We start from the raw sequence: 72,089 nt of genomic DNA on the forward strand, positions 1-72,089 counted from the left end.
CCCCATCTAGACCGAGAGCTGCCTACGCTTGCTCTATCAGTATGATTTTATATAGGTGTCTCACACACATGAATTGTTTGATAGACATTACTTAGAAGTTGACGGATGACAAAGTAGACACAATTTATGGAATCCAAATATTGTGTCTATTTTGTCACACACATGTTATATCAGTATGACGTCATATAAGTATCTCATACACATGTTATATCAGTATGACTTTATATATCTCATACGCATGTTATATCAGATTGTCTTTCTATAAGTACCTCATACGCATGCAAAATCAGTATGACTTTATATAAGTATCTCATACACATGTTATATCAGTATGACTGTATATAAGTATCTCATACGCATGTTATATCAGTATGACTTTATAAACGTATCTCATACGCATGTTATATCAGTATGACTTTGTATAAGTATCTCATACGCATGTTATATCAGAATGACTTTATATAAGTATCTCATACGCATGTTATATCAGTATGCCTTTATATCTCATACGCATGTTAAATAAGTATGATTTTATATAAGTATCTCATACGCATGTAAACCCAGTATGCCTTTATATAGGTATCTCACACACATGTTAAATCAGTATGTCTTTATATATCTCATACACATGTTATATCAGTATGCCTTTATATAAGTATCTCACACACATGTTATATCAGTATGCCTTTATATATCTCATACGCATGTTATATCAGTATGTCTTTATATAAGTATCTCATACGCATGCAAAATCAGTATGACTTTATATAAGTATCTCATACACATGTTATATCAGTATGACTGTATATAAGTATGTCATACGCATGTTATATCAGCATGACTTTATATACGTATCTCATACGCATGTTATATCAGTATGACTTTGTATAAGTATCTCATACGCATGTTATATCAGAATGACTTTATATAAGTATCTCATACGCATGTTATATCAGTATGCCTTTATATCTCATACGCATGTTAAATAAGTATGATTTTATATAAGTATCTCATACGCATGTAAACCCAGTATGCCTTTATATAGGTATCTCACACACATTTTAAATCAGTATGTCTTTATATATCTCATACACATGTTATATCAGTATGCCTTTATATAAGTATCTCACACACATGTTATATCAGTATGCCTTTATATATCTCACACGCATGTTATATCAGTATGTCTTTATATAAGTATCTCATACGCATGCAAAATCAGTATGACTTTATATAAGTATCTCATACGCATGTAATATCAGTATAACTTTGTATAAGTATCTCATACGCATGTTATATCAGAATGACTTTATATAAGTATCTAATACGCATGTTATATCAGTATGACTTTATATATCTCAAACGCATGTTATATCAGTATGTTTTTTCATAAGTATCTCATACGCATGTAAACCCAGTATGCCTTTATATAGGTATCTCACACAGATGTTATATCAGTATGCCTTTATATATCTCATACGCATGTTATATCAGTATGTCTTTATATAAGTATCTCATACGCATGCCAAATCAGTATGTCTTTATATAAGTATCTCATACGCATGCAAAATCAGTATGACTTTGTATAAGTATCTCATACGCATGTTATATCAGTGTGCCTTTATATAAGCATCTCACACACATGTTATATCAGTGTGCCTTTATATAAGCATCTCACACACGTTATATTAGTGTGCCTTTATATAACCATCTCACACACATGCTCCATCAGTATGCCTTTATATAAGCATCTCACACACATGCTCTATCAGTATGCCTTTATATAAGCATCTCACACACATTTTATATCAGTGTGCCTTTATATAAGCATCTCACACACATGTTATATCAGTATGACTTTATATATCTCAAACGCATGTTATATCAGTATGTTTTTTCATACGTATCTCATACGCATGTAAACCCAGTATGCCTTTATATAGGTATCTCACAAAGATGTTATATCAGTATGCCTTTATATATCTCATACGCATGTTATATCAGTATGTCTTTATATAAGTATCTCATACGCATGCAAAATCAGTATGACTTTATATAAGTATCTCATACGCATGTTATATCAGTATAACTTTGTATAAGTATCTCATACGCATGTTATATCAGAATGACTTTATATAAGTATCTAATACGCATGTTATATCAGTATGACTTTATATACGTATCTCATACGCATGTTATATCAGTATGACTTTATATATCTCAAACGCATGTTATATCAGTATGTTTTTTCATAAGTATCTCATACGCATGTAAACCCAGTATGCCTTTATATAGGTATCTCACACAGATGTTATATCAGTATGCCTTTATATATCTCATACGCATGTTATATCAGTATGTCTTTATATAAGTATCTCATACGCATGCAAAATCAGTATGACTTTGTATAAGTATCTAATACGCATGTTATATCAGTGTGCCTTTATATAAGCATCTCACACACATGTTATATCAGTGTGCCTTTATATAAGCATCTCACACACATGTTATATCAGTGTGCCTTTATATCAGCATCTCACACACATGCTCTATCAGTATGCCTTTATATAAGCATCTCACACACATGTTATATCAGTGTGCCTTTTATATAAGCATCTCACACACATGTTATATCAGTGTGCCTTTATATAAGCATCTCACACACATGCTCTATCAGTATGCCTTTATATAAGCATCTCACACACATGTTATATCAGTGTGCCTTTATATAAGCATCTCACACACGTGTTATATCAGTATGACTTTATATATCTCAAACGCATGTTATATCAGTATGTTTTTTCATAAGTATCTCATACGCATGTAAACCCAGTTTGCCTTTATATAGGTATCTCACACAGATGTTATATCAGTATGCCTTTATATATCTCATACGCATGTTATATCAGTATGTCTTTATATAAGTATCTCATACGCATGCAAAATCAGTATGACTTTATATAAGTATCTCATACGCATGTTATATCAGTATAACTTTGTATAAGTATCTCATACACATGTTATATCAGAATGACTTTGTATAAGTATCTAATACGCATGTTATATCAGTATGACTTTGTATAAGTATCTCATACGCATGTTATATCAGAATGACTTTATATACGTATCTCATACGCATGTTATATCAGTATGACTTTATATATCTCAAACGCATGTTATATCAGTATGTTTTTTCATAAGTATCTCATACGCATGTAAACCCAGTATGCCTTTATATAGGTATCTCACACAGATGTTATATCAGTATGCCTTTATATATCTCATACGCATGTTATATCAGTATGTCTTTATATAAGTATCTCATACGCATGCAAAATCAGTATGACTTTGTATAAGTATCTCATACGCATGTTATATCAGTATGACTTTGTATAAGTATCTCATACGCATGTTATATCAGTATGACGTTATATACGTATCTCATACGCATGTTATATCAGTATGCGAGCGAGCGAGAGTATGGTTTTACGCCGCTTTTAGCAATGTTCCAGCAATATCACGGCGGGGGACACCACAAATGGGCTTCACACATTGTACCCATGTCGGGAATCGAACCCGGGTCTTCGGCGTGACGAGCGAACGCTTTAACCACTAGGCTACCCGACCGCCCCTATATCCGTATGACTTTATATAAGTATCTCATACGCATGTTATATCAGAATGACTTTATATAAGTATCTCATACGCATGTTATATCAGTATGCCTTTATATATCTCATACGCATGTTAAATAAGTATGACTTTACATAAGTATCTCATACGCATGTAAACCCAGTATGCCTTTATATAGGTATCTCACACACATGTTAAATCAGTATGTCTTTATATATCTCATACGCATGTTATATCAGTATGCCTTTATATAAGTATCTCACACACATGTTATATCAGTATGCCTTTATATATCTCACACGCATGTTATATCAGTATGTCTTTATATAAGTATCTCATACGCATGCAAAATCAGTATGACTTTATACAAGTATCTCATACGCATGTTATATCAGTATAACTTTGTATAAGTATCTCATACGCATGTTATATCAGAATGACTTTATATAAGTATCTCATACGCATGTTATATCAGTATGACTTTATGTATCTCAAACGCATGTTATATCAGTATGTTTTTTCATAAGTATCTCATACGCATGTAAACCCAGTATGCCTTTATATAGGTATCTCACACAGATGTTATATCAGTATGCCTTTATATATCTCATACGCATGTTATATCAGTATGACTTTGTATAAGTATCTCATACGCATGTTATATCAGTATGACTTTGTATAAGTATCTCATACGCATGTTATATCAGTATGACGTTATATACGTTCCTCATACGCATGTTATATCAGTATGACTTTGTATAAGTATCTCATACGCATGTTATATCAGTATGCCTTTGTATAAGTATCTCATACGCATGTTATATCAGTGTGCCTTTATATAAGCATCTCACACACATGTTATATCAGTGTGCCTTCATATAAGCATCTCACACACATGTTATATCAGTGTGCCTTTATATAAGCATCTCACACACATGTTATATCAATGCGCCTTTATATAAGCATCTCACATACATGCTCTATCAATGTGTCTTTATATAAGTATCTCACACACATGTTATATTAGTGTGCCTTTATATAAGCATCTCACACACATGTTACATCAGTGTGCCTTTATATAAGCATCTCACACACATGTTATATCAATGTGCCTTTATATAAGCATCTAACTCACATGCTCTATCAGTGTCCCTTTATATAAGCATCTAACTCACATGTTATATCAGTGTGCCTTTATATAAGCATCTCACACACATGTTATATCAATGCGCCTTTATATAAGCATCTCACACACATGTTATATCAATGTGCCTTTATATAAGCATCTAACTCACATGCTCTATCAATGTGTCTTTATATAAGCATCTCACACACGTTATATCAGTGTGCCTTTATATAAGCATCTCACACACATGTTACATCAGTGTACCTTTATATAAGCATCTCACACACATGCTCTATCAGTATGCCTTTATATAAGCATCTCACACACATGTTATATCAATGTGCCTTTATATAAGCATCTCACACACATGTTACATCAGTGTGCCTTTATATAAGCATCTCACACACATGTTATATCAATGTGCCTTTATATAAGCATCTAACTCACATGTTACATCAGTGTGCCTTTATATAAGCATCTCACACACATGTTATATCAATGTGCCTTTATATAAGCATCTAACTCACATGTTATATCAGTGTGCCTTTATATAAGCATCTAACTCACATGTTATATCAATGTGCCTTTATATAAGCATCTAACTCACATGTTACATCAGTGTGCCTTTATATAAGCATCTCACACACATGTTACATCAGTGTGCCTTTATATAAGCATCTCACACACATGTTATATCAATGTGCCTTTATATAAGCATCTCACACACATGCTCTATCAGTGTCCCTTTATATAAGCATCTAACTCACATGTTATATCAGTGTGCCTTTATATAAGCATCTCACACACATGTTATATCAATGTGCCTTTATATAAGCATCTAACTCACATGCTCTATCAGTGTCCCTTTATATAAGCATCTAACTCACATGTTATATCAGTGTGCCTTTATATAAGCATCTCACACACATGTTATATCAATGTGCCTTTATATAAGCATCTCACACACATGTTACATCAGTGTGCCTTTATATAAGCATTTCACACACATGTTATATCAATGTGCCTTTATATAAGCATTTCACACACATGTTATATCAATGTGCCTTTATATAAGCATCTAACTCACATGCTCTATCAGTGTCCCTTTATATAAGCATCTAACTCACATGTTATATCAGTGTGCCTTTATATAAGCATCTCACACACATGTTATATCAATGTGCCTTTATATAAGCATCTAACTCACATGCTCTATCAGTATGCCTTTATATAAGCATCTCACACACATGCTTTACTAATTTGTATGACCTTATACTAGTATCTCACACGCATGCTATATCAGTAATACTGTATTAGTATATTTATCGTATCACACCCATGCTGCATCAGTATAGACTTGTATAAGTATTTTCGTCATATCACACAGATCCTACGCCATTCCCATAAATATTGTGGCACATGACACATCGCCACTTATAGAGGATATTTCATGTGTCTCGTGACGGGGGAAAAGGAGGTACCCCTTGTAACAAAAATGGCGTTTTGCGAAACGAACGGTCCCGATTGACGAGTTAAGTGAGAAATTTACAGTTTATAACGGAACATTTTCAAGAGCATAACAAACGCCATGGAGCGATAATAACTCCATAAATTACCATCTGTCATTATTTTGCCTTGTCGATGTGGAAATAACATTAAAAGGAAGATAACAGTTTGTGAACGGGCAAGACATTTGCGATAAAGGGGGACAATTTGTGGGGAGGTCACTCTTGTATGACAATAGTTCCGTCAAAGTGTTGTGTTCACTGCAGTGAAATACCAAGTGTTATGTTAACAGCAGTGAAATACCAAGTGTTATATTCACTGTAGTGAAATACCAAGTGTTATGTTAACAGCAATGAAATACCAAGTGTTATATTCACTGCAGTGAAATACCAAGTGTTATGTTAACAGCGGTGAAATACCTAGTGTTATGTTAACAGCAGTGAAATACCAAGTGTTATATCCACTGCAGTGAAATACCAAGTGTTATATTCACTGCAGTGAAATACCAAGTGTTATATTCACTGCAGTGAAATACCAAGTGTTATGTTAACAGCAATGAAATACCAAGGTTTATGTTAACAGCAGTGAAATACCAAGTGTTATGTTAACAGCAGTGAAATACCAAGTGTTATATTCACTGCAGTGAAATACCAAGTGTTATGTTAACAGCAATGAAATACCAAGTGTTATATTCACTGCAGTGAAATACCAAGTGTTATGTTAACAGCGGTGAAATACCAAGTGTTATGTTAACAGCAGTGAAATACCAAGTGTTATATCCACTGCAGTGAAATACCAAGTGTTATATTCACTGCAGTGAAATACCAAGTGTTATATTCACTGCAGTGAAATACCAAGTGTTATGTTAACAGCAGTGAAATACCAAGGTTTATGTTAACAGCAGTGAAATACCAAGTGTTATGTTAACAGCAGTGAAATACCAAGTGTTATATTCACTGCAGTGAAATACCAAGTGTTATGTTAACAGCAGTGAAATACCAAGGTTTATGTTAACAGCAGTGAAATACCAAGTGTTATGTTAACAGCAGTGAAATACCAAGTGTTATATTCACTGCAGTGAAATACCAAGTGTTATATTCACTGCAGTGAAATACCAAGTGTTATGTTAACAGCAGTGAAATACCAAGTGTTATATTCACTGCAGTGAAATACCAAGTGTTATGTTAACAGCAATGAAATACCAAGTGTTATATTCACTGCAGTGAAATACCAAGTGTTATGTTAACAGCGGTGAAATACCAAGTGTTATGTTAACAGCAGTGAAATACCAAGTGTTATATCCACTGCAGTGAAATACCAAGTGTTATATCCACTGCAGTGAAATACCAAGTGTTATATTCACTGCAGTGAATTACCAAGTGTTTTGTTAACAGCAGTGAAATACCAAGGTTTATGTTAACAGCAGTGAAATACCAAGTGTTATGTTAACAGCAGTGAAATACCAAGTGTTATATTCACTGCAGTGAAATACCATGTGTTATGTTCTTTGCAGTGGAATATCAATTGTTATGTTCACTGCAAAGAAAATATCACTTTTCTCAGCTTGGGAAAATTCAGCCTTCCACACTTAAGTATATAATTAGAGTAGATATGAGCCACGAAGGTAAACTACCTAGTAACGTTAATTGGAGAATCAAACACATAACTCTTCCAAGTGGATTAAACTAGAACCCTGGGGCCCTGTAGACAGCAATCAAATATCATTCACCTGCCATAGAATATTATTCATATTAAGTAGACTAAACGCTTTGGCCATTTAGTCAAATATCCACTTCAACTTAAGAAAACATCTTTCAAACGTTTTCTATGAAATTTACACACAACCCGCACAAGTAGAACATAAAAACACAACTTCAACCAATGTGGAACAACAAATATTATTATCAGTATTAAAAGTGTTAAAAATTGTGATAGGCTGCAGGTTTTATAAAATCCATTAAATAGACGAACGTCAGCAAGTACATGTAGATTGTATTCAAACAATACTATCCAGGATATTAGATTGAATAAGCTTTTGGGAGTGGTTAGGTTTAAAATATAGTAAACTGTTGATGTAAGCCCTTTTCTTATTTCATCAAAGGAGGCCCACATTGATACGTGGAAGGCGCTGTGCCCTGGGGCATTCATACCTGTGATCCTGTCACATAATATGAAACAAGTCAGACATCCATTTAAATAATAAGGTGAGGTGAGGTGAAATTGGGTTTAACGTCGCGTCCAAGATTATTGCACTTATATAGCGACGTGCATGCACGTGTGTGTGTTTGTGTGGCTGCTTGTACTAGTCCGGACTGATGCCGATTAATAGTGCTAGCCCACTGAGATACCATGCCGCAGTTTAACATGAATACCCCACTCAGACACAGTATACTGACTCCGAGCTGACCAGTCCTTGTTCTATCCCTGTATAGTGCCAGCCCACTGAGATACCATGCCGCAGTTTAACATGAATACCCCACTCAGACACAGTATACTGACTCCGAGCCGACCAGTCCTTGCTTTAGCCCCTTAATGCCGAGCGCCAGACAGGGTAACAACAAGTACCAACTTTTAACGTATTTTGGTATGACGCGGCCGGGGATCGAGCCCCAGACCTTCCGCTCTCCGGGCGGACGCTCTACCACTAGATCACGGAGGCGGTCTAAAATAATAAGAAAATGAGTAGGAGATTACCCAGGTGTCCCCTAATACACACTTGTACACTTGTACACTTGTACACCCCGATGTTGAGATGTAGCTGTTGTCTTATGTGTCATGCCATTTCACAGAAAAGTGACTCTCGACTTTTAATATAGGATAGTGCTTGAAGAAATTATTTCCACCTTGATATTTATCTTTGCTTATGCTCATCTGAATGCTGACTATTTTGAACAGTTTAATAATAATCATAATCATAATCATAATAACCCTCGCTATTCCCTTAATCGCTTATATTTACCAATCATAATGGGAGGGCGTGGTTTGATTAACGTGGAGGCTCTTCATAATAGAAGTGTTCTGTGCACTTTTGCACACATTTATTTGTCTGATGATTCTCGGAAAAATTCTGTGTGGGTTTGACTAGGCAGCACGTCCTGGGAGAAGTCCCACTCGCTGTCTGGGCTGCGTGTAGAGAGGGCAAGGGCCCTTAGCTGATGATGAGCCTAACCAGCCTGACTGTGCCATGATCACCCAAACCCTCTTTGCTACATTTAGTTATTTTCATCTGTAAATAAGAAGAAGAAGAAAAAGAAGTTATTATGCGTCATATTGCATTAACCAACTGAATCTTCACGGATCTATATTATTTTGGGGACATGGGATGAATACCCCGGTGCTCATTTAACGTTGGAGGAACACCCGAGTGTCGACACAAATGGGAGGGACACCCGAGTGTCGACACAAATGAGAGGAACACCCGAGTGTCGACACAAATGGGAGGGACACCCGAGTGTCGACACAAATGGGAGGAACACCCCAGTGTCGACGGGAAGTGAGAAGAATACCTGAGTGTCAACTTAACACGGAAGGAATATCCGAGGAGTGTCTACTTAACATGGGAAGAATATCAGAGCGTCAACTTAACATGGGGGAATACCGGAGTGTCGACTTAACATTTGAGGAATACCAGAGTGTCAACTTAACATGGGAAGAATACCAGAGTGTCAACTTAACATGGGAGGAATACCCGAGTGTCTACTTGACATGTTGGGAATACACGAGGAGCGTCTACTTAACATGGGAGGAATATGAGAGTGTCTACTTAACATGGGAGGAATACGAGAGTGTCTACTTAACATGGGAGGAATACGAGAGGGTCGATTTAACATGGGAGGAATACGAGAGTGTCTACTTAACATGGGAGGAATACGAGAGTGTCTACTTAACATGGGAGGAATACGAGAGGGTCGACTTAACATTTGAGGAATATTCCAGCGTCTACTTGACATGGGAGGATTACCCAAGTGTCGACTTAACATGGGAGGAATATCCGCTTGTCGACTTAACATGGGAGGAATACCCAAGTGTCGACTTAACATGGAAGGAATATCCTAACGTCTACTTAACATGGGAGGAATACCCTAGTGTCGACTTAACATGGGAGGAATACCCGCTTGTTGACTTAACATGGGAGTAATATCCGAGCGTCTACTTGACATGGGGGGAATACCCGAGGAGTGTCGACTTAACATGGGAGGAATACCCGAGTGTCGACTTAACATGGGAGGAATACCCGAGTGTAGACTTAACATGGGAGGAGTACCCAAGTGTCGACTTAACATGGGAGGAATACCCGCTTGTCGACTTAACATGGGAGGAATACCCAAGTGTCGACTTAACATGGAAGGAATATCCTAACGTCTACTTAACATGGGAGGAATACCCGAGTGTCGACTTAACATGGAAGGAATATCCTAACGTCTACTTAACATGGGAGGAATACCCAGGTGTCGACATAACATGGGAGGAATACCCGCTTGTCGACTTAACATGGGAGGAATACCCGAGTGTCGACTTAACATGGGAGGGATACCCGAGTGTTGACTTAACATGGGAGGAATACCCAAGTGTCGACTTAACATGGGATGATTACCCGAGTGTCGACTTAACATGGGAGGAATACCCAAGTGTCGACTTAACATGGGAGGGATACCCGAGTGTTGACTTAACATGGGAGAATACCAGAGTGTCGACTTAACATGGGAGGGATACCCTAGTGTCGACTTAACATGGGAGGGATACCCGAGTGTCGACTTAACATGGGAGGGATACCCAGGTGTCGACTTAACATGGGAGGGATACCCGAGTGTTGACTTAACATGGGAGGAATACGAGAGTGTCGACTTAACATGGGGAGGAATACCCGAGCGTCTACTTAACATGGGAGGAATACGAGAGTGTTGACTTAACATGGGAGGAATACCCAAGTGTCGACTTAACATGGGAGGAATACCCAAGTGTCGACTTAACATGGGAGGAATACCCGAGTGTCGACTTAACATGGGAGGAATACCCGAGTGTCGACTTAACATGGGAGGAATACCCGAGTGTCGACTTAACATGGGAGGGATACCCGAGTGTCGACTTAACATGGGATGAATACCCGAGTGTAGACTTAACATGGGAGGAATATCCAAGTGTCGACTTAACATGGGAGGAGTACCCAAGTGTCGACTTAACATGGGAGGAATACCCGCTTGTCGACTTAACCTGGGAGGAATACCCAAGTGTCGACTTAACATGGAAGGAATATCCTAACGCCTACTTAACATTGGAGGAATACCCAAGTGTCGACATAACATGGGAGGAATACCCGCTTGTTGACTTAACATGGGAGGAATACCCGCTTGTCGACTTAACCTGGGAGGAATACCCAAGTGTCGACTTAACATGGAAGGAATATCCTAACGCCTACTTAACATTGGAGGAATACCCAAGTGTCGACATAACATGGGAGGAATACCCGCTTGTTGACTTAACATGGGAGGAATACCCGAGCGTTGACTTAACATGGGAGGGATACCCAGGTGTCGACTTAACATGGGAGGAATACCCGAGTGTCGACTTAACATGGGAGGAATACCCAAGTGTCGACTTAACATGGGAGGAATACCAGAGTGTCGACTTAACATGGGAGGAATACCCAGGTGTCGACTTAAGGAAAGCCCACAGAGACACAGGCTGCAGACATCATACAAAGGGCAGGGCCCTTCAGACATGGGCATGGTACTGAAAAAACAAGGATCATTGAGCTGAATCTTTGTGTGGATTTAAACACTTCCCTAGCAACGCAAGCGTTTAATTCATGCATTGGTAAAACATGACAACATTACAAACTTCAACATTTCAAATAGTTTTTAATTCAAAAATAAGTTTAACAGTGTTATATTTGTACAATAATCTCTTGACACGGAACATAAATTGTCAAACAAGACTGCACATATACTGTTCGTACACCTACTGCAGACACGTACCTATATTGATCACACACATTTACTGTACATACGTACAGATACTGTACTTCACAAACGTCACTTCTAAATTGGTATCAACATAGTCTGTACACGAAACAACAAATATTAGATATGTAAAATATACAATCGACTTCTAATCAAACACATTACCTATACTACTAAAAAATAAAGGATCACCTGCTTCTTTCATTTCAATAAGGTTAAGCTGTCGTGTCATGGCATATGAACTGTGGTAATATGACACAACAGGGTGATCAGTCACTATTTTGGAGTAGTATATATCTTTTAAAGTGGATTAATGCTTATGGTGTCCAACATCTCACGAGCCACGGATGGCGGTATCAGGTGATTGAGGGTCAGCATACCTTGCCCATGTGGTGGGAGGGGGAGGGGGAGGGGGAGGGGCAGTATCACGTCAGCTACATTCGATTCCGCTACCAAAGTTACAAGAAATCCCAGGTGTGAGACGAACGCACAAGATTAGATCTGTACCTGTTTGTACAGTCACACGCAAACTGACAAAACACTGTTAAAAAATAAGATCTTGTATTTTTTCATAATTAAACAAGAATCGAAATAATGTGCAAAAACGAAATTCATTTTATATAAACTAGTTGACGTGAAAACCGTTTGAGATAATAGTTTGTGGATATTTATTGCATCACTCTCTTTGTTCTTATTTCAAGACTTGACACTGGTATTCAAGGGCTCAGAGAGAGCGGGGGTATTCTTCAATATAACCAGATTTGACAAGGATTCGACTGTTGATTGATATATATTCTTCCATAAAAAAACTACCGAATTGTTAATTATATTACACCATAGTATACCAATGATGTGATAGTGATATTGACATATGATATTCTTAAAAACACGTTTTTTTATAAAGTTTTACCAGAAATATGATTGCATTTCATTTCATATCATCTTAAGTCAATCTGTTGTTAAATCCCACACATAGCACCCACCATGATCTGCTGGATATATAACATACTCTATTCTACAGCTACACAATTAATAGCATACGTTCACATGAAGGTTATATCCTAGTTTTAATCATCAAAAAGTCAACTCCAAATTTAATGGTTTTTTCGTTGTTTATACTGACAAGTTTCCAAAGGAAATAATCTCCTTCAAGGCATAATACATAACATCTTACCATTGGGGACTAAATATAATATTGTTCTCTGATATAAATGTGGAAATCACGAGAAACTAAACCACATATTTACATGACGAGGAACACTACTGGTCGCCTGACGAGATCATGGGAGACGGCTTGGCATGCAGTAGTTCCCACGTGTCATGTTTGTGCTACACGTGAGTCATTATACACTCGCTGCAACAGTCTAGTATATAAAGAGATTGAAACACAATCAGTAGTCTGTTTCGGATTATGCAGGTATGAAAGACAAGGGGGTATGAGCTGATGATCAACGTCAGACAAAATGGCGAGGATGGCGTGGTTACGTCAGTTGTCATGGTCCTGGATGACGCCTGAGTTAAACCGTTGTCATGGCAACAGGAAATGTCTGGCATGGCGGAATGCATCCTGGTGTCATTGTAAGCAGGAAGACAGAAATACATGCGGTAGAAAAGCGGAGACCTTGACCTCTACATAACGTCACTGATGAATGGACACTGGTGGACAGATTGCAAAACCAAAACTCCTCATACCGTCCTGAAACTCCAAGCGTGTACTCAATGATTCGAACATGTATGTCAGGTCATGAGCGAATCTCTTGAAGCAATTTTGATTGATAGGATTCTGTGAGACGTTACACTTTCTAAAATATGTACTCATTTAATATTTTAGTTAAAAAATTATAGGGTTTGAGCCATAGCAAGAAGGAAGACAATGGTTTGCAATCGGAATGTCCACCGATGTTCAGCTTGTGTTGGAGTCTAGGGACTGACTGCATTCAGCACCAGCATCACTGGATGATGTACTGTCAAAGTCACGAGTCTGAACACAGCCGCTTTCATTCCCCGAGTCGTGCGACAACTGGCGGCTCAACTGTCCAATCTCTAGTGTAACACTAGATGAAGCCTGCTTCTCATTTAGGTCATTATCCCTGTCCTCCTTAGCAGACGAACATGAGGACTTCCGGTCCACACCGGAAGTTATATTACCCTCTTCATCTTCAATGTTTATTTGGACTTCTGTTTGGGTTTTAGCAGGTAAACTTTCATCCTCTTCTGTAATGCTGTTCCGCCCTGTAAAAAGGGGGTTCACTCTGGTCTTTTCATCAGCTGAAGTAAAACCCTTGTTGGAATACCATGCCATGCCACGGAAACTGCCTCTTCTCTGCTGATCCCCAAACACGCTTGTCCTCCTTTCCGCCCCGGGGTACATACTACTGCGTCTTTCTCGGTCCTGGAATATGCTCCCCCTCCTATCTTGTGTGAAGAAGATACTTTCTTTTCGATCCTGCAACGATCATAAACACGTCAGTTAGTTTAGTTTGTTTGTTGTTTAACATGGGATACGATGACATGCAACAACAAAGTCAGCGAGCCTGACCACCCGATCCCGTTAGTCGCATCTTACGACAAGCATAGTCGGCTTTTACGGCAAGCATGGGATGCTGAAGACCTATTTAAACCCGGACCCTCTCTCTCTCTCTCTCTCTCTCTCTCTCTCTCTCTCTCTCTCTCTCTCTCTCTCTCTCCATCATGCAAATACATTTCTCTTACACGGAACGTTTTGTTTTTTTAGTTTTCTGCATTTAAGAGTCATATGGCGAGCTGGTTACTAGGACGTGATCTCACCCTGAGAGAAGCGAAGGCTCCAAATTCTCCCCTGTCGTCCTCAATACCAGCATCGACGCCCATCACCTCCGCCATCTTCTTTGGGAAGATATGGTCCAAGAACACAATCAGGAGACCAAGGACGAAGGTGACTAGTCCTAAAACAGAGAATGTGGTACATTGAAGGATCAGATGCTGAGGTGAATAGTACCCCTGTCCCAAACCCTGCCTCTAGGTGGATTTCGAAAATTATGACCAGAATGTGATGACATGGTGTATATACTACTCAAACGATTCTTTCATATTACTTTGGTTAATATGTCATGACATGAAATGGCAAATATAGTACAATGAAAGAATTGGGTGATCCTGAACTTATTTTGAGTTGTATATTTCCAAATTAAACGAGTAATCCAATTTCTCCACAAGCTGCTTGTCTACTTAAAGAATTACTCCAATAAGTTCATAAAATACGCTTGACAAATTTCTTTACCCAAATATCGGGCCATCGATGGTGCTAACCGATACAGACACAAATGGTTTCTTTTGCACCTCTTCCTCTATCAAGGACAGCAGCGCTCTATATTGTGTTCTCACCTGTAACAAGGATGAGCCAGAACGACCAGTCATAGTGTGTTCTGAGGATGTGCTCGCCATACGATATAACGAGCGAGTTGCTGGGTTGGCAGACATGGTACACCACACAGGTCAAGGACATTGTGAACCCCGTCAGGACGAACATGTAGCCCCCGTAGCAGATGACACTGAACAGCAGTATATTGGTCACGATCCAAAATGCGAAAGCTGTCCTGTGAAAAGAAATAAGATGAAAGCGATGAAACACTCCATCTAGATAACTAATTAAATTCTACGTATTAGTTGAGTTATATCTTTCGTTAACAGCTGTTGTCATCACTGCTTTTCAGTGATCTATTTTCATATAAGTTTCACCAGTTTTCACCAGAATCTGTTAAGATTGATTATTCTCCAGCTTGGACGTTCTAAATTTACATAATTTTAATCAATCTCTCCCGGACTTTCAAATTAAATGCCAGCATTGCTTAACTGTATTTATTCTCCTATCTATTCTTTCTATATTCTTTTATTTCTTGATTTGACAAAGTATTCATAAATGTTTGCGGATTTAGAATCAGGGCATTCTCTTCTTGATGTTTCGGGGTCGCAGGAGTGAGTGAGTGAGTTTCAGCTAGATGTTGGAGGGAAACGGAAGTGTTTTGGGTTTTAGACGTTTACCACTTTGTTGAAACCGAGGCACGGCTTTGGTGCAGATAGACCTAGAAACATACTCAGGGCGAACAGGGATTTGAACCTATGACAGATAAGGATGCCGTTCCAATTGCGACGCATTAGACGACATGGCCACACACAAAATATAATATATGACTTATAGCCCAAAAACACAAATACTCAAATCACGGATAATAAAAAATGCAAACAAATATAGTGACGTTTGAAAAGTAATAGCAAATATTAACAAATATTTTGGGAGTATAATTTCTGAGTTTCACACTTCATTTCAGAATGACATGATATGAAGTTTGAAGAAAAAACACGTCAGAAAATATGCTGCGGCGACCGTGAAGCCATTGTCCCATTTGAGGTCATATGGTCACGGACATACGCCCTGACATACATTGCCTGTGATCGCTCAACTGCAAATGCGAGAACATTAACCATAGGCCCTTAAACTTATTTTCATATGACTGCCAATGGATATATTAAGCGGTTCTTTAGAAATACCATTATGTTTTATTGTCGGTAGCCCGAGGGTTAGTACATTTGGTGACACGGTCTCATTAACTTAAAGAGATTGTGAATAACACCTCGATTGGTAATTTTTTTGTCTCAATTATAACAAAAGACGTGTTGGTGCAACCTCTTAGAAACCAGACTGGCTAGGTCCTATCTCTTGGCACACAAACACTGGCCGTCATGCCCGTGTTTTATAGTTATTTGTAGTTACAGTGACATTTTGTTTGTATCTTTGCTGTATATATTTTTCTTGAAATGGCCAATACTGCTAACAGCGGCGTTAAACCCAGCTTACTCCCACACTCACTTGCTCCCGTGTCTGCATAACTTACCAGAGCAGGGCACATGCGAAGTCGCCGGCTGTATGGAACGCCTTCCCCCACCGCAGACCCCCGGCGTCAGCACAGAAGTGTTCCACCACCCTCAGGATTGGGTCAGGGAGACCACGCCCCACAAAGTCATCGAAGGCGTCGGATTCATGACCAACTAAAAAAGGGACCATTCCAACATTTCAGACAGACCATTCCAACATTACAGACAGTTGGCAAGGGACCATTCCAACATTACAGACAGTTGGCAAGGGACCATTCCAACATTACAGACAGTTGGCAAGGGACCATTCCAACATTACAGACAGTTAGCAAGGGACCATTCCAACTTTACAGACAGTTGGCAAGGGAACATTCCAATATTACAGACAGTTAGCAAGGGAACATTCCAACACTACAGACAGTTAGCAAGGGACCATTCCAACATTACAGACAGTTAGCAAGGGACCATTCCAACATTACAGACGGTTAGCAAGGAAACATTCCAACATTACAGACAGTTAGCAAGGGACCATTCCAACATTACAGACAGTTAGCAAGGAAACATTCCAACATTACAGACAGTTAGCAAGGGACCATTCCAACATTACAGACAGTTAGCAAGGGAACATTCCAACATTACAGACAGTTAGCAAGGGAACATTCCAACATTACAGCCAGACCATTCCAACATTACAGACAGTTGGCAAGGGAACATTCCAACATTACAGACAGTTGGCAAGGGAACATTCCAACATTACAGACAGTTGGCAAGGCACTACCCTCTATGCCCCAACATATTGTCATGATTGTAGTCGCGTTATATTCCACTGTCAATATTTTCATTATATTCACATGTATTTCCGTTACAAGCGTTACATCGTTGAACCTATATCACACCATGATCCACGCGGAGCCCAGCAACACAAATAGTCCTACATTAATCTCTTCATTAACACACTAACATCGTATCAATATCGTGTACTATGGATATGCAACAAGAGACCCGGTATCAATAATTATGTATAAAAAATAACAGCTATCACCGTGCTCGTAAATGGAATACAAACGGGACGACGGCGATAACGAACCTAACTGATGTCTTAATCGGTAACGTAGTCCTAGACCCTATGATTGATATGAATGAACATGGCTCGTTCATCCATCACCGATTCGTGTTTGTGCTGATATATTTCTCAATACATGTCCCTATAACTGTCAAAAGTGGGTGACATTGACCATGAATTGGGTACATTAACCTCGTTGGGAGTTACTGGCGTACATCCTGACATGGTAGTAGAGGTATAGAGGCAGCCCATTAACACATTTTATGGATCATTTTCTTGACCTTAATGATGTTACAAAACTAATTTTGCTTTATGAAGTCCGAGTATATGGCTTCAGCTGACGTAGTCTTGTTATTGTTCTATTATCGTTGGACATAATCGGTTTCATATTTCTATGAATTTGGCGAACTATTAAGCATACGACTTACCACGTACATCATTTTTCTACAATTTAGTGTTTAGTATTTGTTACTTGTTTTGAATACGCTCTCGTTATACTTTATGGTAATTCGAACTGGTATGTTTCTATTATATTTTTATGATGCATGATGCATGTTTCTGTGGTATATATGTGGATAAATTATGTATGTTGCTGTTGTATGTATATGAATGACATGTGTGTTTGTCCACCTGGGAACAGTACTTACATTAAAATCACATACTCGTCATCAATGGCCATAAAAGCTTACATTACAAATTAATTTGCTATCTTGGCGATATAGATCTCTATTCGTTACTGACATTCAGTTCTGCCTAGTTAGTCAAATGACGCACCAAGCTGGGACTAGGATGTAGATCCGTCCACTGCAGGAAGTGGTCAATGGCCATGGAGTGTCCACTCCATCGGTCACGCTGGGATACTGACAGACCACCTTATAGTGTATATGTTGTACCACTGCGGTGACCTTTTAGGGAGCAGAATTCCGAAGAGGAAACGTATAGCAGAAAAGTGAATGAAATTGTTTTGTTCCTAAAATATGGACAGAAACAGTTGGATGTCAATCTATTGTATTCGTTATCCGCTACTGTGATGTGGACAGGGCAGGATGTGGGGTACTTACAATCACTCCACGGGAGGCTCTCGGAGTAGGCCACGTAACCACTGTTGGGGGAACTTCCGAACTGACCTAGAAACAACATAACCACAAATGAAGTTTTCTGACGTCATGTAAGGAATATTATAATCGGAAGCTGAATATAATTACAAAATAAAATCATGAAATCAGTATTTGGTGTTAAGTGAAGAACTTTTGCCACAGAGATACCTTCATCGAGACAAAATCACAGAAACACTGTTACAGAAACACTGTCACAGAAACACTGTCACAGAGACGCTTTCACAGAAACAATATCACAGAAACACTATCACAGAAACGCTATCACAGAAAAGATACCACAGAGCGCTATCATAGAGACAATGTCACAGAAACACAGAAACATTACCAAATATCAGTCTTACCTATCAGAGTAACATTGGCCCCGTGGAGAGCAACGTGGACACCCACCAGCCCCCGGAACTGCTGGGGCGACCGATAAACGTAGGGCGTGGTCACTTCTAACGTCCCCGTCTGCCAGCTGTGACTGTAGACGCCCACTAGAGAGAAGAACATCATGCCATATATACATACACATTGATATATCATAAAACTACTTCAATCACATTTTATGTGTGTACCTTGTCCAAATGTGTAAATGTGTACTCGATTGCTTACGTATGGATAATTACACGTTAAGAAGATTATGCGCTGTGCAGAGTTGTGTCCCTTGGGCACGCCAGAAACCTATGATTGTGGGTTCGAATCCCGGTTCGCCCCGATTATGTTTCTAGGTTTGTCAGCACCATACCCGTGCTCGTGGGTTTCACCGAAGTGGTAAACGTCTGAAACCTGCATCACTTCGGGCTTTCCTCCCACATTTAGCTGACACGCCGCGATATGAGTGGAATACTGTTAAAAGCGGCGTTAAACCCAACTCACTCATTAATAAGATTATGTTAATCATAATTCTATTAATATTTGTTTGGAAACATCTGAGTGGTTCGAGACAAATGATGCATGGCATCATTCAGTGGATTCGTCAAAAACAAGATATTCATTTTTAACAGAATAATATATTTTTTATCATTTTATCTTTATTCCAGAAAGAGGCAAATTTTATTTCAAGATTTTCCTGAAATATCTTTCATATAATCCCAGGCCCCTTACAATATAAAATGTTTACCTTTTTATGAATAATAATGTTTATTCAGCATTTCTCAGTTAATCTTTGCAACAAGTCTTTTATCTGTACATGCATGGTGACAAAATATAAGCCGGCACATCATCAAAATATTTCTCGAGTAAGAAATGCATAACTTTCCTAATTCCTTCCGCCCCAGGCAGTGCTGGGATAAGTCCGCGCGATCAGAAACAAAAAATACTGTGGTGTTAGTAAGATACAGCAATCCCGACCTGAAACGTTCATGTCGAGCCTATTTTAGGTGACATATTAACAACCCAATTATGTTGATTATTTATTTATTTTCATCACATCGGTAATTTTTAAGAAACTAATTACTTACAGCTGCTGGGAGAAGAAGGTATACACTTAAAAAATGGATTTGACAAAAGAATTTCAAACGTTACTCGGCTGAAAACAGTCGCCGAAAACACTGCAAAATTAAGGTCCAAAACACAACTATGATATTCGTATCAAGTACACCACTATCGCATAACCATTTCAAGTGTGTTTCATTTTTAGCCACCAGCAAACATAGGTGTATTTTTTCTTTTGCACGGCAGTTTAGAATGTACGTAAAAAATACGGTTTGTTATGGTATAATTATTTAGGGCATACGACAGAAAATTTCGTTGTACGCACAGAATATCATGATACGTTTCGGTTGACTCAATTATAAATCAGTTTCTCGGAGTAGCTATAACTGAAGGATAATGGCGTGACGGGATGTCTCGTGAACTGCAACCACCCCTTGACAGGTGTGATGGAGAGTGATGACAAGACGGGATCTCAATTATATTCCTACTGATATAACACATAAAACAATGTTTGTGAAGTTCAAGACCTTTGTAAAACAAACGATTACGTCAAACTCATCCATCATCGCCGTGAAACAAAGACATTCATGACGAGTTTCGAAATGACAAAAAATAGTTATCGTGAAAAGATAAAACCTATTTTGAGAATTAATTGATATTTATTGAATATGACTGCACGATTAATAGTTTGGACATTGTAGAAAATATGCTAAGGGATAAGGTTCAACGTCGCGTCAAAGATGATGGAACTTATATAGCGACGTTAATAAATATGTTAATAGAATATCATTTTAAAAGTCTTTACACACAGCTAAGACTACATTTCATCCAATATCTGAGTAAGCGCCCAGCGGTAATGCTAAAATGTGGCTTATATTCATACAGTAAACGAAATGTCATTTGAATTTACAAACCATATCATGAAAACAAAATATTATGCATATGTTTTTGACATGTTTTTTACATAATTCTCCAGTTTACAGAAACATTCGCAGATGTTCCACTAACAATGCAATTGATGAGTAATGTTTTTAAAGGTTTGTGTCAATCTTTTCGAAATGAAAGAACCCACTGTCTGTGAAAACGTGATTCAAATCAGAAGCAACTTCCTATAGCTGTCATTCAAAATGGCTGAACAAGACCGTGCCAGACGACATCATTTCTGCACGTGGAGGTCAAATGTCACTCGTGACTAAGGCTGCTTGACGGGTTTATGTGTTAAAATCACTGGGAGGCGTGATGCCGTTAGCTACCTGTTGAACACGACTCAAAGTACCGACTTGTGTCCGATATTAAGTGTCAGACTTAATTCCTGCCATTGCTTGTAATATTGTAATAAAATTATCATCTCAAACCCTATAAAAGCAGTTGCATCACTGTGATAGGTATTCGAAAGAAATTAGAAATAACACGAACTCACAATTTCCCATACTTATTCGGTAATTATGGCGTTGTCCTGAAGTTATTGACCTGTTTCTTTCCCGGCATGTTTGTAACAATATTTGTAACCGATGCTTCAGTACAAAAGTCACCAGAGTCTTCATCTACACGTTTCTGCTTTGAGTCTATGCAGATTGACACTTTTATGATTCTACGCCAACAAAATCTGAAGTTAATGTATTGATCTCTTCAAATCATTATCTACATAAAACGGACGATTATTCATGCCACAAATCTCTCTATCAAAAGAAAGTAAAACCTTGTGTATCTGTCGGTTCAATATTTAGGCGCATTTACTCTCTCCTCTTGATAAAACCCGTTAAATGCCCATTAAACCATGCCACAAATCCTCCCGTCAAAAGAACGTAAACCCTTGTTTATCTGTCTGTTAAATATTTAGGCGCATTTATCTGTCGTCTTGAATAAACCCGTTGAACCTCACCACATGTTTTTTCACCTTTCGCGGAGTTACTGTTCTCGTCTAGTATTTCTTTCTGAGTCTTTACCAAATGGTATTTTTCGATTCAGAAGGAATTTCTCAAACAGATACAATCACATGAAAGCGTCAAATGGATGATGTATTTCTGCAGTTGGTCATTTCGTGCAATGAGGTTATTTAAAACCATACCTCGTTGACATTCGCCTTATGTTGTTTATAATCTATTCTATGTCACTACTTAATTTGAAGCAAAATGTCCAACTTACCCAATATGATAGAACCAACAGCCAGCCCGTAAATCGCTCGCAGTGCTGTTATCCACCTCTGCAAAAAAGGACATATTTTATCCCAATGAACATTAAACCTACAACCACTTCACAACCTCTTCGGGTAAAGCAGTACGCCTTATCAATATCAAAATATTCAAATATTTAAAAATAATTAAAAACATGCAATAAAATTACACATTTTGAACATGATTGAGCTATACTCACATCTTTGCCTCTGATTCCAAGAGATGCTATCAGTGTTGCCACGGAAACCAGAATACAGAAGTAAGTGACCGCTGCCAGGGGGATGTCAACTGTTGCTGCGGAGGGGTTGTCGTCGTACCAGGAGAAGCCGTGACTATTTCTAAACGCGCCAAACCAGGCCATCCTGAAACAAAGAGTCATCCCATCAGAACCACTGCAAGTAGTTGGACAAGCTATTGCGTGATTGCGTTATTTCTGTACACAGGTCAGACATGGCTATACAGAGGCCAAGCAAGGCAACATTGGTGTAACGCATGTGTTCACGAAAGTACTCTTGTATAAAGACTGTCAGACAAAGCCAGGTGTATACAGACGTCAGACAAGGGAACATTATAGGCATACAAGGCAGATGAGGTCATCGTGAAGTCATCCTGTATACAGAAGTCACACAAGGGAACATTATAGGCATACAAGACAGATGAGGTCATCGTGAAGTCATCCTGTATACAGAAGTCAGACAAGGGAACTTTATAGGCATACAAGGCAGATGAGGTCATCGTGAAGTCATCCTGTATACAGAAGTCAGACAAGGGAACATTGTAGGCATACAAGACAGATGAGGTCATCGTGAAGTCATCCTGTATACAGAAGTCACACAAGGGAACATTATAGGCATACAAGACTGATGAGGTCATCGTGAAGTCATCCTGTATACAGAAGTCAGACAAGGGAACTTTATAGGCATACAAGACAGATGAGGTCATCGTGAAGTCATCCTGTATACAGAAGTCACACAAGGGAACATTATAGGCATAGAAGACAGATGAGGTCATCGTAAAGTCATCCTGTATACAGAAGTCAGACAAGGGAACATTATAGGCATAGAAGACAGATGAGGTCATCGTGAAGTCATCCTGTATACAGAAGTCAGACAAGGGAACATTATAGGCGTACAAGACAGATGAGGTCATCGTGAAGTCATCCTGTATACAGAAGTCAGACAAGGGAACATTAATGGCGTACAAGACCGATGAGGTCATCGTGAAGTCATCCTGTATACAGAAGTCAGACAAGGGAACATTATAGGCAGACAAGACAGATGGGGTCATCCAAAAGTCATCCTGTATACAAAAGTCAGACATGGGGATCTTGAAGTCGTCCTGTACACAAAAGTGAGACATTGGGACTCAGATTTCTTTCGGTGTAAAAAAAATGCATTGGAATCATCTTGTGTACAGACGCAAGACAAGGGAACGTTAAAGTTACCTTTGTATACAGAGGGAACGTTGCAGATATCCATATACAGAATACTATTGTAGCTCACCTTTCTTGGAATTATAGTACGTTCGATGCAGGAGCCTCATCTAATGTTACACGACCTCAGCTATATCTTCAGATATACCCCGAAATCAGCTCTGTGGTGCGCAAAGATTATTGGCTCCGCGGACAGTTTATGACATTGGTAGCCTTGAACGCTTCAGTTGACTTACTGCGATGAGCTAGGCAATAGGCCTGGCTTGGTGATAACGTGAAGGTGCATCACGTGTCACGTGTGTCCCAGTGACCTAGACATTGTCTCGGGTGACTGAGCGTCATTACGTGTGACTTGGAAGAGGTTTCCCGAGTGCAAAAGCATTATAATGGTATGTGTAGATAAAATAAAACGAAAAAAATCCTCCAATTTAACGTAATTCGACAGCTGTCATTTTCATCCTAAATATTTCCAGCAATTCAAAATAACTATGCAAAATGAGGTATATATTTGACGCGCCAGTTCAACCTGAAAATTGATGCCCGACATGCTCCAACTATCCAGCATATTTAAACGCATATATATTAAAAATTAAATAGACACTGTGAGATGAATACACCATATAAAAGCCTGGAGTGAAGTGAAGTAACGAGCACGGTAACTCAGACCTAATTTGACTGAGGGTCTCTGCAACACAATGTACCTTATATATACAACCGCAGCCGGCCAACAGAGAGCGCCAACAGATAGAAGTACAAGCTTGCCCTTGACGTCATGTGTTACACAGTATTGTGAGCCGAAATCAGAAGGAAATGTCACAACGTTGGCGTAGGAAACCCGCTCTATCCATCTCCCCGGCAGCGCATCTAGAAGCTGCCAAATATACGACTTTCTGGTGTGGAAAATGCCTAATCAAATCAACTCAGTTTGCACCCACATATTAAGTTTGCGTCAAAATGCTTTGTTTGTAAGCCTATAGCCCTATGATTAAGCAAACGCAGGTTGTAAAGAAGGCAATGAATGTGGTCGACGTTTGCCTAGCGATTACCGTATTTACTGACGTTTATTTAACAGGTGGGATTGGGGGGACGTGTTTACCAATTTCCAGCACGTTTGTATCGGCCTGGTATAAGCCTTGTCTGGAAGTCCTCAATGATTATCATGGCGCATGCCCCGCCTGTCTAAGAGCGAGTACGGACAAACAGGGAGCCAACCCCTAAATAATGAGACGTTATTGATGTCACTGACAGCGGCGTGAGGCTGGTTGTCTGTCATTGCGACTGTGAACACCATTGGTGTTCACGGTCAGGTAAGGTTATGTTGACTGGGGAAATAAATGCTGAGATATTACACGATTCCATGAAGTGGAAAATAATGACACCGTGCCATACTGTTTCAGTATAGTAGTACAGAAATTCAAAAGTTGATTTTAACCGATTTACCAAATAAGACTTGTTCGTATACCATAAGTGGCTACACCATAGGGTAAAGGTCAGGGTACCGTTGTACAAAGCGATTTCAGCGCTAAGGTGATCGTAACTCTCATACCTTAACATAGACTTACGACAGTCGTAGTGCTTACGTTGTTTTGTACAACGTAGTGCTGTTTCGTTTTGGGTAAGGGGGCATTTGTTTGGCTGCCCAAGTCAGTTGTGTGGTTCAGTAGATTGACTTGTCATTGAGGTTACTGTGGTCAGAAAAAGTGTCAGAAATGTTTCAGTCAAAAAAAGGAATTCAAATAGACCACCAAAATTTGATCCGAGAGTCATAATCTATTAATTCGAACCATTGAGATACATTTGGATGTGATTACACACATTCATGTTTACACACATGTGTTCTGTACCACTGCCTTGGAATTTCACTGATGACAATGCGCGTATATCCACGTAGAAATGTATCGCATGTTCCTAATCTACACAGTAAACATTATGCTGCCATTTCTGTACTGCTATTTTGTAAGCTACCGTGTAATACGTGAGTCCGGGGCAAGAGAGTCGTGAGACAATGTTGACAAGTGTTGGACTTGTAGCACTGTAGGCCAGCCTGTGTTTGTTGTTGATCGGTAAAAACAATGTCTGACATTGAAACTGGTGTGTGACAGGCCCAGCCAGTCCGAGATAGGTGAACAACAAGATCCTACCTGAATTTGGTCAGCTACACATCCCAGTGGACTCATGGAGAATGGGTTTCAACGTATTCTTATTTTGGGTTTGTCAACATAACCGATTTTTAACCAAATAAATAAACCATACACTAGGTGTGCTGTGAACTTGTTGTGCTACATTTTTGCTGAATTAGCTGACTAGGACTCCTGTTGTTAGTAATATTAAAAGTGTGGTAGTTATCGCTGAAGATTTTTTAACTGAAATTCTGCTTAAAATCATTGAATATAATTGTCTTTCTTAACATATGAATAATTTAATTGCAGTTAAACCTGACCCTGTTGACCAGCTGGTCATGTTTGCTGAGAGGTCACTGTATTAGAGGCTTACTGACCCATCTGGTCAGACACGGTTAGACATGGCTTAGCAAGCAATTCTCTACCAATCAGCATTTTTAATGACATGTGTACTATCTGAAATAGTTGCCAGGAATGTGGGCTAAAATCACGTGAAGTCGTTCAGGGCTTTGTAAACTTCATCATGGGATGCCTCTAACATCGTCAATAAAACTCACCGAATCGCAAATATTAATTCATCATATCTGGGATGCAAACATATTTATCCGCATGCATTTCAGCGTTGAAGCAGTAGTATTACACGCCTATAATGTATGTACCATGTTGTAAACGCACACAGATAGGTATGTCTTGCCTCTACTGGTTACAATCAAGTCTTCGTAATGCAAAATAACTGTAGCGATAACATAAATTTTATCTGCTTTTCAATAGGTGTGGACTGTGGTAGGCCTAGCCTACTTGATGCAATATTTTAGGTTTGCCTTATAAAAACTGTTGCGTTGTTAACATGGACTTGACAGTGACTGGGAAACACTGTGTAATCTGGCTTAGTGAACGTCGGTCGTAAAACTACACCACAGAGTAAGGTAGTCCTGACTTAATGTGCCCTCGGCGCCCTGAGAGTCATGTTGGAACATAGAGAGACATTGAGGAGGGACAAAGAGGACAGTTAACTAACGTGGATGAACACAGAGGAACAGGAGGGACAAAGAGGACAGTAAACTAACGTGGATGAACACAGAGAAACAGGGGGGACAAAGTGGACAGTTAACTAACATGGATGAACATAGAGGAACAGGGGGGACAAAGTGGACAGTTAACTAACATGGATGAACACAGAGGAACAGGAGGGACAAAGTGGACAGTTAACTAACATGGATGAACACAGAGGAACAGGAGGGACAAAGTGGACAGTTAACTTACATGGATGAACACAGAGGAACAGGGGGGACAAAGAGGACAGTTAACTAACATGGATGAACACAGAGGAACAGGAGGGACAAAGTGGACAGTTAACTAACATGGATGAACACAGAGGAACAGGAGGGACAAAGAGGACAGTTAACTAACATGGATGAACACAGAGGAACAGGAGGGACAAAGTGGACAGTTAACTAACATGGATGAACACAGAGGAACAGGAGGGACAAAGTGGACAGTTAACTAACATGGATGAACACAGAGGAACAGGAGGGACAAAGTGGACAGTTAACTAACATGGATGAACACAGAGGAACAGGAGGGGCAAAGTGGACAGTTAACTAACATGGATGAACACAGAGGAACAGGAGGGACAAAGTGGACAGTTACCTAACATGGATGAACACAGAGGAACAGGAGGGACAAAGTGGACAGTTAACTAACATGGATGAACACAGAGGAACAGGAGGGACAAAGTGGACAGTTAACTAACATGGATGAACACAGAGGAACAGGAGGGACAAAGTGGACAGTTAACTAACATGGATGAACACAGAGGAACAGGAGGGACAAAGTGGACAGTTAACTAACATGGATGAACACAGAGGAACAGGAGGGACAAAGTGGACAGTTAACTTACATGGATGAACACAGAGGAACAGGAGGGACAAAGTGGACAGTTAACTAACATGGATGAACACAGAGGAACAGGAGGGACAAAGTGGACAGTTAACTAACATGGATGAACACAGAGGAACAGGAGGGGCAAAGTGGACAGTTAACTAACATGGATGAACACAGAGGAACAGGAGGGGCAAAGTGGACAGTTAACTAACATGGATGAACACAGAGGTACAGGAGGGACAAAGAGGACAGTTAACTAACATGGATGAACACAGAGGAACAGGAGGGACAAAGTGGACAGTTAACTAACATGGATGAACACAGAGGAACAGGAGGGACAAAGTGGACAGTTAACTAACATGGATGAACACAGAGGAACAGGAGGGGCATAGTGAACCGTAAACTAACATGGAAAAACACAGAGGATAAGGAGGGGCATAGTGGAACAGGGGAACATACAGGAACATTGATGAACAGGGGAACATACAGGAACATTGAGGAGGGGCAAAGTGGACTGTAAACTAACATGAACACAGAGGAACGGGAGGGGCATAGTGGAACAGGGGAACATAGAGGAACTGGGGAACACAGAGGAACATTGAGCAACATGGAGCATAGAGGAACATTTACAAACAGGGGAATATAGAGAAACATTGAGGAACAGGGAACATAGAGAATCGGGAAACATAGAGGAACATTGAGGTACGAGGAACATTGAGGAACAGGTAACAATGAGGAACGGGGAACATAGAGGAACATGGTAACATTGAGAAACAATTAGGAACAGTGAAATATAGAGGAAGAGGGGAACATGGATGAACATTGAGGAAGAGGGGAACATACATGAGTGTATACTAACATGGATGAACACAGAGGAGGACATTGAGGAACACAAAGAAACATAAGACACACATAGGAACATGTGAGACGTATAGGAAACAGTCTGCGAGTAACGCACAGAAACATATGGAAAGCCAGAGCAACTTATGGGAAGACAGAAATAACGAGTCATATAAATGTAGAGACACATAGGACGTAGAGGAACAGCGATGAACGTGGAGAACACATAACAATAACATTACAAGAATCATACACAGCTGTAAAAGGCTCAGACGTAAAAAAGTCAAAGTTCCTTACAGAGCCCATCTAATATAATACAGTATTGTTTGAAACACAGAACGTTACCACCAAATATCCGACAAATGTGACAACCCAAATTAAACCCGCCTGTGGTGGTGCCGCGTTTAGCGCAATCAACTAAGAGCTTTTCATAATGTCATCTGGGAAGTCACTATCAACACACGTGGTTGATCATATCCATACTTTTGTCAAAACAAATGTATAGACGGTACATATTCAGCAACATGTCAGTCATTTTCAAGTGAGTGTTGATTTCGTAGCATTTTCCCCTATCAACCAACTTAACAAACCATCAGAAAACATCTAAACCAATAACACACTGTCAAAGAAACACCAAGGAAGAGAAAATCTTTTTATTGTAAACTATGAACAAGGAAACACCACCTGCATCCAAATAACAACGACAAACAACAACAGAGCCACAGTCCTAATTACCAAACACAACTTGTTCCAGCGACACAGTACACAAACAGGGGAAAATCAACAGACAGTGGCGTTTCTTGCGCAAGAACGCAGTTCGATCTTTCTCGTTTGCCAGATCGGTTCCTACCTGCCCATTGTACACGGTAAGGGGTGACGTCCGCTTTTCTACCTTGCCACGCCCTATTGTCCTGTCACTTTACAGCGACACTGACGTTTCCCAGGTCCTCCTGTCCGCAGGGTCGGGCATCTGACTGACTGGTGGGGAACTCACAAGCTGGCCAGCCTCACAGTCATTACTGACACACCTATCCATATTAATACGTCCTATTGTCATAAAACGTATTGAAATGAGCTACATGACTTCTCGTTAATCACGAGACTCGGCTATAAAAAAGGCCCTCCAGGCTGTCACATTAGCACATTAGGAGCAAGAAACTCTTGTCAATCAAACATACTTGGTTTTGTCACATGCTGTATATTCGATGATTAGTGTAAATACTATTAATGTAAAAAAATAAATAATTTCATATCAATATCCATTTATGTTAATCAAGGGAAGATTACAAGAACATTCTTATACAACTTGAAACTGTGAAAGCTGAAACCCTTTAAGATCAGACACTCGGCTATGGGGACATTTACTGTGTACATATAATATACAATTGAAACAACAATGATTCGTCAATATTTAATATATCCCTATCTCTATCCCTAACCTTACTTCTTACCCTAACCCTAACCCTAACCCTAACCCTAACCCTAGCCCTAACCCTAGCCCATACCCTAACCCTAGCGCTAGCCCTAACCCAACCAGAACCCGAACCCGAACCCTTCACATTTGCACTGTGCGTCCGGATTAATGGGTTTTTACTGTATATAACTTTGAAAGTAAAGAAAGAATAATCTCACCTACTTTCACTGTGTTTTAACAAACTGGAGCCGATTCGAATGAAAACAATGCGATCCTTCCACGCGTTTTATTTCCAAGTGTTTACATATTTCTTACATCTAGAAAGATACGCGATACTGTTGTAGAGTGGGTCCGGGCGTCATAGGAAATACATGATTAATAAAACACCCCCTCAGCAGGGTGTTTATCAGACCCTTACGGAATAACCCCCTTTTAGTGATCAGTGAACGAGGTCACGGGATTCACCGTAATCTCTGTTTAGCATATACACATTCAGGCTTAGGCTGTGAGTCATTAAAACAGGATATATTGTTGATAACATTTTGACAATTATTGTGGGTGACATTTGACCTTTGTATTGACCATCTCACACTGTGCTTGGCTATCAAGCATCCACATGGTTGTATCACTACGCGACAGAGGAAGTGTGTCCGCGATAACAAATAGTTATAAACCTTACACATTCCCCATTATTTTGTTACTATTTAGTTTCGTGTATTTACGCAACTTGTCGAGCAGAAGAGGAAACAGCCTAAATGATGAACGCCCACGTGATGTTATTTGACTTTGGTAAACTGACGTCGTGACCTTGACGACAAACACAACCGTGACACTAAGCAGATCTTTATATTGATTTAAAACAGGTGGAAACCATGAACTGATGGCTGTGAACACCTCCCAAAAGATGATGACGTCCCTATCTTTAGTTATACAATGTTTGGTTTCCGAATCTGCATCTTCGGGGCCAAATCATCGTGTTTTTGTTCCATAATACCAAGCATAAACTATAGAAGAGGAACCACGAGGTATTAACACTTCCAGTTCGTGGTTGAATGCAATTGACTAACATTCTACAGCATTACCAGCATCACTTGTCAGAGTGAGTGAGTGAGTTGTGTTTAACGCCGCTTTGAACAGTATTCCAGTTATATCACTGCTTGTCAGCTTGATGTGGGAGGAAAGCCCGAAGTGATGCAGGTCCCAGATGAAACCCACGAGCACGGGTATGATCCCCGTGCTGACAAACCTAGAAACATAATCGCAACTCTGCACAGATGACTGAGCCAGACATGCTTGTAAGAAACGTGTCACCAGTTCATCAAACTAGGTTACTGACGTTCATATATTTCTCATCGCCCTACTGATCCTATTTATGCTGGTAACCAAAAAGGGCGAACGAACATATCCGACAATAGATGACAAATAGGCACTTAATACGATAGTAATGCTCATATGATGTGAGCCACATTTGGAATATAATTTGCAAAATAATTGTTCTTCGTACTTTGATGTGTCAAAGAAACCACCCACAGACGTATGGGGTCATTGCCTCCTGACATCCCGGGCTGATGTGACTCACCATCTTGACATGATATACGGATACCCTACACATGTAATTATCACGCCTTCAACCATATGAGGGCAAGGCATATGATACAGAGAGCTGTTCCAGAACTGATAATGCTTCATCACAAACGTGATGACGTCCCTACAAGACAAATATTTTTTTACACAACAATGAAGCCTTTTCATTCAGTTAAAGTTAAACTAAAAACATAAAAAAACAAATTGACCTTGCAAAACCATCTCATTATATGTCAGATGGTTTACATATTCAGCATATGTCTGGTGATTGATCGCCTAAAGGAACGTATTAAAAGCGGTTCTCAATGTGAGGATGTAAGACAGAATTCCTGTTTCCTGGGTCCAGTGGGCACGTTGTTGCGACGTTGTTGCGACAGCAGTGACAGCCATGCGACATAACACTTGCCGCTAACCTGCACGGTAATACATCACTGTAACTTTCTAGCCCAGAGAAGACGTGGCGCATCGAGATGGGCCAGCACTAGGTGACATACACAAGAATTCCATTCGGGAATTTCAACAGGGCATGAAACGTCAAGCTATCTCTATTTATATATCTCTCTCTTCAGGGCACGGGGACAAAATCATGGCTGTATACAAAGATGATGTATAGAAATATACACGCTATAGATATTATCATTTAATTTTTAATTAAACAATATAGATTAATATATAACATTTTCATCTCTTTCATATATGCTGGTTTATGCATTTTCTCCAGGCCTCTTGGCCCCAAAGCCAATAATTTTAATTTTAATTTAATCATAATTTATTAACTTACCGCTCCAACCCGTCAGCCATACTGTTCGCGCACGCGTCATTTCACGAGCACTATGTCAAAACATAGTCACGATATCCGTCCACGTTAACGTCACGAGGGGTACAGTGGTCTCTAGGTGAACAGTGTATAGATGAGCTCCTGAACACGGTGTCTAACGAACGTCCAGCAGTCTCCTCGGACTGAGGAAACAACTAACTTCTCACAAGACCCGGCTATCTAAACCTCCCGTTCGTTTGCTCAAGAGATCCCTCAAATGTTTACAGCTTAGTCAGCAAACATAAAGGTGCACAAAACGACCCATAATTGATTGGAAACCGTTTGAATCCCGTAAACAGCGCTGTCCATTCATTCTCCGTGCAACGGGAAAACAAGATGAGACATTTTTGACGTTGCGAGATGATGACGGCGTTACACTGAAGGTAGGTAACGGTAGCTTCGATTTCCGTCTGTCGGTGGAGCGAGCGAGCGTCTACAATGTTGACATTCCTACCCCCGAGTGCGACACAGGACGACATGCTGTCTCGACCGACCGTTGTCTTACATGGCGGCACGAGGCATGTGGAAGGATGGTGGAAAATATCCCACTCTACATCCCACAATGGTTGTAATCCCTGGTCCACTGTCGTCACAACGTCATTTTTGTCAACGTCATTGCTATATCATAATCTCTGCCACAACACTGGCGTAGTGTTGTTGTAGATCTTTATATTTATTGATAATGCACGGACGCTGGACCAGGAATCCAGGTGTATCGCACTCTGGCATGTCTTCCTCTACAACGCAATCTCCTCACCTGTTGTTTATTGCACAGACGCCGGGGTTGTATAAACCGTCATATTAACAACATATCTACTTTAGCTTCGTGTACAGACGCCGGGGTTGTATAAACAGTCATATTAATAACATATCTACTTTAGCTTCCTGTACAGACGCCGGGGTTGTATAAACCGTCATATTAACAACATATCTACTTTAGCTTCCTGTACAGACGCCGGGGTTGTATAAACCGTCATATTAACAACATATCTACTTTAGCCTCCTGTACAGACGCTGGGGTTGTATAAACAGTCATATTAATAACATATCTACTTTAGCTTCCTGTACAGACGCTGGGGTTGTATAGACCGTCATATTAATAACATATCTACTGAAGCTTCCTGTACAGACTCTGGGGTTGTATAAACCGTCATATTAACAACATATCTACTTTAGCTTCCTGTACAGACGCCGGGGTTGTATAAACCGTTATATTAACAACATATCTACTTTAGCTTCCTGTACAGACGCTGGGGTTGTATAGACCGTCATATTAACAACATATCTACTTTAGCTTCCTGTACAGACTCCGGGGTTGTATAAACCGTCATATTAACAACATATCTACTTTAGCCTCCTGGAAAGACTCTGGGGTTGTATAAACCGTCATATTAACAACATATCTACTTTAGCTTCCTGTACAGACTCTGGGGTTGTATAAACCGTCATATTAACAACATATGTACTTTAGCCTCCTGGAAAGACTCTGGGGTTGTATAAACCGTTATATTAACAACATATCTACTTTAGCTTCCTGTACAGACTCTGGGGTTGTGTAAACCGTCATATTAACAACATATCTACTTTAGCCTCCTGTACAGACGCCGGGGTTGTATAAACCGTCATATTAACAACATATCTACTTTAGCTTCCTGTACAGACGCCGGGGTTGTATAAACCGTCATATTAACAACATATCTACTTTAGCTTCCTGTACAGACTCTGGGGTTGTATAAACCGTCATATTAACAACATATCTACTTTAGCCTCCTGGAAAGACTCTGGGGTTGTATAAACCGTCATATTAACAACATATCTACTTTAGCTTCCTGTACAGACTCTGGGGTTGTATAAACCGTCATATTAACAACATATCTACTTTAGCTTCCTGTACAGACGCCGGGGTTGTAAAAACCGTCATATTTACAACATATCTACTTTAGCTTCCTGTACAGACGCCGGGGTTGTATAAACCGTCATATTAACAACATATCTACTTTAGCCTCCTGTACAGACTCTGGGGTTGTATAAACCGTCATATTAACAACATATCTACTTTAGCTTCCTGTACAGACTCTGGGGTTGTATAAACCGTCATATTAACAACATATCTACTTTAGCTTCCTGTACAGACGCCGGGGTTGTATAAACCGTCATATTAACAACATATCTACTTTAGCCTCCTGCACAGACTCTGTGGTTGTATAAACCGTCATATTAACAACATATGTACTGTAGCTTCCTGTACAGACGCCGGGGTTGTATAAACCGTCATATTAACAACATATCTACTTTAGCTTCCTGTACAGACTCCGGGGTTGTATAAACCGTCATATTAACAACATATTTACTTTAGCTTCCTGTACAGACGCCGGGGTTGTAAAAACCGTCATATTAACAACATATCTACTTTAGCTTCCTGTACAGACGCCGGGGTTGTATAAACCGTTATATTAACAACATATCTACTTTAGCCTCCTGTACAGACTCTGGGGTTGTATAAACCGTCATATTAACAACATATCTACTTTAGCTTCCTGTGCAGACTCCGGGGTTGTATAAACCGTCATATTAACAACATATCTACTTTAGCTTCCTGTACAGACGCCGGGGTTGTATAAACCGTCATTGTAATATGACCGCAAGTAACAATACCAGTAAGTCATTAATTGTTTATGTGAAATACCGACATTTATAGCAACACGCACATATATCCATTGTATAAATATTTGCCACATCAAAAAACGGTGATTTGAAAATTACTGGATTTTTAACACAAGACGAGACGTAATTTGAAAAAAATAGAACATAAATACAGAAAAATACGGTTATAACGAACACGCTTATAGCGAACTAACGGATATAACGAACTAACTTTTTAGTCCCGACTAAATGCTGTAGTTATGCTGTATATATGCTTATAAGGAATTACGGTTATAACGAACTAAAATTAGTAGTCCCTTTGAGTTCGTTATAACCGTAGTTTACTGTACTTGTAAACCACTAATCGATATATTTCGAAGAAAACTATTAATCTATTTTACAATAACACTGGCACTATGATCGCAGCGAGGCACCGAAGTATATGCAGCGGGATAATTCTGGAGTCAATTTAACTGCTGGTCCGAGGCCCGTGACCAGCACAAATAGAAAAGGGTCCGTTACTGAACGTCAGGTCAGGTGGTTTGTTGATAACAAATGCTCATACATACACACTGCAACTGGCTTGTGGGAACAGTTCTCGTCAGCTATGGCGCTGATTCCCAGTAGATTTTTCTTTTCTAATTATCCCCTGGTTTTTTTCCCTTTCTATATAAGAATAGTGTTTAGTAGTACCCTGTAGTATATTGTATATATTTGGATGTAAGTAAGTAGGGATGTGACGAAACAACAGCTTACATCGATGCTGCGCTTCAATACGTATAGTATCGATGGAGAAATAGTATCAATAGATAAAATAGTATCCAGAGAGAAAGCGTTGTCACTAGAGAAAATAGTATCAATGGAGAAAACAGTACCAATAGAGAAAATAGAATCCAGAGAGAAAGCAGTGTCAATAGAGAAATAGTATCAACAGAGAAAATAGTATCAATAGAAAAATAGTATAAAAAGAGAAAATAGTATCAATAGAGAAAACAGTGCCAATAGAGAAAATAATGTAAATAGACGTACAGAAAATGAAATGAAGAAAATAATGTTAACCATAAACCTTTCCTTGCGTTTGATTCTACATATACCTTGTTTAAAAAGATGTGTGGTATTCATCAGAATTAATTCATGAATTCACACCAGACAGTAATCATGGGCACATAGTGTTGTTGACCATTGAAAGTACCACTATTGCAGTGGTCTCATAATAGTGTTGTTAACCATTGAAAGTACCACTATTGCAGTGGGTCATAAAACTTATGTGTTTTACTAATTCACGTACAACTATTGCAGTTGTTTCATAAAAGTGTTTTTAGCTATTTCACGTACCACTATTGCAGGGGGCTCATAATAGTGTTGTTAACTATTTAAAGTACCACTACTGCAGTGGGTTATAAAACTGTATGCATTTCACTATTTCATGTACCACTATTGCAGTGGACACACAATATTGCAATGGTATCACAACATTGTGTTTTTTTATATTTAAAGTACCGCTTTCGCATTGAGAGGGGATGTTCTTACCACTCAGTGGTATTATTAAGTGTTGTTAACTGATGAAATATTACTTAAGTAATGGCATCACAGAAGTATTTGTTCACTATTCAAATATTTGATTAATATTTGAAATGCCTCAACAGTGACCCGTATATAAATTAGAAGTGATGTTTCTGTTGACACACTAACCCTGTCCACGTAATTGCTTGCACCGTAATGCGACCTTCGCCCAAGCCGTCCCAAGTCAAGCCGGATCACTGTACACTGCAAATGTCGGTGTAATGTGCAAGAAATCTGAGAAAGGTCATCACTGCAGGTGGCATTTGGTCTTAGACTGATGAACAGGAAAGCTTGTCTTCAATGCAGGTAATTATTGCACTGCAAATGACAAGGGAGTAGAGTTTATTTGCTGGAGAATCTTTGGTAGCAGTAGCTCACATTATGAATCTGGAAACAGCCCCCCTCATTCCACCTGCCAACATGGGTTTCATGCTAGTCTCACCCACGCACTTACAGTGAATTAATGGGGCGGTTGCGCAGCCTTGTAGTTAAAGCGTTCGCTCGTCATGCCGAAGACCCGGGTTCGATTCCCCACATGGGGACAATGTGTGAAGCCCATTGATATTGCTGTAATATTGCTAAAAGCTGCGTGAAACAATAGTCACTCACATGAGCCAGAGGTTCGGACAATTATTCTGTGTGAAAGAGACAACCAACTTCTGCTCACACCTCTGCGGTATCCACCCTAGGCCTGCACAGCCCTTGGGGGTCGTGCGTCGTCATTAATACCCTGACTGACCACGGTCATGTGTCCGAACCTCGTTGTGAAAACATTACAATATTATTGTTTTAAGATACATCATGTCGAAACCTTTCCAGTGGTGTACAAAATACTTTACCAATAGACAGTATAGTTAAATTTTGCCGAGCAAAAATTGTCTTTATACAACAAATAGTCAGCGCAGAAATTAATGTTAAGTTAGGGTTATCAGTGACGAGAACAATAATCGCAATCGAGATTCGTTCTGTTGCCATGGATATCTTGTTTGACTATAAGCAAAATTCAGAACAGGAGAGATTGTTGGCATTCTATGTATGTATATATGGTGTTGAAGAGTATTGGTATAATAACCAACCCCATACACAATGGCGATGACCATCCATTGTCCAGCAGTTTTAAACATACGTACTGTGTTTTATTTCGTGGCCATCCTTTCATCTTCACAACAAAGTAACTTATCTCTGTGTTTACATTCTTCACACAAGGAATCAGTGTTAAGTCTGATCAAGCAAAGTGAGCTATTCTGTCCCCCACCCCCTCCAAGGACCGTCAACACACGTACGTTTCCCATCCCTTGCTTAATGCAAAGGTCGAGGATGAGACAAAAAGTGTCACCTAGCAAACCCTGGTATGTAATCTGCTTCTGTAGTTGTAGCACGTATGTTAGGGGACAGTTGTAGGGACTGCGCAAGTGGCTGGTAACTGTTGTCAAGGGTATCTTAGGGGTCGGGGTCGGGATCGATGTCAGCAGGTATGTTCGGTTTCTCGAGCTGTTGTAACAGCTATACCTATGTGATAGAGTTCGCCCACCTTGCTCCAGACAGACTACATGCCCAAGCTTATCCGCGGAAGTATCTAGGCGATATATGCACATATACAAAATCTTACTTGCACTCTGAACTCTGCTTGCATTTGTATGCGGCAGCTACACTGATATCGCATAGTTAACATTTTACTGAGTCGCTTATCTCCGTGTGTTTTTTACAACAACACACCATATGTTTCCTGATTTATTGCATATTTTTCCTTTTTAACTCGTTGCCTTCAAGAGTGAGTGAGAGTATTGTTTTGCGCCGCTTTTAGCAATATGCCATCATTATCACGGAAGGAATACCACAAATGGTATCGAATCGAACCCGGAACCTCGGGGTGACGAGCGAATACCTTAACCACTAGGCTACCCTACCACCCCTGCCCGCAAGAAGTAATCCATTTTGTCAATAGATCTAGGATGACACAACGACTTGATATCCCCCAAAATATTGATTACATTTTTACTACTAAAACAAGGCCTGCGGCAAGGAAAACACAATTAAGAACTTGGCTGGTGATGGGTTCGTACGCAGTCACCCCACTGATTATGAAATCTACTCGCAGCAGGTATAAGTTGCGTCTAAATTGGTCCTACTTTAGACAGTCTTACAGGTAACGGAGGCACATCGAAGGCAATAATACATTAACAGTGAATGCTTTCCTTTGAAAATTCATTACGTAAACAGCGGAGAATAATCAGTCTCGATTATCTGCCCAAACTTATTCCATTTGGCGTAAAAGTCAAAATTGTGATGAAAATTATATGACTGCATCACTGAAACTCAGTGATTACAACAGGTGCTCGGCAAAGGGGAAATGTCCTGCTCTACCTGTAGCACCGGTCACTCACACAATTGTCATAAAAAGTATGTTTTGGTTTGTTGCCTAACGCCGCACCCAGCAATATCCCTGCATTACGACGGCGGCCCGTTAACAATCGAGCCTGGACCAGACAATCCAGTGATCGTTGGAGCACGACGCCAAGCTGTCATCAAAGTCACCTCCCGATTTATTAAATGAAGGAATGAATATTGTTTTACGCCGCATCACCCATTATCCAGCTATTCACGGCGAACCGATCCATTAAAGTAAATGCTAGTAAAGAGGTGAGAAACCTCCCTATAAATGCCACACTCTAATGTTCGCATATCTTGTCATATATATATATATATCTATATATATATATATATATATACATATATATATATATATACATACATACATACATACATACATACATACATACATACATACATACATACATACATACATACATACATATATATATATATATATATCCCCAATTCCTCTATATTTACTAATGGTTATCACAGTGTCACAGATGGCTGGAGATGTTTGTTACAAGTCACTGGATCTAACGATTGAGTTGGTATTGATAGATGTGGTATAAAAGGCGTTCAGGCATTATCAACCTAAATAGGCATTTAACGCACGTCATCAACATGAGCACTGACCTGGTGTTGCCATATTAAACAAAGGCAAATGTCATGATAAATACCTTGAGCTACATTTCAGCGTTAAATGTCTTATACATTCAGGGACATTACAAAAGCTTTAAATGTTAAATGTTGGTACTTTTGTTGCTGTGTTTACTGTCCTGATACTGACAAGAATCGTACTGCCACAAATATGATGTAGACTTACGAGTTATGTGCGATATTTACATTTCATGGTTTTCTACGAAGAAAGAAATGCGAGTGAGTGAGTTCTTGGGAGATTTCAAAGAGCGTCATACGATCTTGCTCAAAAGTTGTTTGATCAGAGTTTGATCAAGAATTCAAAGCCTTAGTAACGCTTTCAATTTCCATATTCAGAGACCAAAGTTATGATTGACGCGTATTCCCTATTTTGACTTTACCATATGTTCCCGTGATTTTAGGTGAACACTTGACTTGCCTTTGCATGTGTTTGTGACTGGTACCACAGGTGGGGCAGAATACGCTCAACTTTTAGTGAACACCGGGTATCATCACTAATAAATATTGATTCATAAACACATGCTATCGATATGGTCGAAATCGTAAAAACCAGTAGGATCCTTGCACAACAAAGGGGCGCTACTTTTTTACTGTCTTTGTGAATAGGGAAGGGAATACGTTTTCATGGAATAGGCTCAGAGAAAGCGACAATATTGTCTTTTTTCTGCTACATTATTGTTCCAAGCTTATATGGAACTAAATCCTTGATATAAATTATTAAAAGTGATAATGTTAAAGAAGGGTATTGCAATTTTGCATGATTTCAATGACTATTTCATGTTTTATAGATATTATATAATAAATAATAAATAAATATATCATATCATAGTATCTTGCATATATTGAATACATACTTCCCTAATCATAAGAGGCTAACAATGAACACATTTACCTTGCTATTGTCGTGGGAGGTCACATTTATCCAACCGGTACTGTATTGAATGTAGCTGATGAAGCCAATGGGACTGAGTCTCGATGAGCGTTATAGGTTTGGAGATTACTGCCACAGGGGAATTACTATAGCTTGTGGTTAGCCAACCTATACTCTGATTGGTGCACGTGTGCGTGACGTCACCAAAGGCCGTGTAAAATACAGTATATTCAAATATAGGATAGGGTTCTTAACAGATCTGAATATCAACAGGTGTATATCCTTCTTAGATCTATTGATAGTAATTAGACATGACTCTCAGCGGAGCTGAAATCAGATATGTCCGTCACGTTCAGGAGATTAAGTGAACGTTTGGTTTAGCGGTACGATGGTAAACACAGGGCCGCAATTAGCCCCACGGGGAACTAATTACACAATATTTCCCTTCCAAAATGTACGTGTTTAGATATAGCCCGGGTATTTCAAAGCTAGTGTTATGTTACGGCTGGGAATGGTCTTTGTAAACGTATTTTGATTTCGTGAAGTATTATGGGAAATGAGTTTAGAAAGGCAATGTTCTTTGATCTAAGTGTGTGAGTTGTGTTTAACGCCGCTTTTAACAGTATTCCAGTCATATCACGGCGTGTCTTTGACCTAACGAGTCTTCAGTTTGAATAAGTATATTAGAAGAAAGGCTTGCATTGACAATCCAGGACCTAAAGTATGTGAGGTTTTAGCCTCATAAAGCCTACAGACGATCCCTATTTCCAAATGCTTAATAACAAGATCTTCGCAACTAGTTGTGGAAGTTGTTTTAATCTTCTATATTATTGGTGATATTCTAAGTGTGTATGTATGTCATACATTTTATCGACATCTTACTGTGAAACAACTATGTTGTGCAATAGTGGCAATGGTATTCACGCCATCACATGCCATAGAGGTATATTCATTAGGTCCTTCAATGTTTAATCGGACATCCGATGATGAAGATGCCGATTGATGAAGTTGACTTCACTGTTACCATAACAGCGTGTAGTTGACAAAGTCATCTATACCCCTCGCCCATTTTAACACGTTATGGTCCCAAACCAGGTAACTGACCCTACATTTCTCTTAGCCCATGTCAAAATAGCTGCAATGGAAATACTAAAATAAACATTTCTAAAACTCCTTAATATCAAATGGCACTAGTTCAGTATGCGCTTTATATATAGACATGCAATGTTTGGCAAGGAAATATTTAACAGTTTATTTGTTATAAACCAATCCTATATTAAAACTTAAATCCAACTTGTTATCATGGAAACATAAACAATAAAAAATTCTAAAAGTGCTATATATCACAAGGCACCAGTTCAGTATGTGCCTGGTAGACATGCAATGTTTTGTAAGAAAGTATTAACGCTCTGGAAACAAACACCACCCCTGTAGAACCTAAGTCCAACCTATTGCAATGGAAACGTGAAAAAAATGTTTTTCTAAAATTCCTAAATAGCAAGAGGCACCAGTCTTGTTTGTGTTTGGTAAACATGCAAAGTTTTTGTTGGAAAGTATTGAATGGGTTTTAAGTTATGCTCCGGAAACAAACTCTACCCTATAGAACCTAAATCCGACTTGTTGCAATGGAAACGTAAAAAATATAAACTTATAAAATTCCTAAATAGCAAAAGGCACCAGTTCAGTATGTGCCTAGTAGACATGCAAAGTTTTGTAAGAAAGTATTTAATAGTTTTTGAGTTATGCTCCGGAAACGAACACCACCCTTATAGAACCTAAGTCCAACGTGTTGCCATGGAAACGTAAAACATAAAAATTTATAAAATTCCTAAATAGCAAAAGGCACCAGTTCAGCATGAGTCTGATAGACATGCAAAGTTTCGTAGAGAAATATTTAACGGTTTCTGAGTTTCTGCTCCGGAAACGATTTCGGGACGCACACACGCACACACGCACACACACACGGACGGAACCCATTTCTATATCCCCCGCCAACTTCGTTGGGGCGGGGGATAATAACCAAAAGGTGGTTGATCTGAACACTTCGTTGTAACCATGTCATAAATTTGATAGTGCATCGACCTGAACATAAGACGGCGGTTCTGGCTATAACTCACAGCCGCACAATGGAAATAAACAACTGCGCAGTAAGAAGACTCGTCAGCCCAAGGCACTGACTGATAGCACAGACGGAAGCGAAACAAAGCTAGTTAGTTCTTTAAGTGGAGAAAGTGTCATTGCAAGACACTAAAGTAAATGTAATGTGGACATGCTTACTAGTCATTATGTAGACATGGTGTCGTGAACAGGAAGAGAATCCAGGGTCTTGCTACGTCTACATTTGTTTGCTGGTGAAAACGATACCAATGTCCAGTAGACATGTTTACTTCCATCTCTTAAACTGAAAGACGACACCTTAACATCAAGATTTCCTGTACGAAACTTTCTATATCAAATATCTATAGAATGTTTTAATGCAACTTTGATTAAACAACATGAGATGGCGTAGCACCTTGTGATTAATTAAAACTTGCCATGGCTGAACTTGAAAAATCCCATTACCTTATGGTATCATGTATTTGTTTTATATGTAAGCCAACTGCTTGATGTATAAAAATGTGTAAAGCCTACTGCTTGATATAGAAGAATGTGTGTAAGTCAACTGCTTGATGTATAAAAAATGTGTAAAGCCTACTGTTTGATGTATAAATATGTGTAAAGCCTACTGCTTGATATAGAAGAATGTGTGTAAGTCAACTGCTTGATGTATAAATATGTGTAAAGCCTACTGCTTGATATAGAAGAATGTTTGTAAGTCAACTGCTTGATGTATAAAAATGTGTAAAGCCTACTGCTTGATATAGAAGAATGTGTATAAGTCAACTGCTTGATGTATAAAAAATGTTTAAAGCCTACTGCTTGATGTATAAAAAATGTGTAAAGCCTACCGCTTGATGTATAGAAATGTGTGTAAACCTAGTGCTTGACCTGTAAAAATGTGTGTAAACCTAGTGCCAGATGTATAATAAACTATGTATAAACCTACTGCCAGATGTATAAAAACTATGTATAAACCTACTGCCAGATGTATAAAAACTATGTATGAACCTACTGCCAGATGTATAAATAAAAACGTGTAAATCTACTGCCAGATGTATAAAAACTATTTATAAACCTACTGCCAGATGTATAAAAACTATGTATAAACCTACTGCCAGATGTATAAAAACTATGTATAAACCTTCTGCCTGGTGTATAAAAACTATGTATAAACCTACTGCCAGATGTATAAAAAAAAATGTGTAAATCTACTGCAAGATGTTTTAAAACTATGTATAAACCTACTGCCAGATGTATAAAAACTATGTATAAACCTACTGCCAGATGTATAAAAAATATGTGTAAATCTACTGCCAGATGTATAAAAACTATCTATAAACCTACTGCCAGATGTATAAAACTATGTATAAACCTACTGCCAAATGTATAATAACTATGTTTAAACCTACTGCCTAGTGTATAAAAACATGTGTAAATCTAGTGCCAGATGTATAAAAACTATGTATAAACCTACTGCCAGATGTATAAAAACTATGTATAAACCTACTGCCAGGTGTATAAAAACTATGTATAAACCTACTGCCAGATGTATAAAAACTATGTATAAACCTACTGCCTGGTGTATAAAAACTATGCATTAACCTACTGCCAGATGTATAAAAACTATGTATAAACCTACTGCCTGGTGTATAAAAACTATGTATAAACCTACTGCCTGGTGTATAAAAACTATGTATAAACCTACTGCCTTGTGTATAAAAAATATGTATAAACCTACTGCCTGGTGTCTTCTCATATTTATTGTATTCCATGCACCTGTTGACTGACGCTCTCCTACATATTTTTCTGCCTGTCCTGGTGATGTCATCTTATGTTTATTTTCACCTATAAACCTACATGACTAATGTCATCACAAATAACTATTTGTCTTCTTCTCTTAACCTCCTGACTGCAATCACCCTTACTGGATTTATCGTTAAACATATCAGTTGATTAAACAGTGTGACGTCATCGACACCTAGGGCGCCAATGCTATCTAATCTACGTGGTATTCAACGCGCACCGTTTAGCCGGATACAGATATGATAATCGCCCTCTCTAACCTATATGCAACTACAAGGCTAAACAGACAACAGGAAGAGGTTGAGATATCCGTAATGTTACTTATTTCGGTAACTTCGTGTAATTAACACAGACATTTTGTTCGGGTGTACTGTCCAGTTCAGCGACAGCAATCCACAAATATATATCGGAATGATGTCCAGCCCATGTTTCTTAACTGTCACAAAAAACAAAAACTTTTTATAAGCTCATGGGGCGGTGGGGTAGCCTAGTGGATAAAGCGTTCGCTCCTCGCGCCGGGTTCGATTCCCCATATGGGTACAATGTGTGAAGCCTATTTCTGGTGTCCCCGCTGTGATATTGCTGGAATATTGCAAAAAAAAAGCTGCGTAAAACCATACTCACTCGCTCACTTTATAAGCTTAAGAGCGCACGCCCATGTGACTTCGCCTCTGAAAGAGTCTGGACAAAACTTGACAAATGCTGTTACCACCTTCAAAAGTTTAATGGCTAACTTAGTTGAGAGCTAATGCATCTGGCTTAGGGATATATATTTTTGAATATACACTGTCTATTTTGAACACATATTTTGAATTATCATCAAATCTAAGATACGCCCAAGAAAATGCCAGCTGATTTCGTTACACAATGGGCTGTTGGGGCAGATTGCCTGGCTGGCCTGATTTAGCTCAGGGACAAGCGGATCTTGGTCCACGGTTTCTATTGGATTGCCTGACAATGCATGCTTTAGTTACTCTAACGTGGGTACTTGAATGTATAATGTTTTCTTTTCATCTATAAATGTTGTATGTTCTTATAGGTCATATTGGCGGGTATTGTACATATCGGACCGGAATACTATATTGTTAATGCTTTACAACGCCTTACACTTAAATACACATCAAAATGCTTTTCTAGTGAGAATTTGGGCTTGGGTGTTTAGAAAAGAAACACAACACTTTATATTTGACGGTACTCACATTAATGAAAGTGTAATGCCGACCGCTGTGTTTGCGTGGAACAAAATCAAAAGGGAAACTGGCATTAAAAAACTTGAAACCGACACTTAAAGAGTTTCAAAGGAACGTTGGCTGTAACGTTAGTGGTTTGATTGAATATGCACCTGCAACAAGTCAAGATGACATCGTACATACCAGGGAGGCATAGAGTATGGGGGCTGTATTGCCATCATGGCGCATGTTATATGATATATTTTTTGTTTGTTGTTTAACGCCGCACTCAGCAATACAATGCATGTTTTAGTTACTCTAACGTGGGTACTTGAATGTATAATGTTTTCTTTTCATCTATAATGTTGTATGTTCTTATAGGTCATATTGGCGGGTATTGTACATATCGGACCGGAACACTATATTGTTAATGCTTTACAACGCCTTACACTTAAATACACATCAAAATGCTTTTCTAGTGAGAATTTGGGCTTGGGTGTTTAGAAAAGAAACACAACACTGATATGATATATTTTTGTTTATTGTTTAACGCCACACTCCAGCTAATAACGGCGGTCTGTAAATAATCGAGTCTGGACCAGACAATCCATTGATTGGCATCGTGAGCATCGATCCACGCAATTGGGATCGATCACATGGATCAACCAAACCAGCGAGCCTGACCACCGATCCCGTTTGTCTCCTCTTACGACAAGCATAGTCGCCTTTTACGGCAAGCATTGTTGAGGACCTATTCTATCCCGGATCTTCCCAAGTCGTTATATGCTATAATGACTACATTTGTATATCACGTGATTAGCAAAATGCAACGCAAATTCAAACAGAGCGCCGTGTTATGTGAAATGTTAATCAAACTGCACATAAAGTAAATGTGACACTCCACGCCGTGTCAATTAATGAGCGCGGTATTCTGTATCCTTTAAATGTCTTACAACCAATCATAGTTCGCCACGCACACACAGTTGTTTTACCCTTCCATGATTATCAATGTCATATCTCTGCCCGTCATTAGACTAACATCTAGTCTCTGAAATGAACATATTTTACAGAGAAAAAAAAAGTTTTTAAATTATAGTTATAAAATATAATAAAAAGGAGCCCAGGAACTTTGTTCATTTTCAGATACTGCAGTAATCTAGACTTGCCAAACATTATAGACTTGCCTGGGCTGTATTGGATATATTTGTGTCAGGGTAAGTATGACAGACTGCGCCCGTCTTGTGTGATGGGAATAATAAGGGAATCGATCTATTAAAGTAACAAATTTGTTATTCTGCATTCAGGTGGGATTTTACAGCTACGCTACTGACCCACAATCAATAAAATAATCTGTTACAGTTTGTAATTTATATCTACTCGAAAGTAAGAAAATCACAGATTATACAGTGATCAATTGCTTGCTGCGTCTTTCACACCAATGGTTGTCTGTCATACAGACCCCGAAACAAATATATCCAATATAGCCCATACAAGTCGATAATGTTTGGCAAGTCTAGATTACTGCAGTATAAGAAAGTCTCTGGCTCCTTTTCATTACATTTTATAACTATAATTTATCAACTGTTTTTTCTGTAAAATTTGTTCATTTAAGAGACAAGATGTCAGCCTAATACAAATGGATACGCAACAGTTATTTACTTAAAACACTTAAAATGTCAAGTTATGCCATTTAATTTCTTTACATTGTACACTTGAGTTATTAGATATGACTGTTCGGTTGACATTTGCAAAGCTATTAATCAGCCTTTAAAAAAAAACAAAAAAAAAACGTTTACACCGAGGATAGCAACCAGTGGTTCAAGTAGTGTTCATGTTTATGTACACTGCAGATAATGCTCAGTGCTGGGTGTGAATCGTCATGATTCGCGAGGGGAGACCTCGACAAGGGTCTTGACAACCTGACGTTTCCTACAAAAAGCTTCAAATATATCATGAATAATGGAATCCTCGTAAGAGACACACGCGCAGTAAAGGGTGACACGTACTTCTTTTCTCAACATCCTCTTCGGTTTTTCATATGCAGTAATTGTTTCAATTAGCATATACATTTTTATATGAAATATCATATGCGTAGTATATTCATTAAAACGTTTGTAAATCAGCGAGGGATGTGTGACGTCCCTTTGATCATTGCACGGTAGAACGTGTTGGAAACTGTCATACACGTTACTTGATGTAAATATTCCTGGTTTTATGGCCACGGTTGAAGGTACCTATGATCGTGTAATTAAAAGCGACTAAAACCTTTCCATAATAATAAGAAATCCCTGCCAAATCAGTGTCCATTTTACGATTCCGACCTCAACAAAATCATGTGTTTATGAATTATTATCGAATAGTGATTATGTTTAATGTTCGCGACCGGTGACAACCGTCACAAACACATGCAAAGGCAAGTAAAAAGTTCACCGGAAAAAGTCAAAACAGGGAATTGCATCGGACATCATTTATGTCACCGGTGCCCCATATTAGGAAACGCACTCCATGAGACTCCTACAAAACGTTTTGAAAACTTGTCTCAGGCCTTACATGTTGTACCCTGATCAAAAACGTTTTGAGCAACAGTTGAGCAATAGTTGTATTACGTTCTTCGTAGTAAGAGAAGCCTTTACTCATACATTTGGATATTACAGATACCTGCTCCACGTGGGCGGGGGGAGCAGGTCCATTGTATTACATCGTGGGGGCGTGGTCACACATGTCATGTAATACATGGTGGTGATGTACGTGACGACAGTTGTGAACTTTCAACGTCGCCGTCAAGTCACGCTGTCCTCTTGACGCTGTTGCAAGTATTGAATATACAATTTCTTTCTTTGAAACAGTTTGAAGGTAGCTTTAATGACAATGAATCATATACGTCGGCACTAACACCAACATACCCTTTACAGAAAACAGAATCCCCCTTTCCTGACCTAATCTGTAAATACTGAAACCTTGTTTATCCGCATGTTTATGTTCATAAACTAAGTCCGGATTAGCGAGTAGTGTGACTAAGGAAGTGTTGCGTTTTCTATTGTGCTCAGGTCGTGTCGTCCTAATTTAAGGAGTTCGGACAAACGAGATTCCCCAGAACCAAGGTTCGTCATGTTCCGCAATATTATATTTAAAGTGACGCGGTTGTCGCGGTACGATTTATATAAACAAGCCAGGATGAGAGATGCGTGAATGACCACCGTTTAACATGGGTACTCAAAATTCCGCTTCATCATTATACACACGAAGGGAGTCGAACCCGGGTCTTCGATGTGACAAGCGAACGCCTTGACCACTGGGCTACCCCACAGCTCCCTAACACCTACCCATCCCTGAACCCCAACGTGCTTACCCGTCTCTACATCCGGGTCCCACACAGCCCGGCTCCTCCCATCTCGTGGTCGGATCCCGCAACGACGGCAGCAAAATATCCCGTTTGAAAATATTAATTTCCTGTAACATTTCACAGACACAGAGCTTTCCATTTGAAAACAGGTCTGTGACATTCAGACCACCTCTTACTTCCCATTTGTATGTATTGACTTCTTGAAAGTGTAAATAGTTTTGGGTGAGAGTCATGGACTGTCTGACGGACGAGTCTCTGACGGAAATACCAGCTGATTCCTAGCCCTGCCTGACCCCAGCCCAAAACACGGTCACGTGACGTTGAAAATATGACACGCTGTCTAATTAAAACATTTGTCCAGTAAAAGTCACTTGGGAGGCGGTTGGCGTGAAGAACATCGAGGCCCTCTGAGGGAGTAAACAACTACCGATTATAAATCCACAGACCATTAAATTTAATTATTTCCAAAATACGATTAAATTAGCCAATATCTATATTATTATTCTGCATTTTTAAAATATCGAAAGACCCAAATGGTTCGACCAGTTTTAACTTTGTTATTTTTAATTACATTAAAATATACCAGTTAACAGAAACAAGCTTTCTCCGATATGTTTTTTTTCTATTTATGCATATAATTCTACAACCAAAGATTAGAGATCTTGGGGGAAAATCTACTCTATTCATCTTCCAATAAGGAAATGAAAACACCAAACTGAGTATAGCGTATATTAAGCTGAACGCTGGCTTGATGCTTGTCGTGTAAGGGTGTACCATTCCCATTAGGTGCAGCCAACCCATACAAGGCCCCTACATACGGAATCACGATTTCGTCTAACTTGAATATCTCTCTCCATGTTTGTATACATTGCTTTTTGAACCGGTGTAAATTTGCCGGGATCGATTAACAAGGATTGTGAGCGAAAATAGCGACCGCATGGTGTTTACCCGTCGTGATCTGGGCGACTAGGGCTGGAAGTCCCGTCGCAATGACCCCCGCGATCACGTCCACGTCGACCTCACACAAGCGGAACCCCCGAATTTTGTAGACACATTTGTAACAATGATTTTAATAAGACCAAGGTCAATGTTGCTGTTTTATCTAAAAACATCTTTATTAAGTCATTATTTCCTCTCAAAACAACAGTTAAACTTGTGCAAATATCAGGATTTGTGGAGAGTAAATGTTTTATATAAAAAAAATTCAGGCGAAAGGCTTTCCGTCTACAGAACAAGAGAAAGACAAATGTTGAACAAATTACGATAGACCTTAACAGGTGTTTGCACTGAAAATTTATTCTGCAATTGGGATTAAATGTTCACATGGGTAAATGTCTTGACGGAATGGAGGCTTTGTTTCCGAGTTTCTTATGTGAAAAACGAGTTTGTTTTACGTCACCGTGTATAGTGAGAGCCTATGTGACGTCATAACTAAGCCAAATTGTGAAAGCCTTGAAATGTGTCCACACTGTGGGAGATTGCGAGTACAGCACACCGACTGCATGATTAATTGTTTGCCAAATGCCTGGCAGTGAAAGAACGTCTCCCAGTCGATGCGATCGGCCGCGGTGTGAGAACACGCTCGCATATGTCGACCGGACTGTTTAATGACGCCAAACGTAAAAAACGCTTCGATTTAGATAAGAATGCTATGAAACAACCACATAGGAAGTTAACCTCCAAGATTTAACTTTGGGTATAAATACTCTTTTACCCATTCATGATTATCTGTGGGCACATGTACGTTGTTTACGACATCCAATTTCGGTACGTCTGCCGTAGAGAGTACGCAACGTCTTTATTTAAAGGAGCCACTAATAAAACAGTGTGGCTTAACTAAACTGGGCGGCAAAAGAAAGTATAGGTCGAGTTCCATGATCGATAAAAAAATAACAAGAAGAGGTTTTGTTGTGAATTATAATTTAATCTAGGGAGGGGTAACAAATGATCACGTGTGGTTTTACCCTGCAGACGAACGCATTTATACAGCTAACATGCACGTGCAGTTGATGCCATAGGCGGGAAACCTGTTTCACCATGTTTTTGTCCCCGCACGAGCGCCGTCAAAGGTGGCGCGTTCGGGTGAGGTGTTTTTTGGTACCTGATCCTGGGCAGTCATATTCCCAAAATCCACTTTCCACTAGTTATCGCTGTTTTTAAGAAAATTACAAATTGCCAACCTATACTTTCTTTTGCCGCTTAGTTTAGATGAATACACAAAAACTGACTGCATGGAATTTATTTTATTGACTCCGCGAGGCATGTATAATAATTTTGTTAAAGTGCGCCGCCATATAAAGATGATCTTAGTTCGGTAAGTCGCGTTGACATCCTGGTAATACGCTAACGCCTCAGGTCACAAATTATGGACCAATCAGATTCCACCTCTCGTATCACTTGCGTTTGCTTCACCCAAAATGGTGGCGCCCAGTCAGGACGATCTGACCGATAATCAAGATCTATATTGTGACAAACCGGGTCTTACATCGCGGAATGCATCAAATCACGTGAGCTCCTTGATTAAAAACATGAAAAGATTTGGAAAATATCTGCTGACAACGAGTTGGCGGTGCACATGCTTTGCAAATCCTGCAATCAACCGAAATCTGCACGACAGTTTACGAACCGGATTTCGATTTCGGTGTGCGATTTTGATTGGACTATGCATAGACTCGTTGGTCCAGCCAAAATGTAACTCAATAATACCAGCCCAGTTCAGCAAGGGTAAAAAATGGACTTTTATAGTTAGTTAACTCACTTGCCTCGGGAAGATGAATTCTAACAGACCATGACACACACGTGAAACCCACAAGTGCTAGCTGACGACCACTGATCATAGTCAGTGAGAGAGAGAGAGAGAGAGCTGGTGCTTGGATTTTATCTAATATAATAATTATACTTCAGGCTGTTGAACAAAAAGAAATTGCCTGTCACACAAATTAAATTGTTGCAAGGTGTTTTTCTTGTTTTTAAATCAGGCACAACGTTTTAAATATAAATGGTCGCTCCTTCTTTGAAAAAAGAAAAAAGGCAGTTCGAGTGAGATTATGGAAGGAAGAGGGACTATTCGGGCCAGGTTATTGAAAGAAGAAAGGTTACACGAGTCAGGCGTTTCCAAAAATGAGACGATATTCGGGTCATGTTATTCCAAGAAGAAAGTTCTCAGAAGGAAGGCTCGCAAAATGAGTGCAAGTACGTCAGCACTGCAGTTAAACGACGTTGTACAAGGTAGAACCTTAACGCGGATGTGTGTGTACCCTTTCCTGATTCTGAGATAGCATTCGGTGATTCAGTATGCCCCGTACATGGTAGTAATCTCTCTGTCGACCGGACCCGGCACCAAAACCCTTCCCAGCTCACGAGTCACGTGGTGACGGAGATCCTTGACTGGCTCACTCAGGACACATCGGATAGATCCGTGTCCTGTCCTCACCACAACCGAATAGTGCAAAATTGCAAACGGGAAATCCCCGACTCGCATCTTTTCACGGTAAAACCGGATCCAGTTTGAGGTTTTGATACGAAGATTCGGTAGATGAAATATATGCCTTTGACATAATTATTTCATGAAGAGTATCACCAATGCAAAATACATTTCTAAGAATAAACATTAATCCCATATCAACGTATGAATAAAGAGAAATAAAAAAATATTTGTGTGTTAATGTAAGCATTCTTGTCGGTTTTCACTTTGGGGAAATAATTGAATGTATTTACACTTCTGAAACAGAGGGACATTTTGTTGGTGGTTGGTTGGCTCTGCAATAACTCTGTCCTTTCACTTATATAAATATAACACTTAAGGAATTGTTTTCTATAAATGCCGGTTTTCCTAATAAAATGTGTTGTGAAAATGGTTCGGCAGTGTATATCTTGATGCAGTGACTGGTAAAATATTTTGTCTCTACGTTAAAACACAACTCAGTTTTTTCAGGAAGTTTGTTCTCATCTATCATTGTACACACTTGCCGGATCTTGTTAGTGACGTCATTCTATTAGATATGTTTGGCAAAAAACAATTTATTATTACGAATTCGCCTGTAATCCTAAGTTAGAGGTAAGTAACGGTATTCACTCGAATGAAATGTCAGAATATGGTACACTAAGAGTTGGCGAAACACGGGCGACATAACGTGCTCCTACAAGTACAAACATGTCCGCTTAGGTAGGAAAACAGAGTACCATTGATTTCCTATCACTTTCTTTTCTTCCACACCATCGGAGTTCTAGGGAGACCTGGGTGATGGTGTGGGCTCGTACCCCGACGGCGGCGTGAATTATACTCCTTCTATCAACCCCTAGTTTGTCTAGCCGTTCGTATGATGCTGCAATATTGCACAAAATAACATTCACTCACTCACTCTCTACTCTTCAGCGGTTTCATTCCCAGTCATGACAACGAGGAACAATGTCTCTGTACTTTACACATCCAGGAATGTTTACCGCTATCTAAATTACAGTTGTCATTTCTGTGTATAACATAAATATATTGCATTAAAGTTGAATACGTAATCAAACGTACCTTTTTTCAAACGTTGGCTTTTCTCTTGAAAACGACGAAGATGCCTTCGATCACCCGATAAGGAAATGATAGTTTGTATAGGTGTAAATATCTTTTATATACATTTAAAGAAATATGAACGCACGCATAGTCTTCCTCCCCGATTCGTCATCTATTTCTGTCCCACTGTCTCTGATTGGTCAGTTGAAGACAGTCGCGCGCGCCCACAATCTCTCTGCAGGGTTTAACCCCAACCATGCAAGGAGCTAGATTTACTCCGTTCTGGCGCCTTATTTCTCATTACCCCGCCCTATTCCGAGAACGTCAAGTTATGATAGGCTTACCGCTTACATAACATGTCCATACGAGCATTTTACATTCACGCTGGGGATCGAGAACCAGGAAGTCAAGGGTTAAAGAGAACACGCAAATTCAAAAGTTGATTTATTTGCAACGTGGTGTTGCTGACGATATGTCACGATATGGCAGAGCAATTGTCGATGTGACTCTATATTTTAACTCACTCAGCTATTATCAATGTGCAATTGCAATGTGACGTGACAGATTGTTTAACGTGTATGATAGGACTCATAGCGATACCGACAAGGCAGACGTTCCGCTCAGTACACCAATGTTGCCCATGGTTTCGGTTGTCATTTAAACTTGACTGATAGATCCGAAGTCTATATGAATGCAAAAGGTTTTAGCATTCATAAAATCGCTTTACAAAAATACAGATCAATCTTAGAATTTCTAAACAGGCTGTATCCGGTCAACACACTGACTGTATCTATGTATGTGACGTGCATGTGCCGCTCACCCGGACCTAGACTCTTGGTTACTCGAGAACTGTGCGGTTGTTGCCGGACGTTGTGTGGGAAATGACAACACGTCCACGAGCGTTCAATGTCCCTCAGTCATTCTTCAACCTCCGTGGGGCGGTAGGGTAGCCTAGTGGTTAAAACGTTCGCTCGTCACGACGAAGACCCGGGTTCGATTCCCAACATGGGTTCAATGTGTTATGCCCATTTCTGGTGTCCCCTGCCGTGATATTGGAATATTGGCAAACGCGGTGTAAAACCATAGTCACTCACTCACTTTAACGTCTGTTCCGTGTCAGTTAATATCACTCAACAATATTCCAGCCATATGACGGCGGTCTGTAAATAAACGAGTCTGGACAGCGCAATCCAGTGATTGATATAATGAGCATCGATCTACACAATTCGGAAACGATTACGTGCTTCAAACACCCGATCACGTTAGTCGCCTCTTACGACACGCATGGGTAGCTGGAGAGCTATTTTAACCCGGATCTTCACGGGTGCATGGACAATGTACACCTGGTCAGTCAACCAATAATACTTCCGTATCCGTCATTTCTAGAACTAATGTCATGTCACGTGTGGATGGTAATACACATCCTTTTGCTGATTAATATAAACCGCTGAGCAAAAGAAAGTTGGACTCATGTTTGATGATGACTAAAAATGAAACAAACAAGAAACAGTTATTGGATGGCGGTGTATTTGATACGGGTACATAGTTGTGTTTTTTACCTTAAGTTTGCAGTGTTTCAGTGACTGTTTTCAGCCTAGTAACGTTTTGATAACGTTGTAATGTTTTGGTCAAATACAATTTTCAAGTGCATACTTCCTTTTGTCCGGCAGTGTAGTCCGGAAACAATCGACAACTAGGAGCACCAGCTTCACATGGAGTAACGTGAAAATGCCGTGGTTAGCCCAATGGTCCGAGTATTCGCTGGTCACCTCAAATACCCAGCATGGTGGAAAAGAAAAGAATCAAAGAAAGCAGTTAACACTCTCGCTCCTCAATGGCGAAATTTCTCCTTAATGGTGTTTTGTCATGAATGAGAACGAGTGCGTGAGCATGGTTGTACGCCGCTTTTACCCATGTCGGGAATCGATCCCTGGTCTTCGGCGTGACGAGTGAACGCTTTAACCACTAGGCTACCCAACCGCCCCGAATGAGAACGAAGTGTGAATTATGTTCATCTGCAATAGCTGGAGGAAAAGGCTCCAAGAATTTATTTGTTTTAAATCCACCATAATATGCCCTGCGTTTAATTAAGAAAACATTTCCCATATGAAGTCAACATAAATAACAAAAGCTCTAACAGAAACATCAATATATGTTATCAATCCTATCCCCACTGAATGTACTCGTGATACCTCTTCATCGTGGCGGGGTAGCCTAGTGGTTAAAGCGTTCGTTACGCCGATGACCAGGGTTCGATTCCCAACATGGGTACAATATGTGAAGCCGTGATAGTGCTAAAAGCGGCGTAAAACAATACTCACTCACTTGAGCATGGGATCTTCACAAGCATGTTAAAACTGGTTTTAACGTTAGTATCACAATGCATAAATATACAATTCTAATTCAATTGATCACGTTTTGCTGACGGACGGACACATTTTATCACGTGATCATCAGCTGCATTCCACGTGCATCTAGTCACGTCCGCCGGCAATACGGGTGTGATTGGCCACAATGCGGATGTGCTAACAGCCAATGAACAAGCATGAGCATGGTGCTACGTCACATCGTGTGTACCCGAGACTGCCATGTCTGTGTGCGATTAGTGCAGATGCTCGCTATACTGAAGGCTTCAATGTGTAGCTTTTGTCCGTCATGTCAATAACATGTTGCATCCCTGTAGCCCACTTTTGTTGCAACAAAAGTCGTCGTTTTTCTAATCACAAGTGCACTGTACATTATACACATGTGTTTGTACAATACAAAGTGGTCCACCTACAGATACCACACCTTTCAGATGAAACTAGAAATATTCCATCAATTCATCATTTTTTAATACCCACAATTATATACATATTATTATTTAAATACATCTGCAATTATTTGATATGGGAGTGCATCCACGCTTGGAAAGAAATACATGCTCTTAATAAGAATGAATTGGAAAATTAGGCTGTGTGATAAAAAAATTTAATTAATTTATATTCTGTTTACCTGCATTTGAGTTGCATTGACTGAATTTCAAGTTATAATATCAAAAGGAGATTTATTTTCGGGCGTCGTTTATAGTTTGTGTGTATCTATGTCAGTATGACTTCTTACATACAATACGGACTGCTGCATCAATCTATGTATTGGCTGGCATTAACTTTCATATCAGTTCCTTCTACGGGCAAAGCAATAACAGTTGACAAATACCGTATTTAACATACTACAGCAAGCTACGATATTAGTAACAGATACCGTATTAAACATAGTGCCTTATAGCCTACAATATTGGTAACATATACCGTATTTAACATAGTGCCTTATAGCCTACACTATTGGGGACAGATACCGTATTTAACAGAGTGTCTTATAGCCTACGATATTGGTGACAGATACCGTATTTAACATAGTGCCTTATAGCCTACGATATTGGTAACATATACCGTATTTAACATAGTGCCTTATAGCCAACAATATTGGGGACAGATACCGTATTTAACATAGTGCCTTATAGCCTACGATATTGGTGACAGATACCGTATTTAACATAGTGCCTTATAGCCTACGATATTGGTGACAGATACCGTATTTAACATAGTGCCTTATAGCCTACGATATTGGTAACATATACCGTATTTAACATAGTGCTTTATAGCCTACGACATTGGTAACAAATACAGCATATTCTACTCCAATATTGGTGAATATTTCCGTATATTTCAATTAAAGTAAACGGCAATTAAGACAGGATCTGAGGATTAAGCTGAGGTTCTGTGACAGTACACACTTTATGATAAAAAACTTCATATCTTATAATAATTTGGATGTATATATTACTTATTACTAATATTGAAATGTCACTATATTTATCAATCATACCAAAGGCCAAGCAGACGATAGCTCACCTTGCAAAGCTAAAATTAACATCACCCATGCATCGCATGTAATTCATTCAATGCATTTACAACTTTGAAATATTACTTTAATTAACAATAAAACCGACAAAATCCTTTCCATATTCATAGATTATTTATGCCGGAAACAGACTCGATTGCAGATTCCGAACTAAATCCTGAGCGTAGTATTATGAATCTATAATCATTACTATCAAATAGTGATGATACCAGGTGTTCGCGAAAAGGTGAGCGTATCCTGCCCCACCCGTGGCACCCGTCACAATAATTTCACAACCCGCCACAAGGCATTTCAAAGGCAAAGCTAATAACCCTCACCCATATACTATCGACAATGTCTACTTAAATTCAAACTATTAAATTACTTTAATGACCATTGTGTAGATATCCAGGCAATGTATTTAACGCAATAACCACCGAGTCACGGTCACGTGACACCTGCTCGAAAAACTCATTAGACGTCAAGATAGCAGCTGTAAAAACAAATTGTTTGTAAACAATATTAACCCAATTTACTGGCACTATAGATGACAACTTCTTCAATTATGATGCAACGTTTCGATATAGATCTTTATACTTATACCGTTGCTTGACAACGGTTTAAGGATCTGAACTTGTATATAGTTTTCATCTTATGAATAGAGGGTTTTGTCGTTATTATTTTTATACTTTCAAGGTTAATTCCCGCAAAACAGACTTATTTTATTGCAACACTATTGACAAACCATGGATGCCAAATAGGCATATGGAAACTTAGAACACTCAACTATCTTAAAGCATTAGCTGGGTTTTTTTCTAGTATATGCTGCAAGTCGAGTCGTCGCTTGGCGATATGGACTGAAAAATACATATCTATTACTGATGGACAATGTTTAGAACTATGATGGTAATAATGAGGTGAAATTGGGTTTAACGTCGCGTCCAAGATTATTGCACTTATATAGCGCAGTTTAACATAAATACCCCACTCAGACACAGTATACTGACTCCGAGCCGACCAGTTCTTGTTTTAGCCCCTTAATGCCGAGCGCCAGACAGGGTAACAACAAGAACAATCTTTTAACGTCTTTTTGTATGACGCGGCCCGGGATCGAACCCTGGACCTTCCACTCTCCGGGCGGACGCTCTACCACAAGACCACGGAGGCGGTCTATGGTAATAATGACACTAAAGATGATATATGATGGTTCCGAGGATGAAGATAGCGATACTGATTATGATGGCAACTACGTTGGCGACAGGGATGAAGGAGTAGGTGTATACTCCGAAACGTTGTGTTCCCTAAGCTGATATCCATAAATTATCTTCTTTATGTGTAACACTTCTAAATGCCTTTCAAGGACAAGAATGAAGATGCTGCTGAGAAAGGTACGTTTGATCACAATGGTAACAATGGTTAGTGCCGTAATAACCATTCATAGCAATGATGATAACAATACTAATAACAACAATAATGAGAAGATGCTTTTGATTAAGAAGTAATATGTGATGATGGTGATGAAGATGAGGACAATGATTATGACTGCACTTTCATCACAGGGTCTATCTGCACATGTGAACCGTCATCGATACCTGCAACGGTTTTTTTAATTTGATAAGTGAAGTGTGTTGCATGAACACATTTGATGTAATAAATCAAATTTGAACAAACTTGTAAAGTAGCTTTGTCACGCTGAGGGCATTTTAGGACACGCAAATCTAAGCTTATCTACTCATTGGAGAACATGGAATAAACGAGTCATTCATTTATTGCCCCACGTTAAAACACGATATGCACAATATCTAAGAAAAGCTAAGTCATACTTCTAGTTATGCGAACCATGTTTTATGGGTTCAAATCGAAAAGTACATTTACTTTAAGCAGATATTTCTTATGATTCTGGAATGGATTTGTCGCTTTTATCAAACAGTTTATACAGGAACAAACTTAATTACCACACTGTAAGTGTTCTATTTATTGTACCAATGTAATGCCTGATTATTATCATACCTCCTTGCGTAAAACGCCCCCCACACACAGTACCCTCACTACCTGATATGATATCTGTTACAGTGCCACGCCAACAAACACAGTACCCTCACTACCTGATATGATACCTGCTACAGTGCCACGGCCACAAACACAGTACCCTCACTACCTGATATACATGCTACAGTGCCAAGCCCACACACAAAGTACCCCCACTACCTGATATGATATCTGTTACAGTGCCACGCCCACAAACACAGTACCCTCACTACCTGATATGAGACCTGCTACAGTGCCACGCCCACAAACACAGTACCCTCACTACCTGATATGATATCTGTTACAGTACCACGCCCACAAACACAGTACCCTCACTACCTGATATGAGACCTGCTACAGTGCCACGCCCACAAACACAGTACCCTCACTACCTGATATGATACCTGCTACAGTGCCACGGCCACAAACACAGTACCCTCACTACCTGATATACATGCTACAGTGCCAAGCCCACACACAAAGTACCCCCACTACCTGATATGATATCTGTTACAGTGCCACGCCAACAAACACAGTACCCTCACTACTTGATATGATACCTGCTACAGTGCCACGCCCATAACCACAGTACCCTCACTACCTGATATGATATCTGCTACAGTGCCACGCCGACACACACAGTACCCTCACTACCTGATATGATGCCTGCTACAGTGCCACGCCCACACACACAGTACCCTGACTACCTGATATGATGCCTGCTACAGTGCCAAGCCCACACACACAGTACCCTGACTACCTGATATGATACCTGCTACAGTGCCAAGCCCATAAACACAGTACCCTCACTACCTGATATGATGCCTGCTATAGTGCCACGCCCACAAACACAGTACCCTCACTACCTGATATGATACCTGCTACAGTGCCACGCCCACAAACACAGTACCCTCACTACCCGATATACCTGCTACAGTGCCACGTCCACACACACAGTTCCCTCACTACCTGATATGATACCTGCCACAGTGCCACGCCCACACACACAGTACCCTCACTACCTGATATGATTCCTGCTACAGTGACAAGCCCACACACATAGTACCCTCACTACCTGATATGATACCTGCTACAGTGCCACGCCCACAATCACAGTCCCCTCACTACCTGATATGATACCTGCCACAGTGCCACGCCCACAATCACAGTACCCTCACTACCTGATATGATACCTGCTATAGTGCCACGCCCACAATCACAGTACACGCACTACCTGATATGATTCCTGCTACAGTGCCACGCCCACAATCACAGTACACGCACTACCTGATATGATACCTGCCACAGTGCCACGCCCACACACACAGTACACGCACTACCTTATTGTTGTTGTTGTTGTTGTTATAATGATGATGATGATGATGATGATGATGATGATGATGATGATGATGATGAACTGTTCGGAGAATGTGAAGACTCTCCAACACTGCAGTCTTCTGCATAACCCAGATTGTCCGAAGGGCTGTATTCCTGGTAACAAACCCGGGTACTCTCCAAATGTCAGTCAACAGATTGGGAGGTACCAAACCTAAGGCACCGAGAACAATGGGGAGTCGGACAATTTGGTACTTGGGATGCAAGCGTAACATTTCGAAAGCGAGGTCCGCATATTTGCCATGTTTTTCCTGCATCTTGTCAATCACATTAGTGTCAAAAGGGATTATTATTATTATTATTATTATTATTATTATTATTAGTGTCCTGATCGGAAAGTCGATATGCTTCAACTTCCTGGACGACAGAGCACGGTCCATATATTCACATCTACTGTGAGACTTGATAAGCCTCGGCCACCTTTTTACATACTATCGGCTTCGTCAAAGTGCCTGTTTGTCATGTTAAAGTTGATAACAGATCGCTGACGTCATGTTGCATGTTGTATCTAAACCCCTGCTGCTATGTAGTCACGTGCACATCCAGTTTTGAGATCCTGGCGACATACCCAACAAGTGGCGACTACTTTACGACACATTATTCTTGAAACTTGGTTTACGTGTCCGGCGACTCTTAATCAATGAAATGTAGCGAAAAAAATTAAATGCAATGGCGCTTTTTATCCAGTCAACCCAAAATAAGTAAACTGTTTAAAATCAAACTCGTTTTCTGTGGCTATCAATATAAATAAATTATATAAAATACTGACATTAAAACCTGTTGAAAATATATCTTAAAAATCGCGAATCGCGAATAGAAAAAGAACAAGTATATTAGCAATTGGAATTATTTCTTCTTCTGTTATCGGCCTACCGTCTTGACATTTTGCGCCGAAGTCTGGCCTGAGACTGTGGGCATATAAGTACTGTGAGTTAACGGTATTTTACAATTAAATACACATTGTGTCAAACCGGATCAACAGTGAAAATCTTTTAGGACATCGACTACGTGCGTATCTGCTCGGATATTGTATTGATTGATTTAGACAGGACCATCATCTGGTAAGTGTAACGGGGTTCAAGGCCTTTTTCAAAATAACCTACGAGAAATTAAGCTTTATCTCTCGCGAGAAATAAACTGTGTTTAATTCTGCGATTTGGCATGGGGTATTGGGAGGCTAAGTATGTCAACCCTCCTATTGTAATTACCTGGTGTCATGGCTGGAATATAACATTGATTTGTGAACACCTGGTGTCATGGCTGGAATATAACATTGATTTGTGAACACCTGGTGTCATGGCTGAAATATAACATTGATGTGTGAACACCTGGTGTCATGGCTGGAATATAACATTGATTTGTGAACACCTGGTGTCATGGCTGGAATATAACATTGATTTGTGAAGACCTGGTGTCATGGCTGGAATATAACATTGATTTGTGAACACCTGGTGTCATGGCTGGAATATAACATTGATTTGTGAACACCTGGTGTCATGGCTGGAATATAACATTGATTTGTGAACAACTAGTGTCATGGCTGGAATATAACATTGATTTGTGAACACCTGGTGTCATGGCTGGAATTTTACATTGATTCGCGAACAGCTGATAATGTGTTGATAATGTCATTAATAGTTATTCATGAACACCTGGTGATGTTATCGTAATTTTCTTTGATTAACGAAACCTGGTGAATCTTACATTACAATGATTCGTGAACACCTGGTGTCGTTGTTGTAGCTGTACGATGATTCATGAACACATGGTGTAGTTGCTGAAACTGTCATTGATTCATGACACTTTTTATGGGTTGCAACTTCTCTTTATTCATTGTACAAAGAATAAGAAGTTGCTATCCGTAAACAAAGTGTCACTTATTCATGTTCTCCCAACTTCGAAATGCGTATTCGTGAACACATTGTGGGTTGCTGTGTGTAGTTGTAACTATACATTGATTCATGAACACCTGGTGGTGTAGTTGTAACTATACATTGATTCATGAACACCTGGTGGTGTAGTTGTAACTATACATTGATTCATGAACACCTGGTGGTGTAGTTCTAACTATACATTGATTCATGAACACCTGGTTGTGTAGTTCTAACTATACATTGATTCATGAACACCTGGTGTCGTTGCTGCATCTGTACATTGATTCCTGAAAGTTCGTCCATGACGTCAATCACAGTGTACATTTCCAAAGGGCATTTACTATATATACATACACACACCTGATATGATACCTGCTACAGTGCCACGCCCACAAACACAGTACCCTCATTACCTGATGTGATGCCTGCTACAGTGCCACGCCAACACACACAGTACCCTATCTACCTGTAATGACTGCTACAGTGCCACGCCCACGAACACATTACCCTCAATACATGATATGATACCTGCTACAGTGCCACGCCCACACACACAGTACCCTCACTACCTGATATGATGCCTGCTATAGTGCCACGCCCACAAACACAGTACCCTCACTACCTGATATGATACCTGCTACAGAGCCACGCCCGCAAACACAGTACCCTCATTACCTGATATGATGCCTTCTACAGTGCCACGCCCGCAAACACAGTACCCTCATTACCTGATATGATGCCTGCTACAGTGTCACGCCCACACCGCAGTACCCTCATTACCTGATATGATACCTGCTATAGTGCCACGCCCACACACACAGTGCCCTCACTACCTGATATGATGCCTGCTATAGTGCCACGCCCACAAACACAGGACCTGCACTACCTGATATGATACTGCTACAGTGCCACGCCCACAAACACAGTACCCTCATTACCTGATATGATACCTGCTACAGTGCCACGCCCACACACACAGTACCCTGACTACCTGATATGATGCCTGCTACAGTGCCACGCCCACAAACACAGGACCCTCACTACCTGATATGATACCTGCTACAGTGCCACGCCCGCAAACACAGTACCCTCATTACCTGATATGATGCCTGCTACAGTGTCACGCCCACACCGCAGTACCCTCACTACCTGATATGATACCTGCTACAGTGCCACGCCAACACACACAGTACCCTCACTACCTGATATGATGCCTGCTATAGTGCCACGCCCACAAACACAGTACCCTCACTACCTGATATGATACTGCTACAGTGCCACGCCCACAAACACAGTACCCTCATTACCTGATATGATACCTGCTACAGTGCCACGCCCACACACACAGTACCCTCACTACCTGATATGATGCCTGCTACAGTGCCACGCCCACAAACACAGGACCCTCACTACCTGATATGATACCTGCTACAGTGCCACGCCCGCAAACACAGTACCCTCATTACCTGATATGATACCTGCTACAGTGTCACGCCCACACCGCAGTACCCTCACTACCTGATATGATACCTGCTACAGTGCCACGCCAACACACACAGTACCCTCACTACCTGATATGATGCCTGCTATAGTGCCACGCCCACAAACACAGGACCCTCACTACCTGATATGATACCTGCTACAGTGCCAAGCCCGCAAACACAGTACCCTCACTACCTGATATGATACCTGCTACAGTGCCACGCCAACACACACAGTACCCTCACTACCTGATATGATACCTGCTATAGTGCCACGCCCACAAACACAGTACCCTCACTACCTGATATGATACCTGCTACAGTGCCACGCAAACACACACAGTACCCTGACTACCTGATATGATACCTGCTACAGTGCCAAGCCCACAAACACAGTACCCTCACTACCTGATATGATACCTGTTACAGTGCCACGCCCACAAACACAGTACCCTCACTACCTGATATGATACCTGCTACAGTGCCACGCCCATAAACACACATTAAAATAAATATATGCAGCAAAGAGGTGATCCTGGCACATTCAGGCTGGTTAGGCTCATCATCAGCTCAGGGTCCTTGCCCCTCTACACGCAGCCCAGACAGCGAATGAGACTTCTCCCGGGAAGCGCCGCCAAGTCAAATCCACCCAGAACTTTTCGGAGAATGTGAGTACTCCCAAACACTGCAGCCTTCTGCATTACCCAGATTGTCAGAAGGTGCTCTCGCAATGTCAGTCAACAGATTGGGAGGTACCAAACACAAGGCACCGAGAACAATGGGGAGTCGGAAAACTTGGTACTTGGGATGCAAGCGTGACATTACGGAAGCGAGGTCTGCATGTTTGCCATGTTCTTCCTCAATCTTGTCAATCACATTAGAGTCTCAAAAGGGACAGAAAATTCAATAATATAAATAATTGCATTGGGTTTTTTCAAAAAAAGGACAAAATCAGGATTGTTGGCCTGGATACGTCTGAGGCTGCATATGGGCCTACTCCAAAGAATTTTGTATTTATCATTTTCCATGACGCCCTCTACATATTCTGGGTCGTACCATGGATGGACATCTGTGTCAAAACCACAAGCATGGCAAAGACGGTAATAAAATGATCGAGCCACTCCATCATGTCGTTTAAGATACTGTGTTTGTGCCCAAACTGGGCATCCGCTGACAGTGTGTTGGGCAGTCTCATTAAATGCATTGCATAATCTACATTTCATATTTACCTTTTGATGTGGGTCACACATTGACGGTTTCGAGTGGGAAGTGACTGGTCATGAGTAGCAAACAGAAAGCCTTCTGTTTCACTTTTCAGGCCAGCCGACTTCATCGAAGCGAAGGACTCTGCAGGGTTGCTGATCTTCTCAACACAATGCACTTCAACTTGATGCAGTGGTAGTTCAGATAGCCTCTCCTTGAAAAACTGAGTTTTGACATGCTTCACAAGAGGGTAATCAGACAAATAAATGTGTGCAAAAGTGCACAATACAATACTATCATGAAGAGCCTCCACCTTAATCAAACCACGTCCTCCAATTATAATTGGTAAAGTATTGAGGGAAGAGCGAAGGTGGTGGGATCTATTGTCTGACATTATTCGTCGTGTGAGGGTGTTAATTCCGTGTATTTCTTGTTTCGTTCAATCAACAATACCAAAAGATTACGAAAGGACGGGTACAGCATAAGTATTTGTGGTTTTTACTTTATAGTGAGCGTTCAGCTCTGAACCCTTGATTTTCTTCAGTCCACATTTGTACTCACCCCGAAGTTTTTCCTGATTGGCTTCGTGAAAGCATCCGTTTGTCATGTTAAAGTTGATAACAAATCGCTGACGGGATGTGTATACGTGCTTCTTGTGTCTAAACCGCAGTGAAAAACAGGGGGGCTTTTTATCCCGGCGACCCAAAATAAGTAAAATTAACTATGGCAATATCAATATAAATAATTATATAAGCTACGAATATTAAAACCTGTTAAAATGTATTTTAAAATCGCGAATCGCGAGGAAATAGAAAAAATATATATTGTAATTGGAATTATTTTCTTTTTCTCCTTTCGGCCTACCGTCCTGAGTTTTTGCGCCAAAGTCCGGCCTAAGACTGCGGTCATATGAGTACTGTGAGGGAACGGTATTTTACAACTTAAAAAACGCTAGCTTTTATATACGTCAAACCGATTTAACAGTGATAATATATATTGATATGGTGTACGTGCGTATCTGCTCGGATATTATATTGATTGTACAGGACGTTAATGTCCTGTACCATTCTGGAAAGTGTATCGGGGTTGAAGGCCTTATTTTAAATAACCGATGCCAGGTGTCGTTGTTGCAACTGTACATTGATTCATGAACACCTGGCGTTGTAACCGTAAATGTACATTGATTCATGAACACCTGGCGTTGTAACCGTAAATGTACATTGATTCATGAACACCTGGCGTTGTAACCGTAAATGTACATTGATTCATGAACACCTGGCGTTGTAACCGTAAATGTACATTGATTCATGAACACCTGGTGTTGTAACCGTAAATGTACATTGATTCATGAACACCTGGCGTTGTAACCGTAAATGTACATTGATTCATGAACACCTGGCGTTGTAACCGTAAATGTACATTGATTCATGAACACCTGGTGAATTTTCAATTACTCTGATACATGAATCCGTTGTGTCATTACCGCCAGTTCCGTTCTGTTTTTCTTCTCTCATTCCTCCTTTGTGACATTTATTTGTTGAGATGCGTATGAATGTATCCATACCATTCTTGGATAATTAGCGGGAATGGGCGGCTCAGTCGTCAAAGGCGTGGTAATCTCTGAGCAGACTTGGCTCCCTGGAGTGTGCCGGATGATCGTGGGCTCGAATCCCGGATTGCACGGATATTGTTTCTAGGTTTGTCAGCACCATACCCGTGCTTTTGGATTTCCCCAAAGTGTTAAACGTCTGAGACCTGCACCAGTCTTGTTTTCCTCAAACATTTAACTAATATAACTGGAATACTGTTCAAGTGGCGTTTAAACCCCAAGTCAGTCATCCACCCTTGATAATTACTTGGACTATTACCATACACAAATAAGGTTTCCATAGATCTAAGCGACAAAAAACATTTCCATGATCATAAAAAAAATCCACTCAGTTGACATTCATAAATTCTCTCTCGTATATTTTCAAACATGGCTAATTCAGTGATTTTTAAACTTCGCGTTCTTTGCGGCTCCTCGGGACTACTTGTATTTTTCAAAGAACCTGTTCATGTGGTGTGGTTGCCATGTAGCCACGTGCAGTCATTGTTTGAAGGTCACGCCGACCTATCTTTATAGCACTCTTTAAATTGAGGTCAAAGGAGTGCTGACAAAAAGGGGATTTTTTAATGTATCGAACACAACAAGCCGGACCGTTTCGTGTAAGTAACGGTAAGTAGAGATGTTACCATAAGTAGGTATAATGACGTCTGCCTTTCCCCTCAAGCTTATTTACGGGATCGTGTTGTTAATTTGGTTCTGCCAGTGTATGCATGTACACTCTTGTGCCAACAACTGTCTGTTTATCATATGGGTGTCTTGTACCAACAACTGTCTGCTTGTCGTGCTTCAAAAACATTACTTAAGCGAAATTTAGGTTTTTCTTTAACGAAAAAATATGGTCGTATGCAATTAGATTTGGCAGATGTTCCTTATGGGATTGGTTCTGAACTGCCTGGCAATCTGGTGTCATCACGGTTTTCTTACAGTGGTTTGTGTATGTCTGTTTTCCTGGTGGCATGTCTGTAACGTTACAGTGTTTCATGACTACTTGTGTCATGACTGTAGCCTTACAGTGTTTCGTGCACACCTGGTGTCAAAGCTGTAACATTTCGTGGGCACCCGGTGGCGTGAATGTTAGTTAATGTAATCCGTAAACACCTGGTGTCATGGTAGTAATGTAAGTGTGATTAGTGAACACCTGGTGCCATGGTAGAAATGTTACTGTGATTCGTGAACACCTGGTGCCATGGTAGTAATGTAAGTGTGATTCGTGAACACCTGGTGCCATGGTAGTAATGTAAGTGTGATTCGTGAACACCTGGTGCCATGGCAGTAATGTTATAGTGATTCGTGAACACCTGGTGCCATGGCAGTAATGTTAATGTGATTCGTGAACACCTGGGGCCATGGTAATAATGTAAGTGTGATTAGTGAACACATGGTAATGTAACTGTGATTCGTGAACACCTGGGGCCATGGCAGTGATGTAAGTGTGATTAGTGAACACATAGTAATGTAAGTGTGATTCGTGAATACCTGGTGGCATGGCAGTAATGTAAGTGTGATTCGTGAACACCTGGTGCCATGGCAGTAATGTAACTGTGATTCGTGAACACCTGGTGCCATAGTAATAATGTAAGTGTGATTCGTGAACACCTGGTGTCATGGAAGTAATGTTACTACGGTTCGTGAACACCTGGTGCCATGGCAGTAAAGTAACTGTGATTCGTGAACACCTGGTGCCATGGCAGTAATGTAAGTGTGATTCGTGAACACCTGGTGCCATGGCAGTAATGTAACTGTGATTCGTGAACACCTGGTGCCATGGCAGTAATGTAAGTGTGATTAGTGAACACCTGGTGCCATGGCAGTAGTGTAAATGTGATTCGTGAACACCTGGTAATGTAACTGTGATTCGTGAACACCTGGTGTCATGGTAGTAATGTTATTGTGATTCGTGAACACCTGGTGCCATGGCAGTAATGTTACTGTGATTCGTGAACACCTGGTGCCATGGCAGTAATGTAAGTGTGATTAGTGAACACCTGGTGCCATGGTAGTAATGTAAGTGTGATTAGTGAACACCTGGTGCCATGGTAGTAATGTAAGTGTGATTCGTGAACACCTGGTGCCATGGCAGTAATGTAAGTGTGATTAGTGAACACCTGGTGCCATGGTAGTAATGTAAGTGTGATTCGTGAACACCTGGTGCCATGGCAGTAATGTAAGTGTGATTCGTGAACACCTGGTGCCATGGTAGTAATGTAAGTGTGATTCGTGAACACCTGGTGCCATGGCAGTAATGTAAATGTGATTCGTGAACACCTGGTGCCATGGTAGTAATGTAAGTGTGATTCGTGAACACCTGGTGCCATGTCTGTGACGTTACAGTGATTCGAGAGTGAAGTGTATGTTTCATACAGTAAACTACGGCTATAACGAACGAAAAGGGGCCACTTATTTTAGTTCGTTATACCCGTGGTTCGTCATAAGCATATATACAGCATATATACAGTAAGTGGTCGGGACAAAAAAACGGTTCGTCATATCCGTCTGTTCGTTATAAGCGTGTTCGTTATAAACATAGTTTACTGTGTATGGAATCATTTAGCACCCGTTCTTCTGTACTCGAGGAAATCCAGTATCTAATCAGGCTGAAGAGAGTATTCATTAAACATCAATAAAACATGATTTGGTTATCGACCTCAGATTATGACGTGATGAACGTTTTGCAGTGTGAGAACGTATTTGTTTATCTGAGATTAAATCATCGAATGGTGTTCCTTTGTTCAGCTCTGTGGGTTTTTAAACAGGACACCCAGCGGCGTGGACAATAAGAGGGGTTGCTGAAATCTGACTACACTGCGTGGCTTCTCATGCATCGTTCTTCCTTTCTCAGGAGACTGGGCTGCTCCTGTGTAAATTTAAGGTTCTGTTTTGATAAACGATTGGGTCTAATTACGTCATGATCAAAGGGAGACAAGCCGTGGTCTTGGATTGAGATTGAATTGATGAACAAATGAATCAAATATAATGAAATGATTAACGTTTCTTTAAATTGTTAATGTATTTATTTTTATTTTTTCAGAACCGTATATCAATTTTCCATGTATATTAAGTGAAACTTCACAAAACAAATTCGTGGTTTTTTTATGATGAAAGATGTTAACGCAATGATTCTGAAATATATGATTCTGCAATAAAAAAAGCTAGGGGCACTGATCTTGAAGATGTTCTCAGGAACCCGGATCTGTTATCGTGTGACTCATCGACATGTACCACTTCCCACGTCACTTTATCCTCATGAGAACCACGCATGGTGGTATTAGAGTACATTTTACATGTCAGCCATTATATACAAGCTGTCAAAATGTACCCTAAATAGTACCCGCCGTGGTTAACAAGTCCGGGTAGATGCCGGTTAAACAAGCCACCCATCGACCTTTCTACAGCAATAAGCATCTGCCCTTCCCATCACCCAGTACACACTGCTGGGCTGAGGAAAGTATACACCCATGTGTGATGGTGGCTACAAATAAAACAAACAAGAAATGGTTATTCAGTTATGTATTTTATACCGGTATCATAGATGTATATCGGACCAGAGGTGTGTAGTGTGTGGGCGACTGTTTTCAGCCCAGTTTTGATCACGTTTGTAATGTTTTGGTCAAATCCAATTTTCAAGTGCATGCTTCCTTTTGTCTGGCAGTTTATTTGGAAACAATAGACAACTAGAACCACCAACTTCTGTTCGAAAATACAGACAGAGAGTTTATTCAGAATGTAAGGCCATATGGTCCATTGTACAGTTCAGTTTTAACAAATACATAAAAATCAACGTGATCGTGAACATAGTATAGTATATATTCACCTTAGTCTAGATACATGTTCTAAATACATTGCTAAAGATTTGATAACGTCTTCATTGTGGGAATGTGTCTTTCGAGATCCATACAAAGGAAAATCCATAATTAAATATCATGCTTCTTACACCAGACACCCAATTCGTTTTCCCTTCACCATCTAACTACTTTGGGACTTTTTCACAATGAAATGGGTACCCGTGTACTTCCATTTTCAATAATATGAATATATATATACAACAGTGACCAGTTTCACCAAGTACTGTCTTATTTGAAGCATATTTACCAATGCTAAAAATCCAATGTTTGAAGTTTTTTAATGGAATCAAAATACTTAATGCTCCAACTTTCCGAGCCGAATAAGAAATGGATGCAATTTCACCATCAAATATAGAAATTGCTGTTGAAAATGAGATTATTTGTTTTCCTTAAATAATTTATAAACAGGAAAATATTGCCTTCGATGCTTGCAGCGCTATGTGCTTACAAGCCTTGGACCAATTTATTCTTGTGGACATTAATTGTCCAAAATATTTGTAATAACTAACAACTTCCAAATGCTGATTTTCATGTTTTCATGTTTCGATACAATTCCACCATTTCTAAAAACAACAACACTGTTTTTTTCTCGAGGGTAACTTCTAAACCCCACTGCAATACATGAAGCTGTTTCTGCAAGCCAACCACATAGTAGGACACCAAAGCAACATCATCCGCGAACAGCAGTAGCATAATATTTATAATGTCTTGTGTCACTTATACTAACATTATTTGTAAAATTCAGAAACAAGTTCGTTTATCAAAAAAAAAAAGAGATGAATAAGACGGGGTTTAAAATGCAACCTTGGCG

The 72,089-nt window shown here is 39.9% G+C and overlaps 1 protein-coding gene across 6 annotated transcripts; it reads right to left on the minus strand.

The window, feature by feature from the left end:
• Window positions 1-12,106: 12,106 nt before the first annotated feature.
• On the minus strand, window positions 12,107-54,093 carry LOC124112195 (dual oxidase maturation factor 1-like). Of its 6 annotated transcripts, XM_046472199.2 has the most exons (10): window positions 53,986-54,053; window positions 37,274-37,462; window positions 23,047-23,209; window positions 22,819-22,876; window positions 19,599-19,733; window positions 19,201-19,266; window positions 17,097-17,250; window positions 15,589-15,800; window positions 15,013-15,149; window positions 12,107-14,671 (listed from the first exon to the last, which is right to left on the minus strand). In XM_046472199.2, exons 3-10 carry the CDS (start codon window positions 23,206-23,208, stop codon window positions 14,129-14,131), a joined length of 1,467 nt encoding a protein of 488 aa, XP_046328155.2. In that variant the 5' UTR covers window position 23,209; window positions 37,274-37,462; window positions 53,986-54,053; the 3' UTR covers window positions 12,107-14,128. The 6 variants fall into 6 exon arrangements, with proteins under 6 accessions (XP_046328155.2, XP_046328153.2, XP_048238072.1 ...); XM_046472197.2 differs by lacking the exon at window positions 37,274-37,462 and having other exon boundaries at window positions 53,986-54,093; XM_048382115.1 differs by lacking the exons at window positions 37,274-37,462; window positions 53,986-54,053 and adding an exon at window positions 41,070-41,089.
• Between the last annotated feature and the right edge of the window lie 17,996 nt (window positions 54,094-72,089).

The sequence above is a fragment of the Haliotis rufescens genome, unplaced genomic scaffold (assembly GCF_023055435.1).
Source record: "Haliotis rufescens isolate VD_foot unplaced genomic scaffold, xgHalRufe1.0.p SCAF_4, whole genome shotgun sequence".
Lineage (NCBI taxonomy): Eukaryota > Metazoa > Mollusca > Gastropoda > Lepetellida > Haliotidae > Haliotis > Haliotis rufescens.

Bases quoted from the DNA above. Each gene is read 5' to 3' on its own strand.
- LOC124112195 (XM_046472196.2), bottom strand. The intron at 17,251-19,200 runs GTAAGTACCCCA...TCCCTTTTTTAG, and splicing joins GAGCCTCCCGTGGAGTGATT to TTGGTCATGAATCCGACGCC. The intron at 14,672-15,012 runs GTGAGATCACGT...TGATCGTTGCAG, and splicing joins GAGCCTTCGCTTCTCTCAGG to GATCGAAAAGAAAGTATCTT.